Source organism: Phaseolus vulgaris, chromosome 2 (genome assembly GCF_000499845.2).
Source record: "Phaseolus vulgaris cultivar G19833 chromosome 2, P. vulgaris v2.0, whole genome shotgun sequence".
Classification (NCBI taxonomy): domain Eukaryota; kingdom Viridiplantae; phylum Streptophyta; class Magnoliopsida; order Fabales; family Fabaceae; genus Phaseolus; species Phaseolus vulgaris.
This window is the reverse complement of record NC_023758.2, coordinates 29,443,535-29,514,715: the sequence shown is the minus strand read 5'-3', so window position 1 is coordinate 29,514,715 and position 71,181 is coordinate 29,443,535. Positions and strand designations below refer to the sequence as shown.

The window sequence follows — 71,181 nt, the reverse complement described above, 5'->3', positions numbered from 1 at the left end:
AATAATTTGCCTAATATAATTAGCTTTTGTCCTCCCCCTCAACCCTCTTATACTAAGATTGACAATAATCATAAAGACTCGTGTTGGTTGCCCTCCTCTAGCTTCTTCCTAATCTCCTCATCTCTATCTTCCATCCTTCTTAATTCCTCGATTATCTCATCCTCGTTCATGCAACATGACATCCCTAATTATTTATCCACCTCTCATATGTTAGATGGTTCATATGAACTACCATCCTTCCATAATCTACTATTGCACAAAATAATATCACCTTCTGAAGCATCATTTGAGTTAATACTTAACTTGAAAGAAGAACTATTTCCGTAGTGAAGGGATCATGCTCCTCCTTTAGATCTCCACAACGGTCTTACACTGGTTTCCCCCTTCTCCCACATATCTCGTAACCTACACATCTGAGTATCGCTCTACTTGTGCCCCATGACAAACCTGCACTCGCCCTGCCGTTGCCGCACACATCTTCTTTGCAGGTCCGATTAATGACACTTGTTTGCGAACCCTCACTTGAAGCTAGGGGTTCTACCTCAACCACGCCAGCACCGGTGGAAGATAACGCTGGCCACCGTGCCTCTGTCTCCCTTGGCCTAAGTCTCGCTTCCCTTACTGCCCATTTCTCTTCCTCACTACTGTTACGACCCTCCTTACCACGCCCAACATCATCGTTGCCCCCCGCAATCTATGATTCTGGGCCTCCCAACACACTTCATGTGTCGCCCTCAGCGTGTTGGACTTCACTACACTATAAATGGGCCACACCCGAGTTGGGCCTACTTAAGTTATGAGTAACCTTAATGAACTCCATAAGGTTAAAAAGAGCAAATTGAATAGTCTGACATGCACGGTTGACCTTCTCATGCACAGATAAAGTTTCCTCTCCATTTGAACCCACCTACACACGCCTAACCTCTTTTGTGAATGAAGAGTTACCTTTCTTCTGCACTCCCTTCCCACTACTTGAAAAACATTCCTCAACGAAACCCCTTTTTGTCTCTTTCGTAGAGAAATCTTGATCGTCCCTCTTGCATGTGATCTCCTGCCACGACCCTTCTCCTCCGTTACCTTCCCCTTCATCGCTCTTCTTCCCCAAGAAGATGGTTTCTTCGACTACAAAATCCCTTGAAGACACACTATCTGAAGAGGCATATCGAATACACTTACACTTACATAAATCTCCACCTTGACTACTGATTTCCTCTACTATATGTACACTATATACTTTTGCGTTAATCCTCATATTCTTGGACAAAGATGCGCTACATGACTTTCGAAGCCTTACTTGTTTTCTAGCGTCTTCAAGATTATCCCATAATACTGTAACTTCATCAATGGACACCAAAGTAGCCACTTCTCCAACCACATTTGCAAGACAATCCTTATTCCATAGAAAAAAGGGCATCGTAGCATCTAACTCACACTAATTTATGACTAACATCTCGTCCATACATTCACCTTCTCTTGGTGTTAATAATACTAGGTTATCCCCCATATACCTCACTCTAACCATACTCATCCCCCCTTTGAAGAATTTCTCTTGGAGCTGATTGAAGTCAAGATCTGGCACCATTTTGCCAACCACACTACTAACAATCCTAGGTAGAACTTGCGACTTGGTCTCAAAAACCGTTCCTTTCTATTTCACTTGTGGAGATCTTCTCACTGCATCAGCATAGGACTGCTTGTTCATACTTAACTTTCATTCCTCCTTTCATAACTTTTCCTTCCAAACCTCCTCCCTTGTGTTCTTCGTAGGTACGTGACTATTTTGTCTTCTTCCCCTGATCACCTACTTCATAACCAACTCTTCTATATCTCAAAACATTGACATAAAGCTTCATATTACCTATGTATATTCAGTCCAACTCCTTCTCAAGTCTTCTAACATTTACCATTTCCTCACTTAATTTATTAGTATAATAAAACTGCTCAATCCATATATTATTTGTTTAGGGGGATTAAAGTTTAGGTGGGTATAAAATTTTAATTTGTCTAGCAAATTAAGTCTTGTTTTTTTAATTAATGTTTCTAATTCAATAAATTAAAATAATTATTACATTTATATGTTAAATTACTTTGTTTGAAAGTTACTTCATTTATAAATGTTAACCATTTTAAGTTATGATATTATTTTATATTTGCATCATTCAAATCATGGAAGAGAAAAATATAATCTTTTAAATTATTTTTATTTTATTTTTGAATTAAAAAAATAGGTCGACGAGATAGTCATTCCTAACTTATCTTTCATTCGTTGGATTTGTTAGTTAAGCAGAACAAATAAGACTGGGCTGATGGACTTGCTTTATGTAAATATAGTATAAATAGATTATAATACCTTAAATACTTTACTAAAAAATATAATTTATTTGCTTGTCTTGATTTTTAAACTCAATTAATGATGAAATAAGATATAAGAAGTTGGATTTGTTATTGGTTGAAGGTTGTGAGTTAGATTCTGGTGTGTTGAAGGTAAGTTTTGATATTTTTTTTATCTCTTGTGGTGGGTTTTGAACAGGTTTTAAGGCAACCAGGCATTGTGGTGGGTTTTGAATAGGTTTTAAGGCAACCAGGCAAGTCAGCAAGCAGGTAAAGTCCTGCAGGTTTTGAAGAGAGTGGGTTTTTTTGGCATGGTTTTATGGGTTTGGCTGTGAGTGAGAGATTTTGATTTGTATTTGTATTTTGATATGTATCTGTGTTTGTAGTCTTTTGGTTGTGTAGAGTTTTTTTTGTGTGTGTATTGTTTAGACTAAAGACAAATTGTATGAACTCAGATAGGATAGTAGGGGTTTTCTTTTGGTGTGGTCAATCATTTCTTTCTTTAGAGGTTTGGTTTGGAGGTCTGTAGAGCCTGAATAATGTATCATGGTCAAGTGCCTGAATAATGTATGATGGTCAGGTGCTCAACAGGTTGACTTTGGCCATTTTGTGAATAAGGGTTGAGACAGTCGTGCAGTGTCTGTATAAAGATTGAAACACTCTTAAAATGTCTCATTTTATTTTTTTTTTATTGTTGATAAATAAAATATATAAGAAGTTATTTATAAATAAGGATATGATGGTAAAGTTCAATTATTCAATATCAATGTGAGAATTGTCCAAATTATTCTCAAAGATAATTTTATAATTTGTATCCTTAAAAGAGTTATTAAGTTTAAAAAAATAATCCTAAGATAAAATCATTGAAATAAAGAAGGAGGATGATAAAACCTAACAATGTAAGTTATAACTCCTGAATATATTTATTAAGTTTTGATTTAGAAATAATGATTAATGAACCTTCAATAAAAAATAGTGTCACGAGAGAAAATAATGATAAAAAATATATTTATATATAAAAACTTAATATATATTTTAACGAGATAATAAAATAGACACACTAATATAATGTTTGTAATGCAGATCATGGAAACGACTTTTGATTAGAGTTGACTTTCATTCAATACTCTTTAATACACTATTCATCTTTTTTATATTTTTTCTTTACTTTAAATTTCAAATTTAGCTTTTTGCGAAAATTTTAATTAAATTCTTTAAATGAAATTTTATTTAATTTAAACTGTCAGGAAAAATTTTAGTATTTAATTGTTTCTATGACATTATTTTTTATAAATTTGTTAATACAAAATTAGAAAATCTTATAAATTACCTTTTTACGTTTTTAATCTTGAAAAACAAGTAATTCTAAAATTTTAAATCAAATTTTCATTGAAAAAAAATTATCGTATCGTAGCAAACCACTAGAAACTGCTAAACAGGGGATAAAGCTCGTAGTGTATGAAGTTTGACGCAGCATGCACCTCACAACTTCGAATAGAATTAAATTTGATGGAACGTGACTTTTCTCAAATTATTATTAAAGTATGCTCTAATCTAACCCATGAATTTCTACACTTTTTTGGTATGAAAAATGTTAATTTGATAAGTAGATATTTAAAAACAATAGTCTACAATTTTTTAAAAGACTTTTTCAATCTTTTGACATAGATCACGTTTCAGTAATTTTTTTTTTAGATGTTAGTAGTCTAAAATAATTTATTATTGGTATAAATTACCTTCTTTATTATTGCTTAACAATGCAATGCGACTTCATAAGTCATGGGACTAGAAACAATAATAATTATAGTATAACAACAAAGAATAATAATTATAAATTTTATGTTTAGTCATTATATTTAGAGTTTGATTACTTCCAACACTACAAAAATAATTTTCTTCGAATTTCTTTGTATGTAAATTCATATTTTTTTATGTTAGGTTATGTTAATCATGAACTATTCATGTGGCATAGTAATGAACAGATTTTATTATTATTATTAATTTTAATGATAAAAGATAACAATATTAAAAATAATAATAATAAGAATAATCATAACAAAAATACTAATAATTATAGTATAACAACGAATAATAATTATAAATTTTATGTTTACTCAATATATTTAGAGTATAAATAGATTATAATGCCTTAAATAGTTTACTACAGAAATATAATTTCTTTGCTGATAAAAAATAATTTTATTACATTTTTAATCGTCTTTATTTTTAAATTAAGTAATACTGATAAAATAAGATATAAGAAGTTATTTATAAATAAGGATATGATGGTAAAGTTCAATGTGAGAATTCTAAATTTTATGATTAACGTTTCAAAGATAATTTATTAATTTGTATCCTTAAAAGAGATATCAAGTTAAAAAAAATAATCCTAAGATAAAATCATTGAAATAAGAAGGATGAAGTTTTGAAGAAAGGAAGGAGATAAAACCTAGCATTGGTCCCGGTAAGAGGAGCACATGGTTTACACCTGTTTCCTCTTCTTCTATTCTTCTGCCATACTATTATCTCTCTCGGACGATTCAATCTCTATTTATATTCCTCTTTCAAAATATACCTTCACATCTTTCAAGACAAATAAAACTCCTTTACACCTCATTTTGACAATATATTGATATTTCAACTTGCAATAATAGAATATTAATTACATATGTTCTTTTTATTAATAAGTGTACTAAAATATTACTTCGTATCTTCTTTGTGATCACAAAAATTAAAAAATAGTTTAAGTACATCTCATTACCAATAATGTTTATTAACTATCATAAATTAGTATTGGTAAAAAAAAAAGACACTACTAGCATTGGTCTAGCAAACCCTTTTCCATCACTCACAAAAATGATCTGAAAGTTTAAAGTCTGCTAAACGAACATTAAACTCATGCTAGGAATGGTATAAAAAAAATAACAATTAAGTAGTGGCTAGGCAAAAGAAAATACTAGAATAAAATTATAAACTAAAAAAATCATATTTTAACATCCATTCCCATTACATCACACAAATTTCTTTTTTTTATTATTATTATGATTAATATTATTAATATTATTAGTAATATAAGTATTGTTAATATCATTCATATTATTAATATTATCAATACCATAAACATTATTAATATTATTAATACTATTAATATTATTATTATCATTAATATTATTATTATTATTATTAATTTTATCATGTAATAATATGCATATTTATCAACTCTAATTCATAGATAATATCCATCAATTTTAATTCATAGGTAATATTTATTTATTCTAGTCCGTAGATAATAACTCCAACTTGAGGGTGTAGGTATTACCCATCAATTTGAATTTGTAGGTAATACCAACCAACTTGAGATCATAGGTAATACTTATCAACTTCAGGTAAATCCGGAACTAATTTTGCATATTATTTAGTTTTTTCATTATTATTTTATTTACAATTATTATTTATAATTATCATTTGTTCTCGGACGAGTTGGGGACCTAGAGAACGATTGCTCCTGATGTGTCAGATCGGTTTCACACTCTTGATGCTCCTCGATGCGTTCGCCTTCCTGGTCGTCCAACTCCTCAGGCGGGAGGGTACCTGCAGAAGGCACTCCAACGCTCAAGTCAGTGGGATACCGGCACTCGGTTGTCAGAGTACTGTAGATAATGACGTACCTTTCTCCTTGAAATGCGTGCTATTTATATTACCTTAATGGGCCTTTGATGTTGGGTCAGGTTAAGGGAGTTGGTTTGCGTTTAGGATTGTGTTAAGCCACCCTTAACCGTGGATTAGCCTTGCTAATCTGGTCAACCTTCGACTTGAGCGATATGGACCGGTCGGCCACATGTGTGGAGCGGTCGCCCCTTTATTGTTCGTGTGGCAGCATGGGCTGAGTGCTGGCCAACTTGACAAGTCATCCGGTCGTACCAGTACATCATTTATTATTATTATTATTATTATTATTTATGAATATTAATTATAATTATTATTTATAATTATTCATATTATAATAATATTATTAATATTAGGCATATAATTATGATGATTAATATTATTTTTATTATTAAAACTACTAAGATAATTTATTTTCTTAATATTATTATATTTTCAATACTATTAATATTGTTAATATTATTAATAATACTAATAAAAATATTTATATTAATAATAATATTGAATTTACTTACTGATATAGATTTGTGAGTAAAATTTGTGAATAATGTAAAATTTACCTACTTATAGAGATGAATGAGTAATAATATGTAGATATGAGCCCAGTTTTTGTATCTGAGCTTGAATGTGGGAAGCAGAAGACCCTGTAATTACGATGTCATCTACATAGATTAAAATGAAAATAGTATAAGATTTGTGAAACTTAACAAATAAGGAATTATCACTCTTAGTATAGTGGAAACCAAAAAATTCTAAAGTGTAACGTAGCTTTTCAAACCACGATCGCGGTGCTTGCTTCAAGTCATAGCTGACTTTCTGAAGTTTGCAACAAGGTGGGGAGATGAAGACTCGAATCCTAGAAGATGTTTCATATAAACATCTTCTTGAAGCTCACCGTTCATAAATGCATTGTTAACCTCAATTTGATGTATTGGTCATGCAACACAAACAACATGCGAGGGAACAACTCGAATCTCGAATGGTTGATGGCTTGATAACAAAACTATAGGTTTTGTTGTAGTCACAACTTGCAGTTTGACTGAAGCCTTTTGCGACAAGACGTTCTTTGTGCCTTTGAAAAGAGCCATCAACATTGTATTGTTTTTGAAAATCCATTTGTAACCTACAACTTTGGATCCGTAGGGAAGAGATGTGAGGAACCAAGTCTTGTTGGGCGGAAAGAAGGACGTGTTGTGGTTCTTGATCCAAAAAACGAAGTTGAACTGCTCGGATGGGGAGGACGAGTCTGCGTGTGACCACCACAATACCCTTTGCTGTGAAAATTGGATTTCTTGTTTGGACGAGTGGAGAACCACAATGTAGTAACATGATTTGCTTGAATAATGGAACTTTGCAACACTTTATGTTTTTCAAACCTTTCTTCTTGAGCAAGGATTAGAGACTCAAGCTCGTCAGTAGTATATGGATCAGAACGTGAGAGAATAGTGATGATGAAACCATCGTATTCTTCCGATAGACCATCCAAGATCGCATTTATGTGTTCAGTAGTGGAAATGGAAGCACCTATGGCAGATACTGAATGAACTGTCTTCTTGATGTCAAGAACATAGTTGGCACGGATCTTTCATTCTTTGGTGTGCGAAGGAGAAGACGAAGTTTTTTTATAGTTGCCTAGGTGTGGGATGCATAGTACGTGGATAACCGATTTCAAATGGCATAAGAGGATTCAAGACCTACCATTTTGGTCAAGATGGAGGATGACATTGATGCAAACAACCATGCTACTAATAATTTGTCTTGTTTATGATGGTGTAGATATGCAGGGTTGGTGGTGGGTTCTCGATTTGCAGTTTGGAGAAACTGCGACGACACACTGTTACCGTCCAAGAGGTGCATAAGGTCGAGCCCGCAAAGAGTGGCAAATATTTGTTGTTTCCAAATAAATAAATAAATCATCTGTTAGCTTGAGTGTGATTGGGGTTAAAAAATGATGTAAAGGTGGTGCAACCATTGGAAAATTGGGTTGAGAAAAATCAGAGGAAGAGGAAGAGGAAGAGGAAGAGGAAGAAGGAGAAGAAGAAGAATAAGCAGGAAAAGATGCTATGAGAGAAAAATAGCTCTGATACCATATTAGAAGTTATTATGAAGAAGAAAGAATGTATTATTATTATTCACATATAAAAAAAAATGAAGGTCATATATAAGTTAACAATATTATATATATAAGTGCCTAATATTAGTTAATAGGGTGTCACCCATCAAATAAAAAACATACACATGACATCTAAATAATAATATTTTAATAATATTTGTTATTTTTAATTTAAAATTTTAATATATATTATTATATTATTAAAGTGGTTTGTCAAGGTATGTTATATTTTTTAAGTTAAACAAGGACTTTTTTTTCCTTTTGTTTCTCTCACCATTATGTGTTTTGCACGAGGTATCTATGAGGTATCTATGCAGGACGTAACTGTCATATGACATGTGAAAAGGGAAATATATTTTAAAAAATTCTTTTAAAATACAATCACCATTTAATAATATTTCTTAATATATTAATAATAAAATCTTTTCCTTTTTATATTTATTATATTATTATTATATTAATTAGGAGGGTTATTACTGTTGTTTTAAAAGGAGTTTTTAATATGGAAAATGATACTTTTACAACTATGGAATTGTATACAATTCTTGTGATAAGTTTAAAAATAAATATATATAATAAAATATAAGTTTGAAATTAAATGATATAAAAAATATTAAAATAATAATATTGAAAGTTGTAATGTGATTGTATAAAAAATATGCATTGTCAATGTATCATTACTCTTTTAATATATTGCTATTAACATAAATAGAAAAAAAACAACATAAGCCCGTCTGTGCAAAGGTGATATCCTAAGCATAACAAAGAGTCATACACGCAAAACGAAATAAAGAACCAATCAAATCAAAATGTGACAGAACCCCAAAACAAAACCTGAATTTAGGAATGGGATTTCTTAGTCAAAGTTGTAGGCAACATCAATTAAATTCATTCATTCGTGCACTTTTGTTTTTGAGAACTTCAGATTAAATAAAATTGGACATTGGATTGACAACTTCAGTATATTTTATCTCCATTAAAGTTGTTAATTTTGTTGACAAGTCCAGCTGATTTTTTAAATAATTAATATTTTTTAAATTTAAAAATATGTACATAATAATAATTTAAAATTTGTTTAAAATTACATGAAGTGAATAAGAATAAGAATATTGCGAAAATTTGTATTTTATAGATAAATAATATTAAAAAAATTAAAACTAAATTTTGTTTTCACAAAAACAAAGTTACCTAAAATTAAGTTGGATTAAAAATAGGTTGTGTAATAAATGTAAAATATTTAGTACTTTTTAAATATTGTTAAAATTAAAAATATTTTTGTTGTTTCTAAAAAATTGAAATTATGTTCGTGAAGTAGCGTTTATAGTTAATACAATTATAAATATGTTCCCGCCAGCTGACCCAAAACGTCTTCGTGCGTCTACGACAATCTCGCGTCCAAGAACCCCTGCTTTCCCACATGTTTATCCTTCGATTGAACACCTGAAAACACAAAGACAAAAGGCGCCATCGTGGTCGTTTGCACTCTGACGCTCAAGTCAAAGATAGGGCTACGAAACATCAAAAAGCTCTTAACTTTGAGAGGTCTGTGTGTGTATTCTCTCTGTATGTTACTTCGCGTTAGAATTGCGTACCTTGTTATGTTTGTTGTTACCCTTTATATACTATAGGGTTTCCCCCATTCTTGCTAACTGTAATTAGGTTTACTGTAAGTGTGCCTTAGCGTCACTATCACCCGCTCTTAGGGCTATCTAGCGCGTAAGACTCCCTTATCGGAATGCAACCTCTGACGGGATGTCCACTTGGGTGCCAACTCATGCACCCAATCTTTGGGACCATCTGCCCTGGGAGTGCTCTAGCTGATCCACGTGCCATGCACGCGGATCACCCCTGGAACGTGACCCTCACGAGTCGTCTCTTTTCCAGGGGCTCTTTTACTTATGTTACGTCCAAACGCATCCTCCACACCACATGCACGGAGCCCTCGTGATCTAGCTTTCTCCCTCATTGAAAAATAGAGCGTGGCTTGGCAACCACCTTCCACGTCCCATCTTTACTGCTCGAGTCACCGAGGTTCGAGAACTCCTCGCCCTTCAGTCCCGTTGCTGACCACTCCTCAGCAATCTTGACTCTCGTGCCTCACGAGTCACTGGCCCATGCTTCTGGTGGGACCAAACCTATGTGGCCCACCATAACTGTAGTCACCACCGAAGTCCGAGGATTGGTCAGTACACAAGCCCCCAGTCTCGAGCTATTATCTTGTTCAGCGAGGAGACTAAGTCCTCGCCCTGACGACCTACGTGGCTTCATGTGACAGGACATGTACAGTGCATCGAAGTGACGCTTTCTTGTACCTGTCTTAGTCTGCGCACACGTGTCTTGATCGAATGGCTGGGACTTAACATCGCTTGCGCTTTTAGGTTTACGTTAAACGTTCAAAAACACGCACTTCCAACATTGTTTCATCACTTTCAAAAACTTCACTCACACTCTTCATCTTCTTCTTCAAACGCTCTCGCTTCCTCATCGCGAAAAATCAAAACTTTCACTCTTCATCAATCAAAGGTATGGATCTGATTTCGCGCATTGATAACTGCCTGGGTCTGTTTAAACTTCCGCATTTTAGGTTTTCCTCTGCATTTGTTCTTCGTTCCTTTGTTTTCTGGGTTTTTCTGCGATCATAGGGTTTCTAGGTTTCTCTTTAAGTTATGCCATAGCCTCTCTTCTGAACCTTTGTTTTCTTCTTTTCCTTGCTTTTTCCCAGCTTCCTTCGACATGGCTCGAACGAAAACCACTTTCAACCCTCCACCCAACGCCAACTACAAAGACATGTACCCTTGGGCATCCGTTGAGTTTCTTGCCGAAACCTCCACCCTCACCTACATCGCGGATTGGAGGGCACATCTAGACAGTGTGAGCCTGAGTTTAAGGGTAGGGCCTTTAGGAGAGAGAGCGATGCGTACGTCTCGGTTTGTCCATGTGCAGAGGGCGAACCCGTGTGTGTAGACGATCACGCCAACGAAGGAGAATCCTTCTTCTTCTTCTTCTACCAAACTGCCTTTAAACGTATAAGGCAACGTCTCCCCTTTAGCAACTTCGAGAGCGAGCTACTAACGGAGGTGAACGTTGCTCCCGCCCAGCTGCACCCCAACAGTTGGGCCTTTTTGAGGGCCTTCTCCATCCTCTGCAACCACTTCGGCTATCCACCCTCCGTAGACGTCTTCCTTCACTTCTTCGAAGCCAAGAACCCTGGGAAGAACCTATGTGTGAGCTTCAGCGTGGTGACAGGAAGAGTCATCCTCACCCTGTTTCAACAATCATACAAGGGCTTCAAGGGGAAGTTCTTTAGGGTGTGCTGCTCTGAACGCGACTGCACCCTACTGAACGGGTTCCCCTTGTATTGGGTGGGGAAGTTGACCCTCAAGAAAGCCAAGACTCTTGATGAGCTATCCTCTGCTGATCGCGAGGTGTGCCAAGTGTTGGCTAGCCTTAGGGCGGTCTTCAACACCGTCGAGTTCATCAAGAATGAGTACAGTCCAACTAGACTCACTGGCTACATTGGTATAGAAACTTGTTTCTAACCTTCCCCTTATCTTTACTCTACTTTGCTTTTATTTGTTACCTCATACTTATTCATGTGTTGATTTCTGACTCAACCTCATTTTGCTAAGTTATCATCTCTTCTTGTTCTGATGTAGGCATGGTGCTGAACGAAGACAAACGGGCAAGGCTGGCTGAGGTATTGGCTCTTCGTCAAGAGGTGGCCACTGGTCGGGTGCCTCAGCTCCTTCCGCTCCAAACACCATCCAAGCCGCTCCTTCTCCCGTTCCCTCAGTCCCCATTGCCGCAGTCCCTCTGGCCACCGTCAAGGCTTCTCCTACTCCAGGCACCCTTGAGAAAGGCAAGGGGGTGGTGGAGATCATATCTCACGATGACGAAAACACCATGGAGGGCCCCGTCTTCAAAAGACGCTGGGCGGCGGTAGCGGTCACTTCCCATTCTTCCTTCGCTAGGCGCCCTGCCTTGTTCAGGGATCATCCACTAAGCGCCTCATCCCACCAAGGCTTCTTTGCGCTCGAGGGTGGCGATGAGAGCCTCCCTGAACCTGCTCCTGCTTCTAAGCTCCACCTGGTCCTTCAACAAATCCTCAAGGGCTTCCAGAAAGGAGCCATGGAAGGATTGAGTGAAACTGTTGTGCGGGATAGCCTGGCTCTTAGCCTCAGTAAGTTCTTTGCTCAATCTGATGCCCTTTCCCACGAGGCGGAGTCAAGGGTAAAGGAACAACTAGCCTTGGTTGAGGCGAAGGCGAAGGAAGAACTGGCCCTGGCAAAGGAGCAACTGGCCCAACAGGCCCGAGTCTTCTCCAACCGCGAGACCGCGCCTCAATAGGAAGTAAGCGCCCTTCGCCAGGCTGAGCTGGAAACCAACAAAAAACTCTTCTATAAGGGTCAAGAGTACATTACCCTGCTGGCTAAGGTTGTGCCACTGCGCACCCAGGTGGCGGAACTCGAGGCCGAAGCTATGGCCAATAAAGCTAGGATGGCTAAACTCGAAGAGTGAGCCACTGATCGGGAGGTGCAGCTAGGCAAAGTGGAGGTTGAGCTCACCACACAAGCTGAAGCCTTTGAGAGGGCCAAGGCGGAGCTCATCGATGATGTTGTTGACGCCTACGCAGCGGGGTTCGAGGACGCTCTTGCTCACGTTGCTTGCAAGCATCCTGAGATGGACACCTCCCCCTTTGCGACGTCTAACCACGTCGTGGATGGGCAGATTGTGCCTAGGCGCCCTCACTAGGAGCTTGTTATGTTTTAACTTTGAATCAATGCCCTTCTGTAATCTTGTAATTAATATAACTTGCACCTTTCTTTACTTATTTTGTTGTCTTTGCTTGCCAATAATCATGTCTTTAACCGCCAACTTGCTAGCGGCACTTCAAAGCTAATATCTTTAACATACGATGTCCTTGACAAACTTTAAAACTTTGAACTTTAGGTAGCACGTTTTCTCATCCTTCTGCTCATCTTGCCTTCACTTCTTGGTAACTTGAGATGACGGTGAGGCACACGTGAACCCTTAACTGGCTTTGTCTTTGTCCAAAGGTAATAGAGGATTTTAACTAAGAAACCTTTTTGTCGAGCCTTGCCGTTCCCACTTGAGAGGAGGCACCCTATGCGAAAGCTGCCACTCCCTCTCAAGGCTTCTAACCTCAAGGTGTGTAACTGGTCTCGTTTTTGCTCAAAGGCAATAGAGGACTTAACTGGTTGAACCTTGCTGTTTGAACTTGGCGTTCACACTCGAGGGGAAGGCGTCCTAAGTGGAAGCTGCCACTGCCACTCCCTCTCGAGGTATCTAGCACCAAAACGACAGGTTCATCACTGCACTTGCACAAAAAACTCGAGAATATATACTCTAATCGAAATTTTATTGGGTGATCTCGTTAAAAAAATCCTTAAAAAGGGAAAAAGAGTGTTCCCTTGAATCTGTGTACAATGCTAGAGTTCAACTAAAATAAAACTTGAAATTGACCGCATTCCAGGTACGAGGAATTGCGCCTCCCTCTAACGTCTCAAGTTTGTACGCCCCGTTTCCAAGGACCTCCGTCACCCTGAAAGGGACAGTCCACTTGAGGGACAACTTGTTATCTAGCTGATATGGGTGAGCCTTCCACATCACCAGGTCGGCGACTTGGAACCGGTGGGACCATAGCTTCGAGCTGTGTTTGTACTCCACCCTTCTCTTTAACACTTCAGCTTTGATTCTCACCTTCTTCCTGACCTCATCCAGTAGATCTAGGTTCACCTTTCTCTCTTCGTTGGACTCCTCAGCCACGAAACTCTGAAATCGTGGCGAACTCTCCTGAATCTCTACCAGAATCATTGCGTCTGGCCCATACACTAAGCTGAAGGGTGTCTCTCTGGTGGTGGACTAAGGTGTGGTGTGGTAAGCCCACACTATTCTAGGAACCTCTTTTGCCTAGGTTCCTTTAGCCTTCTCGAGTCTTCTCTTTTGACCTCTGAGTAGGACTCTATTGGCAAACTCAACCTGCCCATTTTTCTGGGGGTGCTCAACTGACGCAAACATTTGTTTATTCCAACCTCTGTGCATAGCTTGCCCAGTTGTTGGCTCGCAAACTGTGTGTCATTGTCGGAAACTAGACGCCTCAGCACGCCAAAACGACACACTATATTCTTCCACACGAAGTGTTGGATCTTGTGAGCTGTGATTTATGCTACTGGCTCAGCCTCTATCCACTTCGTGAAGTACTCTATGGCCACTACAAGGTACTTCATCTGCCTTATCGCCAAAGGAAAGGGCCCTAGAATATTGATTCCCCACGTGTGAAATGACCACAAGTTGTAAATCGACCTTAGCTCTTCTAGCGGCACCTTGTTGACCTGATGAATGCCCACCATATTATCAACAACAAAGGTTCATGGGGCCTTGAGGGTTTCCTGTATGACTGTCCTCTGCCTGCCCCCCTTGCCCGAACTGGCGAGCTTGACTAGCAAGTCAGCTCGGGCATTCTGCTCTCTTGGGACGTGCACCAGCTCAAACACCACGAACAATCCTTTCAAAATTTGGACGTACACAAAGTACACAACCATCTGTGGACCTTTGGCTTAATATTCCCCAATCACCTGACCCATGAGCAAAAGGGAATCGCTCTTCACCAACAAGCTCCGCGCTCCCATCTCCTTAGCCAAAAGCATGCCGACGATGAGGGCTTCATACTCTGCCTGATTATTGTTGGCCTTGAAAGCGAACCTCAGGGCCTGCTCAATCAAAAACCCGTTTGGTCCTTCCAAGATCATGCCAGCTCCACTGCCTTGCTGGTTGGAGGACCCATCCACGGAGAGCACTCATCTGCAGCTGGCCTCCTCCTCTTATTGTGCATCTACCGAGGAGAGCTCTACCACAAAGTCCGCATATACTTGGTCTTTGATGGGGCCTCAAGGCTCATACTCAACATCGAACTTCGAAAGTTCTACTGCCCATCGCACCATCCTTCCTGCCACATTTGGCTTCAACAGCACCTTGCGTATGGGCAAGTCCGTCATTACCACCACCGTGAAACTCTAAAAATAATGACGAAACCTCCTAGCCGAGAACACCACGGTCAGGGTTGCCTTCTCCCGGGCTTGGTATCTTACCTCCGGTCCTTGCAATACTTTGCTCACAAAGTATATTGGTTTCTGCACCTGATCCTGCTCTTGTACGAGGATCGAACTGATCGCCCGCTCCGTCACAGCGAAGTACAAATGGAGCGATGTGCCCAACTGTGGCTTACACAACACCGGGGGCTAGCGAAATACTCCTTCAACTTGAGAAATGCCTCATCGCACTCTCTGGTCCAGACGAACCGGCTATTCCTCCTCAGACACTGGAAGTAGGGGTGGCCCTTGTCTCCTCCAGTTGATACAAATCTGGACATAACGGTCATCCGCCCCGTTAACTGCAGCACCTCCTTCACTGAGATTGGGCTTCTCATTGCAAGGATTGTAGCGCATTTCTTGGGATTTGCCTCTATCCCACGCTCGGTGAGTAGGAAACTCAAGAATTTACCTGCCTCCACCCCAAACACGCACTTCTCGGGGTTCAGCTTCAGCCTGTATTTTGCTATCGTGGCAAATAGCTCTTCCAGATCAGCCACGTGTTGATCCCTCTCTTGCGAGGTCACCACCATATCGTCCACGTAGGCATGCACATTTCGACCTAACATGGGTGTAAGGACCCTATCCATCCGCCTCTGGTAGGTGGCGCTTGCATTCTTCAGCCCAATGGGCATCACCGTGTAACAATAACAAGACATCTCAGTCATGGATGTTGTCTTGCACTCGTCTCTAGGGTGCATCTTAATCTGGTTGTACCCAGAGAAAGCGTCTAAGAAACTGAGCATCCTGCAACCCGAGGCACTGTCCACCAAGGCGTCGATGCTTGGCAAGGGGTACGAGTCCTTCGAGCATGGCTTGTTGAAGTTGGTGAAGTCCACGCACATTCTCCACTTCCCGTTGGCATTCTTCACCAAGACCACGTTGGCCAACCACTCAGGGTATTGGATTTCCCTTATGTGGCCGGTGCTCAACAACTTCCTCGTTTCTTCCTTTATGACCTACCGCCTCTCTTCATTAAACTTCCTTGGCGGATCGGCCTGACCTTAGGGTCCATGGTGAGGCGGTGACACAGGAAATCTGGGTCTATGCCTGGCATGTCCGAGATGGACCATGCGAAAGCGTCCAGATGTCGTGCTATCACCCCAACAACTTGGTCTTGCTCCGCTTGGTCCAGTGATTTACCAAGCTTAAACGTTTTGCCCCCAATCTGCCTCTCCACGATATCCCTTACTGGCTCGGGTCACCTCTCCTGGGCGCTCTCTGCATAGGAGATCTCCGTACGAGCGTCCTCATCTCTGCTGGGTGGGCACTCTGTAACCATGAAGACCCCCCTCTTGGTCTTGAGGCTATTTTCATAACACCTCTTAGCCTCTTGCTGGTCCGACTTGATAGTTATCACCTTCCCGCTCAAGTTCGGCAAATTCATCTTCATGTGGCGTGTTGATCCTACCACCCTCAGCCTATTCAAAGCTTTTTAAAGGTGGACCAAAACATCACATCCATTGAGCTGCCTTGGTCCACTAGCACTCGGTGCACCTTCCTCCTTGCAGTTACTACAGAAATCATTACATGGTCATTGTCATGGGGGACGACATCTCGAAGGTCGGCCTTCATGAAAGTAAGGTCGACGTTGAGGACATCGTCTGCCACTTGCGCCTCTATTGACATTACTGATCGTACATACTTCTTGCGCTGAGAAACAGTGCACCCTCCACCTCCATGGAACACTTGTATATTATTTTTGTTTAAATTATCATCCTTATACTTATACATTATTGTTTATACATGCATTATATTATGATTTATTGAATTTCTATTTTGACTTGTATTAATGTTATTATTTCAAGAATACCTGAAGATGAAGAAAATGTCCATCAAGAAGACTAGAGCAACAGAACATGATACTCTCAATAACACTTTTGACCAACTTGCAGCCCTTAATAACTCAAGTAAGTTCATACACAACTTCCATTTAGTGAGATGTTTGTACTTATATTTTAATTTGGAATTCTCTTTAAAAATATATTATTTTTCACATGTATTCATTTAATTATTATGTAGCACCTCATGTGAATTCTCATCCTATAGAGAATAATAAGAAGAAGACTCCTCCCCCACATGCACCTCATAGGTTGATTTCTACTACTAAGAACAATTCTGCACCTGAATTTCAATTTGATAATACAAATGAATCTGTCCATGAATCTACATTTGAACCTACACCAAGGTTACAATCTGATGAAGAAAGGGAAGAAAATGTGGGTATTGAGATGCAAACTGAACAATCAAAGCATGTATTACGTAAAAGATCATGGCTTGTTGATGTCATTGGTAAGCTTGAATCAATACATTGCAAACTCACATTGTATTTGTTTTTTATGTTCGTCCTCTTAAACTAACAATAATTTTGACAGATAATGAAGGCAAAAAGGTTAGGAAACAATTAACAGCAAATGATGTCTGGTTTTTATCTGTTGGTGAGAGGATTCTTGTTAACTGGAATAACGAGAACCAACCAGTTGATGACAGTGGAGCATTGTTGAATAGGTTTTTAGGTCATGTTGCAAGAAATATTAATGCATTTCCTATTAGCTATCAAAGTTGGAGGAAGATTCTCAAAGATTACAAAGAAGATATACTTAAGAAAACCATTCAAGTAATTATTTTTGGATTTTTCGGTGTTTTAATTGATATTATATTGAAATTATCTTAAATTTACTTGTGTAATAATTTTGAAGGCTAAGTTTGAAGTTGAATCTGATGCTAATGTAAGATATATCTTCAAATCACTTAACACAAAGTGGACTGAGTATAGGCAACAACTATGGCAACAAAGAAATGATGGAACACACAATAGAGATGAAATTATTGCAATGTGTCCAGAAGTAATGAATAAAGACCATTGGGCTTCTTTTGTTGACTACAGTTTAAATTCAAGGACAAAGGTAATAAAAACTACTTTATTCTTTAAAGTTTTGATTTATTTATATTTAGTTATTTTACTACATGTATGCTTAGGAAATTGCCAAAAAGAACAAGGATAATAGAAAAAAGCAAACAGTTCCTCATACTGGTGGATCCAAGAGCATTGCACGGAAGAAAGATGAGATGGTAACTTGATTCTCCTATAATTTTTATTATATCATATATCATGATTCATATACTTTTATTACATTTTATAGGAGAAAGAGCTTGGTCGCAAAGTTAGTAGGGGAGAAGTATGGCTAGCAACACATAAACATTCTAACAGAGAATTTGTGAATGATGGGGCAAGAGAGATTGGGGTAAGTATCATTTTTGTAAAGATGAAAACTCAACCAAATTGGATGTGAGCTTCATTTATAACTTTTTTTCACTATTTGTAGGAAAAGATTCAAGCATATGAGTCAAATACATCTTCCCTCTCACATGATATATCAATTGATGATTCACTAGCTCATGCCTTTGGAAGTGAAGAACATTGTGGTCGTGTTCGAGGGATGGGATTGGGACCTTGCCCTTCTCATGTGTTTGGATATACTAGAAATTCTCGCACTGGGATATCTTCAACTACTTATAGAGAATTGGAGAATCAGGTTTTTTAACATGCATTTTCTTATGTAGCAATTTTTTAATGTGTATGGTTTTCTCACTCTTTTTCATGATAAATTGTTTTTTAATATAGGTTATTGCATTAAAGTCACAATTGGATGAACAAAATAAAAGATATGAAGAACGTGAAAAAAGATATGAAGAACATGAAAAAAGATTTGAGATAATGATGAATTTTTTCTTTCAAAGTTATCAAGGTCAATTGCCTCCTGAGTTGACTATGTTCAATCGTTCATCGGTAATGTTTAAAAAATTTAAATAACTTGTTTTATTTTTCAGATTTACATTTCTAATTGTGATATATGTTTATATTGTAGGTGTCTGATCAAGGAAGTGTGCCAAAAAATTAGGAAGGCAAAACCAAAACCATAATAATAATGTACCAAACACACTCATTCAACAAATAAAGAATTCATGTGGGATTAGAACGTGATCAAAACCGATCCTGCAGTCATATATTGGTTTTATCTTGTTCATTAATGAGTTTAAACTGGTATTAATGAGTTTAAATTTTGTGGAAAAAATGAAAATTTTGCTGGATTACTTCTTATTTTGCTTTAACTTGTTTTTTTTTAATTGGTGTCTTGATCCGTTGATGTGTTTGATGTTGATTTATAGTTTTTTTTAGTTTTTTTTTTGTTGGATTTGAAAGCTTGGTAGTGTTATGTTTAGGTGTTTTCCTTGTTTTTGTGTTGGCTAGTTTTGACAAGGTTGTTGGATCTTTCTTTTGAGTAGTGTATGAAAATGATTAAGAATGGATAAAAACTAATTAATGTTTGTGTGGTGTGATGAAAAACTACTTTTGAAACTAATTGATTGTTGTTCAAGCCTCCATTTGAACATCTTGAAATAGCATTTTTTACACATGTGCTATTTGTTTTTGATCTGTAATGGCATTTCGATTTGTCTACTCATTTTCTTTGTCACCTACAATTACTTTATTTAAAGTAAAAAGTGATTTGCCTCGGTCTCCATCAATTGAATTGTGGTTTCTTGGTCATGGTTTTCTTGAGCACTTGTAAGATGGTAGTAAAATACCATTAGAAAGAGTTGAACGATGGAAAAAGATTGATTCTTAGCTTTGTGCCTTGTTGTGCCATTATGTGGAACACAATATATTAGGCACTCTTAGAGCTTGTGTCACTCGTTTCAGAAGAAGGCTAAGAGTATTTTGTAAATAATATTCAACGACTTTATGACTCTGCTCATAAATTGACATCTCTTAAACAAACAAATCATGACATGACTTGTTTTATTATTGAAGTCCAATCAACTAGTAAGGAATTAAAAATGGTTTTAGATGTTGATTCTTCAGAAGAGATTAAGACGAAGTTGGATGAGTTCTATATGGTTAAGATTCTTCATGCCGTGCACTTTGATTTTGATTAAGTTTGAGTCCAAATCCTAACCGGTCAAGAAATTTCATCAATTTCAAATGGTTATAGATTTATGACCACATTTTCCATAGGTACTATCAGATGTGTTGGTTATTACATGATATGTCATGGTTATAAGTCATTAAATTGATACAAAGTTGAGATTTATTTACTGTGGATGTGCATAAAAGGCTAAAATCTATTGTGCTGAGCCAGCTAGCTAACTTGGGTAGTCCCACTATATGTGTAACCTCTTTTTTTTTTCTTTTTTTTTTTCAGTAAAGCTAGTTTAAATTGTTAAAGATTCTTTGTCCAGGTAAATGAATAAAAAAAACAAATTTCATAATTTTGAAACCTATGGTATTTTTTAAGGAGGTTCTAAAACATTTTATGCACGTTTTGAAACCTATGGTATTTTACGGAGTTTTGAAACCTATGGTATTTTACGGAGGTTTTAAAACCCATGGTATTTTACGGAAGTTTTCAAACCCATGGTATTTTACGGAGGTTTTGAAACCCATGGTATTTTACGGAGGTTTTGAAACCCATGGTATTTTGAAAGGCTTTTCCTAAGGTTTAAAAATACCCTGTGGAACACATTCCCCAGAGATGGTTTAGCGGGGGAAACTACAACCCTGGATAAATGACTTAATGGAGGTTTTAACCCTAGATAATGTAAAAATAAATCCTCGTTAAAACTATTTTTTCTTGTAATATCACCTCCACCTGAAAAACCTCTGAGATAGTGTTTAAATTAAAACATTAATCATCTGTCTAAATATATTATTTTAAAAATATATATTTATTTAATGAAATATTTAATAATATGATTAAAATTCAAATTTTATTAAAAATCAGACTATTACTATTTTTTTTACTTATATTACACATATATTGTAATGATAATAATGTAAAATCATTTACTTAATACATTTAAATAAATAAAAAATTAATTTAATAAATTAAAAGGTAAATTTATTCAAAAAAAAATTATTTAAAATTATTTATTTATTAATTTAAATACAATATATTATGGGAGTTAGATCCATCGAGTAAACTTATGTACATTTTTTATATGAAAAACACACCGACATTTTAGGGTCAGTGATCGGATGACCACATCAAAATTTGTGAAACACGCTCAAGCTACACGGAAATATCATAATATATTTATAATTTAATTTTTTATACAATCACACCCCAATTCTTAATATTATTATTTTAATATTTTTTCTTATCATAAATTTATCATATATATATATATATATTTATATATATATATATATATAAATTTATCACAAGAATATTGTATACAATTCTAAGAATATAAAACTATAATTTTTCATAAAATATTACAGAAAATTTGACACTTTTTCTTTCTCTCACCCTTCTGTCTTCTGCATGAGGTATCCATACAGGACGTCGCTGTCACTATGAAAAGGAAAAATATATTATAACAAATTCTTTAAAAAGACAATCATTTAATAATGTCTATTAATATAGTAATGATAAAGTCTTTAACATTTCATATTTATTATTATTATTAGCTTGTGATAGATTTACAACACAACAGTAAAAACCATGATACTTTTACATTATTGTTAATTTTCTATATTCACTCTACAACTGTATATATTAATATTCTATTATTATATAATATTTTATTAAAAAAATTGTTAAATGAATATATTTAATGAACAGTGATGTCAAAAGATAAATTTCCTTTTCAATATACTGCCATTAAGATGCACCGTTTCTGCAAAGTTGATATCCAAAGCATCAGAAAGAGTTATACACGCAAAATGAAATAAAGAACCAACCAAATCAAAATGTGACACAACCCCCAAAATAAAAACTGAATTTAGTTGGTGGAAAATGGTAAACGGAATTGATTCTAAAGGATCCCAATTTGGATTTTGTTTTCAAGAAGAAAACTTGATGAATTGTGGCAGTGTTAATTATTTTCCCTGCTGGTTGATTTAATGTACTGAATCAAATCCAGGAGACTGGAGTAAGAGGAACCACCTGGACTCACACTCTTGTGAGCCAACTTAGCCATTGCTTTAGCTGAATTGAGAAACTCCTCCCTCCTATGAACCATGAGATCATTTACCATCTTCTCCACAACATCTCTATCACACACATCTTTCATGTCCAACCCTACTTTCCAAACCTCACTCACAAACCTGCTGTTAATCTGCTGATCTGCAAAGTATGGCCAGCAAATCATGGGCACACCAGCCACCACACTCTCCAAGGTTGAGTTCCACCCACTGTGTGTCAAGAACCCACCAATGGCCTTGTGTTCCAGCACCTCCTCTTGTGGTGCCCACCCTACTATGAACCCCCTCTCTTTAGTCCCTTCCTCCAGCTCAGCCGGTACCCGGTCATTATTGTCTTCTCCCGCCACCATATCAGGCCGAATCACCCACAGGAACCTCTTCTTGCTGTTCACCAATCCGTACCAAAACTCCATGAGCCTCTCCCTTGTGATGGTAGTGATGCTACCGAAGCTGACATATAACACCGATTTCAACGGCTGAGAGTCAAGCCAAGTCAAGCAACTTCTATCCACTTCCCAGAAAGAACTCATGGACGGCGTCGGTTTGGCATCGAATACTCTTTCGGAGTTCAAGTGCGCATGGAGAGGACCAACGGCGAAGACTCGAGGAAACTTGAGACGCATCTGGGACAATAGAGGACCATCTAGATCCTCGAAAGTGTTCAGTATCACTCCTCGGGCTCGAAGCGTTTGATGGCAGTCAAAGACTGTGGATTTTAATGGCTCTACTAGGTTGGATTCTGTTCCTCGGTAGAAACTCGGGAGATCTCGACATCGGAGAATGTTTTCCATGCCCGGGAGAGTGGTTATCACGCGATCCATGTCTTCCTCTCCTTCAATAAGTTTCAATTCAGTTATCATCGTATCAAGCATGATAATTGATAACAAACACACAACTTCTACTCAATAGGTCTAATTTAATCTAAGCTCACATACTATTTTTAGGTTTGATCACTTTCACAAACAAGTACTACTATATCTATCTATCTATTTATCTATATTATAATTTATAGTTTTATACCTCTGATCGGAAGTTGATTGGATTCAAAGAGATTTGGAGCACAGAACAAAGCCCAGAAGCATGAAGCGCTGATGGCGCGAAAATGAATGAGCGGTATCCCAACCTCATCCGCCACGTCAGCGGTGAGGCCTCCAAGGAATCCATCACCAATGAGGCACGTGACCTTGGGCTTTGCAGCAGTTTGGGAGACAAGAATGTCTCTGATGAGAGGTTTTGCGTGCGAGTTCAAGAAAGAATAGAGGTCAGCTAATGCGTTATCGGAACGAGGATGATCATCGGGGAGGCCATCGGAGATAGTCTTGAGTTCGAGGTTCGGGTAGGTTTGTGAAAGAGCCTGGATGTCGGCGAAACGGTGGAGGCGGCGGTGGATGAAATCGGTGGTGAGGAAGGTGACGTGGAAGTGATGCAGAGCTAGAAGCTGCGCCAGCTTCATCATGGAGTTTACGTTGCCTTGCAATGGTCCCGGTAAGAGGACCACGTGGTTTACACCTGCTTCTTCTTCTTCTTCTGCCATACTCTTATCTCTCTCTGCCGATTAAACCGCTAAATCATCTCTATTTATATTCCTCTTTCAAAATTTACCTTCACATCTTTCAAGACAAATAAAACTCCTTTAGACCTCATTTTAACAATATATTAATATTTCAACTTGCAAGACTATAATATTAATTACATATGTTATTTTTATTAATAAGTGTACTAAAATATCACTTCGTATCTTCTTTGTGATCACAAAAATTAAAAAATAGTTTAAGTACATCTCATTACCAATAATGTTGACTAACTATCATAAATTAGTATTGGTAAAAAAAAAAAGACACTACTAGCATTGTTCTAGCAAACCCTATTCCATCACTCACAAAAAATGATCTGAAAGTTTAAAGTATGCTAAACGAACATTAAACTCATGCTTGGAAGTGCATAAAAAAAATTTATATCAATTAAGTAGTGGCTAGACAAAAGAAAATACTAGAATAAGACTATGAATTCAAAAATCATATTTTAACATTATCCCCACTACACCACACAAGTTTAATTATAAATTTTATTGTTTTGTTATTATTATTATACATATAATTATTATTCTGATTATTGTCAAACAAAAAATATTCATATTGTCAAACATCAATACACACAAAAATGAATGTGTCCCAACATTACTGAATCGTCCACCCCTCGTCAATTAATTATGTTTCATTTCGCACAAACTATTTAATGTATCATTGAGCAAAATATTAAATGACTCTCATTTATTTTCATTTATTTTCCTTTTTATGTTCAACATATACTTATTTATTATCGTCTTATATCTCTTATTTTTATCTTGTTTTGATTTGTTTTTAATTTTTTTTATATCTTTTATCTTTATCTTATTTTGTCTTTATTTTATATTTTTTATGTTTTTAGTTATTATTATTTTTTGTCATTCTTTATTTATTTCTGTTTTTTGTTTTTATTTTTATTGTTGCTGTTTTTATTTTCTATATTATTTATTTTTGCATTTTTTTTCTTCTCATTTTTTAAACATTAAGTGTACCATTTGCATTAGTTTTTTTTTAAAATTTTGCATTTAGGGTAAACACTTCAATATTATTTGTGTCCACTACTAATTAATATTATTTGACTTTGTTTTTTTTATAATTATGTCATGTATTTTTTACTTGAAATTAACATGATTATATCATCAATAATGATAAAAATAAATACTAACTTTTGTTTATAGATTCAACTTTTATGTTGTTGTAGAGTTTAATTTTTGATTTTCTTCATTCTTAAAAAAATTAAACTAAACATTTTTATTTTTATTTTTGTAAAAACTTATTTTTTTATTCATTAATTATATTTCTAACTATTTTAAACATTAAAAATATTTATTTTTTTAATGCATTCAAAATTAAAATTATCATTTTTTAATTTTATTTATTTATTTACTTTTGAAATAGTGTTAGATAAGAAAATAAAAACAAAAGAATGTTAAATATGAAAAAAAAAGTACTAGATAGAGAAATAAAAGTATAAATAGTGCTATAAGAGAGAATGTTTTTAGTCTAATCAACTATTTTATATTTAATAGAGTCTCTTGTTTTACGTTTGAGAAACTACTTCTCATTTAAAATTTAAATTTAATAACTATTTTTAAGAAAGGAAAACAGTAAATTATTTAAAAAATAATAATTTTTAATTAATTATAAGAATAATTAGTTATTTAGTAAATATTTTAAGAAATAGAAAATGATTGAAATATTCAAAATTCCATATATCTTTCAATTCTAATCCCTCCCTCCCTAACAAATATTTTAGAAAAAATAGAAAATCACAGAGATAATGTTTATGATAATGATAATGAAATAAAATAAAAAATTGATATAAGATAAAGTAGAAAAAAAATTGAAAGCAGTTGTTAAAGAGGAAAATCTCCTAACTAAATAATATCACATTGTTAATAAATAATAATAATAATAATTTCTAAAGGAACTGTTTAGGAGATGAAATAAATGCATAAAATAACAATGATAATTTATGTTATCTTTTCCTTCACAAAGTGAAACGGGCCAGTCCAGTGTGAGGAAGAGGAGAGTGAGTCCAGAAGAGAAAAGCGTTTGTTTGACCAAAACGAAGGTGTTCCAAACTGAGTTGAGCGGTGGCACCGCCAATGGCTCTGCTGGGGGAGGACGGCCGCGGTTACGAACTGGCACGGAAGCTCGACATTTGCGGTGTGTGGCGAACCTGGCTCGGCGACTCCACCTACGCCGGCTTCGCACCCTTCCTCACTTCCCCTTCCGCCTGGGACTCCTTCATCACCTCCTCCTCTCACGCCCCTCTCCAACTCAGGGTCCGCGCGCTTCTCTTCGACAAAGCCACCGCTTCTCTCTCCCCGAACCCTAACTCCTCTCTCCAACGCCTCAACCCTACCTACCTCCAATTGCACGCCGACGACATCTACTTCACCCTTGGCACTCCCTCGCACGACTCCAAGGTACGTAAAACCCTATCTCTTCTCTTTCGCGCCCTTCTCTTTTAATTCCTTCTCCATATTCACATTTCTTCAATTTCACGCAGAATCAATCTAATAAAACGGCCTCCGCTTCCGGATCCAGGTACATTGAATCTGAATTGCCGGAAACGTGGTACAGTCAGGTGATTGATAAGTACAAGGCTAGTAAGAATTTAGTTTCCGGCGAATCGCGTTCGCCGGCGGAGATGGCTTCGTATCTTACGTACGTTACTAATCATAAGAAACGGCGCCTGGCGTTTAAGGAGGATGTGAATTCGGTTGCGGATCACGCGCTGCAGCCGAACGGTGGTGGTTTAGCTGTTGTTGATGATGGTGATTCCGTTGTTTTTCCCGAGATTGCGTTCGCGTTGAACTGCGTGCCTGATAGCGCGCTTCCGTTGAGTGATAGAGTGGGAAATAGTGGTAACCAGAAGGGGAAGGTGTTTAGTGTTCTTGATACTTTGCCTCCTATTGCAGCGACTAGAAGTTCCGTTATGATGGAGAGGCTCGGGATTAGGCCTGAGCCTGGTAGTGTGGAGCATGGAGGAGGCGTGAGCCGTGGAAAATTTGTAGCTGAGGGAAGTGGGAAGGTTGTTGGCCCCCAGCAGGCAGCAAAATTGTCTCAGAAGGCGGTGGCGCGGATCTTGTTGGGTGTGGGGTTTGAAGGTGCCATGGAAGGTTCGGTCGAGGACTTCTCTGAAATACTGAGCGAACGGATTTGTAAAATAGGAACGAATTTGAAAGTGCTTGCTGATAGTTATAAGAAACAGTGCTCGCTCATTGAGCTTCTGAAGATGTTGCTTAAAACAGTGGGTTTTAGGTGAGTTTTAGACACTTTTCCTGTGTTTAGTTTTACTACTGAATATTTGCTGCATGAATAAATGTGTTAATCTTACTCTGCATTGATATGTTCCCAAGGGGATTGCTCTAAGACTATAGTATTACTTTGTTCATAAACATTCACAAAAATAGAAATCTGCGAGGGAGAGGAAGAGATAAGTGGTTGTGGCACTGTGAACATTTTGGTGGATAGATGCATTGTGGTTGTTTGAGGGTTTTTTAGGCAATAGTTTACCTGATGGCTGAGTCCCCAGCCATACACAACCACATAATAAGGAGAATGAAGACCTAGAGTCTGTTTATAGACTTATTTGCAATGCCTATCATACCCTGATTTTTATTTACCTGGACGCATTTTAACATCTTCTGCTCTTGCTCACAGTAATTTTGCACCATTAGTGGATGTGGTTAAAGATGGCTCCAAGAATAATGTACAACACAGTCAGCAACAAGTTCATGGAATGCAGCCCCAGCTGCAGCAACAACAGCAGAGTTCCCTTCGGCTACCTCAACAAGTATTTACATATACTTCTTTGTCCATTATTTAATGCTGTAAGCCACTTGTATGATGCATGTACATGATCAGGGGGACTTGCAGTGAGACGTAGAGCGAATTTCCTTACTTTGGATCTTAGAGAACCCTGCACTTTTGTAGATGTATTTGGTGCTTCCTCAAAACAGAATTACACCATGCATCATGCTGAACTGTGATTTTATTTTGCTTTCGCCAGTGACCATTATTTATATCATTCGTCAAAAATTATTTTTCTTCACTTTGAATGCTATTTGAATATGAACATTACAAGGTTGCAGTTCACATGCTAATTTAAATCTGTGGCTGCTGCATATTTTGCTCATATCCAATTTATAGTACTGGGTGCTATATTTAATGTATTTTGTTCATATTCTCTTGTTTTGTTTACATTGTTATTACTTTTTTCTTCCTGAGCAGATGGAGATGATGATGATTTGACATTTAGTACTTTTGAGATTTGGAACATGTTAGAAAAATGTATTTGCCCTGCCCTTCCTCAATTATGGTATAATGTGAAGGAAGAGAATTTGTGCTGATTGATTTTTTTTTTTGCCTGTGTCATTTATATGAACTTGTGACTGGTTTGCATCCTATTTGCCTAATTGATTTTGTTCCTCATTCAGAATTTTTCAATATGTTATCTGCTAGATTGATTAATGATTCATGTAATGCAGTATTACCCAATGCATTGTTAATGTGCAGGTTCAAATGCAGAGGCAAATGCATCCACAGATGCAGCAGATGATTCATTCCCAAAATATGGCTTTTCATCAGCAACAGCAAATTGAGAGAATGAGAAGGCGTGCTGCAGCTACTCGCCCTGCTATGGATATGGATAAGGAAAGACCGCTGGTTCAAGTCAAGATTGAAAACCAAGATTTACCAATTGATGGTAATGTCTTCACTTCTAGACATCCCCAAATGCAGTTTAGGCAGCAACAGTCGCAGCAGCAGCAGATTGCTGCAATGTCAAATTTCCATCCTCAATCTGGCACTCAGTTTAGACAGATGAGTTCCTTGCAGATTCCTTCAATGCAGTCGCCGTAAGTTATTTAAAATAAATGAATGCTGCTGTTAGGGTGGCTTTTATGTTATATCTATCTTTACTAAGACTTCATTGTTTGTGTATATAGGAACATTAGCATGGTTAGAGCCCCTCCTGTGAAGGTGGAGGGCTTCTCGGAATTGATGGGTGGGGATTCTACATCGAAGCATGATGTAGACGAAAATAGACTCACTTCTCCCAATGGTAAATAGCCTTTCAGTCAACGGGTGTGTGCATCCCTGGAGATCCTATGAATTTGGTACTGCCTTCATTGTAATACAACTTTTTCTTTGGTTTACTTTGTATAGTCCTATTCTCACTTAGTTTATCCCAGCAGTGCTATCTATCACCATGGATCAAATATATATTACCAAACTGTTGCTCTCGAGTGTGCTGATTTTTGCTAGGGATGTTTTCTATACCTCTGCTTTAATGTTTGTGATTATTTATTTGATCGCGACATAAATTTCAAGCAAATTTTTTCTGCGTTTCATGGAGGGAAAAATATTTCTCGAAAAAGATGGTTAAATAATAATACGATGCTCATGGATCTGTGTTCCTTGAACCAGTTGCAGTTTGATTATTTATTCTGCATATGCAAAATGTTATTTGTATAATAAAATGCGACGCCGCATTGAACAATTAGATGCAGAATTATAATAAACAACACAGATATCAAGCAAGCAACTTAAAACAGGCAAAATGACGTCTGTTCTCAAATATTTTTTTCCCATTTGGTTATCTACTATACTACTAAAATCAATTAAAATTAAAAAAAAAAAATCAAATAATAATAAAATTTTAAAAAATATATTCTCAATTGGTTAGAGAATCTAATTGTCCTATTTTAGTCTAATGATCAAATTATCTTATCAAGCTAAAAGAACCTAGTCATATATATTAAGCCAATAAAAATGTACCTCTTTATAAATTAGAAAAATACAGTTTTTTAAACTCAGTTAATAATGGTAATTTGTTTAACATTTAAAAACAATAATATTATTAGAGGGCATAATTGTATAAATTTTTAAATTGCACCACATAAAAGAAATTCAAGAACGATATGCATAATCAAAATAAGAAGTACAAGTCTTTTAAATAGGAAACAGATCATGTTCAATAAAAATAAGTTCAAATTAGATATATGATAGCAATTGTAAAATATGAATATAAATTAATCATAATTATAAAACTTACATTAAAATGTTTATACAGTGAGAAGTCAATGCCTATGTTCCCAAGGGGATTGCTCTAAGACTACAGTATTACTTTGTTCATAAACATTCACAAAAATAGAAATATGCGAGGAAGAGATAAGTGGTGACAAATTGTGGTACTCTGAACATTTTGGTGGATAGATGTGTTGTGGTTGTTCGAGTGTTTTTTAGGCAATAGTTTCCCTAATGACAGAGTCCCCAGTCACACACAACCACATAATAAGGAGCCACACACAATTACATAATAAGGAGGATGAAAACCTAGAGTCTGTTTATGAACTTATCTGCGATGCCTATCATTACCCTGTTTTATATTTACCCAGACGCATTTTAACATTTTAACATTATAGCTTAAGTTTTAACAAAAGCAACTAATTTCCCAATTCCAGCAGCTATTTATCGAGCAAAATCTTGAAATTTGTAATGCTAGTGATGGAACATATTTGGTGTGGACTGAGCTGCACAATGCAAGAACACTTATAATTCTTGACAATGTTGATCAAGGTGAACAACTTAAGCTGTTCACAGGGAAACTCAGATATACGTAGATGTGTAGGTGAAGGTAGCATAATCATCATAATTTCAAGGGATGAACATATATTAAAGACACATGGAGTGGATGATGTGTATCAAGTTCAGTTGTTGAGTTGGGAAATCGTTGTACACTTGTTTTGTAGAAATGCTTTCTAAGTTAATTATATATTGGACAATTATGAAGAGTTGGCACATGAGGTACTTTCACATGTTCAAGGTCATCCCTTGGAAATTGAAGTAATTGGATCATCTTTGTTTGGTCGAAATGTCTCATAATGGAGAAGTGCATTGGGTAGGCTAAGATATAATAAAGATAGAAATGTTATGAATGTTTTACATATAAGTTTTGATCAGTTGGAAGAAGAAGAAAAAAAAATATTTCTTGATATTGCATGTTTCCTTCATAATCACTTATATTATAATGAAATTTTAAGCATCCATGGATTTGATTATGAAAATGGCATACCATCTCTGATTGAGAAATCTCTCATAACATGTGAACATGTGGATATTTATATACACAGGTTGTTGATAGGTTTAGGACAGAGTATTATTAGAGAAAAATCACCTAAAGAGCCTCTAAAGTGGAGTAGGTCGTGGGATTGCAAAGATTTCGAGAAAGTTATGTTAGACAATGAGGTAAAAATTTGAGTATAAATCTTATATTGTCATTTTTTCTAGAATATGAAAACCCTTTGAAAAGTATAACAATGTTATTCTTTCTCCATAATGTTGTAGGCATCTGAAAATCTTGAAGTCATATATATTGAATGTGATTTGCTTGTGGGGATAGTGAGGGCAGACAGTCTATCGAAAATTAGACACCTTAAGTTGAAGATGTGGAATTTTCAGGCAATCTTAATCATCTTTCGAATGAACTAGCATATCTTAATTGGAGAGAATATCCTTTTAAATGTTTGTCTCAAAGTTTTCAGCCAGAAAAACTAGTTCAGTTATACCTTGTTGGGAGCAGTATTAAACGACTATGGGAAGACACAAAGGTAATGTATATTAATTTTCTATTTTTTTAAAATAAACCAATTAAATGACAAACACTGTCTTTTAGTCTCTTTTTTTATTTAACTAAATAAAGAAAGCCCAAAATTCATTATTAATTTTGTCTTTTATTTGTTAATCACTGTAACCATTGTATAATTTGAAGCTTTTGGATCTCTCTTACTCCAAAGATTTAGTTGAGATGTCAGATGTTAGAGAGGTCCTAAATCTTGAAAAGATAGAACTTAAAGGATGTATAAAGCTCCCAAAAATCAATCCATTGATTGGTCTTTTGAAAAAGCTTGATGTTTTGAATTTGAGAAATTGCAAAAACCTAGTAAGCTTACCCAATACCATATTGGGCTTGAATTATCTTGATTATCTGGATGTCTTTGGATGTTCAAAACTTTGTTTAGTTGAAGCTCCTATTCTTTCCCAATCAACATCCTCTTTTATAAAAAAAAATGTTGTATTCCAGAGCACAAAGAGACTCAGTCAGCTATTTGTTGTTATCCTCTCCTACTTTCCCTTCTTCTCTCACTTGTTTGCGTGAACTCGATCTAAGCTTTTGTAACTTAGTTCGAATCCCTGATGCCATTGGAAAGTTAAGTTGCCTAGAACACCTAAATTTGGAGGGAAACAATTTTACCACACTTCCCAACCTCAATAACCTTTTCAGACTGTATCATTTAAACTTACAACATTGCAAGCGATTCAAACGCTTTCTTGTTCTCCTTTCGCAAACAAACTTTCCCTTAGAAACTTGCTAGCTTCCACTACCATATTTGACCCATGAAGATCTGGTAGGACTAATCCTTTACAACTACCACAAATTAGTTGAGAGGGAACACTGTAGTATCATGATCTTTTCGTGGATGATACATTTTTTTTAGGTGTGCATCCTCCTTCCTTCGTCTTCCTTTCTTTTATTTCTTCAGAAAATAACTACTAACGCATAACTGTGTAATCTTATGAGGCGAGGTGCTCAAGAAACACGTGTAGTCTCAAATTACATCCAAATATTGCATGTGTTACCTTAGGAAGTGAAATGCCTAGGTGGTTCAACAATCAATTTGTGAGCATGGACAATTCAATAAGGATTGATACCTCTTCTGTTATGCATGACGATAATTGGATTGGTGTAATGTGTTGTGCAATATTTCACATGGACATTGAAAGGGACATGACTGGTTATAGATCCATAGATCATAGTGTTAGAATTCCTCTAGTCGATTTGAGAAGCGATCTAGTCATTGATCATTCAGAACATATGTGGCTATTTTATTTGTCTCATCAAGAGTTTGGTGAACGACATTATGATTGCAGTTGGTACACACCTTATAACGGTGTTATTAGTGTGGAATTTACAAAACTGATGATGGACATGGGCAAATTCGAGAAGGGAGAACACCAATATGTTAAGGTGTATGTGAAGAAATATGGGTATTGGTAGGTATATGAGCAAGATCAACAACCATCAAGCTCAGGTACTTAATATTCGTTATATTTTTGTTTTCTTCTTTCGTGTCTTACAAATGCATTTGAGATTTTGATCCATAAAGTTAATGTCCTATGGTACAACATGCAAGGGAGTTACTAACTTCACTATTTAATAAGGTCTCTAATTCCATCAAAGTGCATTTCAATAATAAGATTCTAAATAAAACCAACTAGAAATACTCTTTAAGATCATCATACTGTCACCAGGCTAGGAGTGGAGACTTTCCATGTATGCTCTTCCTCACTTCCTAGATTAATCAACATGTTGAAGAAATCGTTGTACAAAGAGGAAGGTATGTGAGGTATTATCATTATGTCATGAGAGACAAAATCTTACATTTTCAATTACTCGGGTACAGAGGACATATAACATTGCACAAGAATGACTCGTCATCACTTGGTTCATAAAACTCTCATTCTTTTAGTTAGTGTAATAAGATAATATGAAATGAAAAAAGATATAGGAAAGAAGATTTATGTTGTGATTTTTATACTAGTTTTCTCATACACTAGTGCAAAATTAGCAAACGACGAATATTAATAACGACGGATTTTTGGCTATTTGTCGTAAGAAAGATGTGGTGGCAGAGTGGTGAATAAACCAAATTTTATACAACGGTTTTAATTCGAACTATTGCTAAAAATGGTGAAATAAATTAAACAAAGACGATTTTTGAATGGACGGTTGATAAAAAAAATAAAAAGACAATGACTTTTAGATGATCAATTTCTAAAAATTTAGTTTAACTACAAATAGAATGAATTCATTTGATAATTTGAGTAGAAATCACAATTTTTTAGTTTGGTTTAAATGATCAATTTACCAGTTATTTATAACTTACTTCCTAGATTGAGCACCTTGGTTGTGTGCATGTTGCAGGATCAAGGGTAGACATCCCACAGTTCTTTCGAACATCTTTACATAAGTACTCCTTTAAGGCATCTAGCAAAGAAGCTATTTTGCAATTGATGCATTAGAGCACGCAAGGGGGGTAACAGAGGAGGTTAGTCAAAAGGTGAGGAAAAAGTTTAAGGAACACCTAGAGACCTTATGTGTTTCATAACATAACTCTTGTGCAAAAGACCTTTGTGCCTCCCACAAATAGAGTTAGCACAAAAAGAAGTTGTGCCACTGATAATCCATGAGGGGATGACATTGGCTCCATAAGTCAATGCGAATCATATGTGGATGACAATTCTATTTATCGATTGATGGCCTTATGAAATGTCTTTGAACAAGTCACTATGTTACATAATGTGGCTCCTCCCCCCTTATATGGTCAAGTTCATGGTCGAGAAAGATCGCATTAGTGATGTTGCAATTCCTATGTCGACGGCTGAGGTAATTAATGTGACACGAACCTTTTAAACATTTGTAGCTTGGTCTAGACACCTTCTGAAACCTACTGCAGAACCTTCGGTAAGAAAATAATTCTAATTATTAATTTTTATTTATCTATAAATGTACTTGTAGATGTAAGTTAATAAAATTGTTGTTTATTGTGTAGTCAAAGTGTCAAATATCATTGACAACTACTTGTGATATCCCTAACTGATCACATTATTGCATGATTCTGCTCGTTGTACAAGAAGTCACCTGCATATATCAAACAAATTTGTAATTATCAAAAACTTATGTAACAAAAAAAAACATTTTTTTTCACAATAAATGGACCATAACTTTTTGGGAACAAGTTAATTAATTATGTGTTGGTCATTCAACATTACCTTCTAAAGTATACTTCCTCATGCAGTAATAAAGGAGTCAATATTGTCACAATCCCCATCAAAAGAGGATTGAACATTACACAGAAGTGAGGACCTTTGAGTAAGATGAACCATGCTTGGATAAAGAATAATACTGCAAATCCCATAACTCCCAGCATACATTAATTATGTCATTTGCAATATGAAATTTTAATACTTAATTAGTCGATCATTGATATGCATTTAATTCTATAACTTTTCTTTCTAATGTAAAATTAATCATCAACACACTTTCTGCATATAAAGAACAACCAATTTGAAGTAGATAAATTAATCTTCCATGCATGTGGATCTAGTTCCATGAATAGTGTCAATAATGTTGATTGCAATGTTGCCACGAAACACATCCAAGCTGAAAAAGACAAGGGATCAGGATGGCGTGCAGAGGCAGGAACCTAAAGATGAGACCATACAAAGTTATATTTTATGAAAAAAATTACAATATACCACTCAACTTTTCTCAACTTTACAGACATTGATTCAAAATATAAAGGTGTAAGATCATGTAAAATTTTATATTTTACATTGATTTAGAGGGGGAAAATAACTATTTGTACGACAGGTTGTGGAGGTGCAAAGTTCTACCCCCTGTTCAAGTCACTGTTTGGTGGGTGTTGTCAAATAAGATAGCTACTACTAGGGTCAATTTGGAAATGTGTGGGGTTGTGATCAAAAATATGTTGTGTAGTTTGTGTGGGATGGAAGAGGAGAGGAGACGAGTCGTCATTTGTTTTTTGAATGTAAATAGCTTGTCTCGTCTGGAGTCAGTGTTATGCTTGGCTAGGAGTGGTGTTTGTGGATCACAATGACTCATGTTATCATTTCTTACAATTTAAGTTGGGTAGAGCTGCTAAATCGGTTAATGATGTTTGAGAAGGACTTTGGATTGCTATAGTAAGTGAAATTCGGAAGCATAGGAACAAAGTATATTCAAAGGTGGCGTGGTTGATGTTTCAGAAATTGGTCTTGCTCAGTTAAAGGTTAGGTCGTGGGTCATAGTTAAGACAAGACATCTTTATCTTTTTTCTCTTATTCTGATTTGTGTCTTGATCCTTTGGTTTGTATGAGGTTAGTTAATTGATGTTTAGTTTGTATAAATTGTTGATTTACATACAGATTACTACATACGGATTTGAATCCGTATGTAAAATAAGTGTTACATATGGATTTAATTTTTGTATGTGAATAAGCATTACATACGGATTTTTCCATATGTAAACCAAATATGGTTACATACGGATTAATCCGTATATAAAGTCCTTCGAAAATCTATTCCCCAATTCCAGAACCTATTTTTCATCCGCCTCTCCAATATCATTATTTTCTTATACGCTCTCCATTGTCGTGTCGTCATAGAAAGAAGAAAATGAAGTTCAAACCTAGGTTTCCTCTAGTCGGCGCAAGAGCGACAAGCACATTTCACAGCACCGTGAAACACCCTGGCACCCGCGACGAGCGGTGGTGGTGGCGATCGAGCGGAGTAGGTCGCACAGTGGTTGTCGGTTGCGGTTGTGTGTTCGTGCGGTGGTCGTGGATTGTGGTTCGTGAGTCTCCGTGATGGTTGTAGGTTGTGGTTTGTGCGGCAGTTGCGGTTCGTGCGGTGGTCGCAGGTTGCGGTTCGTGCATTCGTGCAGTGATCATGGGTTGTATTAGAATGAGATCAAGGCATAGTAATGCTTCCTGAAGAAAGATGATGAACATTGATCGTGGTGAAAGGTACAACAAGAAAAAGAGGGATTATGAAAACCCTATTGCAGCGATGTATCGCACAGCAAGTGAAGAAGCAAAGAAAAATGTTTCTTATTTCTCATTTATTAAAAGGAGGGTACAAGGATATATATATTACTTAAAGCGGTGTCAAAAGGGAATGGGCTGCCGCTTGGTTATAGTAAGAAGAGCCTAGAATAAAAACTATAACTAAGAAACAGTTACAGTAACTAAAACAGAATAGAAAACAGAACATGTTAGCAGCCCCCCTCAAGCTGGAAGTATATATTTTTCATTCTTAGCTTGGAATGAATGAACTTGAATGTGGTTGGAGGTAAGGGCTTGGTGAAGATGTCTGCTACTTTCATGGTGGATGATATGGGTAGCAGTTTGAGGAGACCAGCAATGACTTTTTCGCGAACAATATGGCAGTCAATTTCTATGTGATTGGTTCGCTCATGGAAAACAAGATTAGATGCAATTTGTATTGCTGAACGGTTGTCACAATATAGAGTAGCAGGCTTGACGTAAGAGACATGAAGGTCCTGAAGGAGATATGTTAGCCATTGTATCTCACTGGTGGTGGTAGCAAGAGCTCTATATTCAGCTTCTGATGAACTCCGAGAGATGGTTTGTTGTTTCTTAGATTTCCAAGAAATAAGTGAATTGCCCAGATAAACCGAGAATCCAGTTATGGATTTTCTTGTGGTGGGACAGGTTGCCCAGTCAGAGTCACTAAAGGACTTTAATTGGACAGTATTAGAGGTGTAGAAGAAAATACTAGATCCAGGAGCAGATTTGAGGTATCTCAGAATTCGAAAAGCTGCTTATTGGTGAGCCTTTGTAGGTGCAGTAATGAATTGACTTAGATTATTAACGTTGAAGGTGATGTTCGGTCTGGTGTTGGTGAGGTATAGAAGACAACCAATGAGTCGCCGGTAGGCAGAGGACTCCGTTTCAGATAGTGGTGTGCCTTCATTCATGGATAGCCGAGAGGTATGAATCATGGGAGTGGGCATAGGTGCGCAGTCAAGCATTCCGGTTTCATGCAAGAGATCCAATGTGTATTTTCTTTGGCTTAGGTGGATCCCTGTACTGTTGCGGGCCACTTCAAGTCCTAAAAAGTATTGTAGGTCCCCAAGATTCTTTATTCGAAAGTGTTCATCCAGTAGTTTGGTAATGTGACAGATTTCCTCAGCATCATTGCCAGTAAGTACGATGTCATCCACATACACAAGAAGAGCAGTAGTGTTAGTGCCATTGTGTTTTAGGAAAAGTGAATGATCGGCATAAGAGATGACATAATTTTGTGAGATTAAAAAGGTGGACAGTTTAGCGTACCATTGTCTCCCTGCTTGCTTGAGGCCATATAGAGATCGGTTCAGTTTGCATACACTAGTTGTGGTGGGCAAGGAAATTCCCGGTGGAGGTTTCATGTATACATCTTCATCAAGGTCTCCATGCAAGAATGCATTATTGACATCAAGCTGTTTGAGATTCCATTGGTGGGCAGCAGCTAGTGCAAGCAATAGCCGAAGAGTGGTTAGCTTTACAACTGGAGCAAAAGTGTTTAAGAAATCCAATCCTTCAAGTTGGGTGTAGCCTTTTGCAACCAAGCGGGCTTTGTATCTTTCGATAGTGCCATCAGAATGTTGTTTGATTTTGTATATCCATCGACATCCAATGGCCTTCTTTCCAGGGGGAAGAGAGGCGATGGTCCAAGTATGGTTTTCCTCTAAGGCATTCAGTTCTTCTTGCATAACATGCTTCCAACATAAGTGTTTAGAGGCTTCCTCATAGGTTTTTGGCTCCATGTTAGATGAAATAGAAAGAACAAAAAATTTAAACTTTGGAGATAGAGATTGATAAGAAATGAACTTAGAGATGGGATATTTTGTACTTACGTTTTTTGTTGCTACAGAAGCTGTGTGAAAGTCTTCCAGATAAGCTGGAATTTTTCTTTGTCGCATAGATCTTCTAGGTGGTGTGGCCGTTATTTCTTTAATATCATCAATGTTCTCAGTGAGATGCTCTTCAGATACACCAGCGGTGATTTCATTGGTGGTATGGTCAGTGCCATGGTTCTCATCAGCAATATCAATTTTGTTGTTGGTATGGTCAGCCACATGGTTCTCATCAACAGTATCAATGTTTACAGTTCCAACAGTATAATTTTCAATAGTAAGATCATTTACATTGTCATAGTTAGAAGGAATAGGGAGAGATAAAATGTTTGGACCATTATGAACATCATTTATTTTGTAGGGAAAGATATTTTCATGAAATACTACATGTCTAGAGATTTCAAATTTAGAAAAAGGAAACCTTTAATGTTAGGTTGAAAACCTAAAAAAATGCCAGCAATAGAGCGATCATCAAATTTTTTTCGGTTAGCAATTATAGTGCTAGAGTAGCACAAACAGCCAAAGACACGTAAGACAAAGATATCACACAATTTTGTATGTAGTTTTTCATAAGGTGTTTTATTATTTAAAAGAGGAGTAGGAGTACAATTTATCAAAAACACGACATGAAGGATAGCAAAATTCCAAAACAAAGGTGGTAAGTTTGCTTGAAAGAGTAAAGCACGAGTCACATTAAGAATGTGTTGATGTTTTCTTTCAGCTATACCATTTTGCTCTAGGGTTTCAACACAAGTAGTGTGATGCATAATGCCTTTTGAAGAGAAATAGTTTTTCATGACAAATTCAACATCATTATCGGTTCTTATTATTTTGATATTGTTTTGAAATTGATTTTCAGCATAAGCAATAAATTTGACAATATGAGTTCTGGTTTCAGATTTATTATTCATGGGGATAATCCATGTAAAGCGAGAAAAATCATCTACAACGGTTAAAAAGTATTTATGACCATGCATAGAGGAAATAGAGCAGGGACCCCAAATGTCCATATGTAACAATTCAAAATTTTGAGTAGCCCGAGTATCACTTAAAGCAAAAGGAAGTTTCTTTTGTTTTGCACGGTGGCAAGTATCACATACAACAGTTTTATGAAATGAAACATAAGGGTATTGAGAACTCAAAACACCTAATCTTTCATCAGAAAAATGCCCCATTCTATAATGCCATGCATAGAGGAAATAGAGCAGGGACCCCAAATGTCCATATGTAACAATTCAAAATTTTGAGTAGCCCGAGTATCACTTAAAGCAAAAGGAAGTTTCTTTTGTTTTGCACGGTGGCAAGTATCACATACAACAGTTTTATGAAATGAAACATAAGGGTATTGAGAACTCAAAACACCTAATCTTTCATCAGAAAAATGCCCCATTCTATAATGCCAAAGATTAAAGTTTTTATCAGGACAGCTGATGGAAGAGACAATAGTTTTGGCAGCAGTATCATAGAAAGTAGCAGAGTCAAAAACATATAATCCAGCGATGACATTAGCTATACCAATCCTCTCGCTGGTTACAATGTCCTATATAACACATTCATTGGAGGAAAAAATTAATCTACAATTGAGATTAGAAGAAATTTTTGAAACAGAAATAAGATTGAAGGAAAATTGAGGAACATATAGGACATTACTGAGGTGAAGTTTGCAGTTCAAAACAACAGTTCCAGAGTAATTTGCAAACACTTTGTTACCATTGGGTAGATTGATCAAAACAGGTTTAATGCATTTATAAGAGACAAAATTAGCAAGGGAGATGCAAATGTGATCAGTGGCTCCTGAGTCTAAGATCCAACAACTTTTTAGGTATTGTAAATTATTACAAGAAAGAAGTTTACTAGTTGAAGACGGGTCAACCACCTTGTGACTATAATCAGCCGAGAAAGATTCTATTTGGTTCACCTGTGCTTGACCCACATTACTAGTTTCAACATTGTTTTGACTCTGTTTGAAGAGATCAACAAGAATCTGATACTGCACTGGGGTGAGTTGAACGTTCCCATTATCCTGTTCTTGTTGGCATTTCTCAGAAGAAAAAAAACAGTGTTAGTAGCAACAATACTATGGACTTGAGTGGGTTTACCATTAAAAGATTTGTATCCAGGGGGATAACCATGCTTTTTGTAACAATTTTCAATCGTATAACCACTCATTCTACAATGAGTACAAATCTTTCTATTATTGTTGCTTTTATAAGTCCTTTTTTCTTTGTTGGGAAAACCATTCTTCTTATAACAAACATTCTCGGTGTGCCCCACTTTACCGCAGAAATTACAAGTAACAGAAGTGATGCTAGAATTACGATTAGAACTAACACTATTGACATTGGCGATCAACGAATTATTGATCAATTGGCGTTCTTGTTGCACCACAAGAGAGAAAATTTTGGTGATAGGCGGTATGGGTTCCAAAGAAGAACATGAGACTTTATATTATGATATTGATCATTTAGCCCTTGTAAAAATTGCATAACCCTATCTTCAAGTTTTCTTTGATTGATAATAGTCATAACAGAACAAGAACAAGTTATCTTGCAAGTGCAAACAGGATTAGGCCTAAAATTCTCGATTTCATCCCAGATAACTCTAAGCTTGGTAAAATACTCAGTTACAGATTGATCCCCTTAACACAGGGTGGCAACATTGATCCCCTTGACACAGGGTGGCAACATCCATTTGTAAATCAGAAATTCTAAAAAGATCCCCTTGTGAATACCTAGTTTTTAAATCGTTCCAGATATCTATGGCTAAGTCCATCCAAATAATGTTTTGCCTAATAGGGACCGAGACAAAATGTACTAACCAAGAAACAACCATGTTGTTACAACGTTTCCATGCCGACCAGTTTGGGTGATTTGCAGCAGGGCATGGATGCGTCCCAAGGATAAAATCGATTTTGTTTTTCGCGCTCGGTGTTGTCATCATCGATCGACTCCAAGAGTGATAGTTGGTAGAATTTAGGATTGGCGATACCAAGGAAATCGCTGGGTTTTTGTTTGGATGTAGAGAGAGGTAGGTCTGGTCGGATCGTTCCTCTCCCATAACTGAAAAGAAGAACAAGAAGAATGAAAAAGATGAACAAGAAGAAACTGTAGAAGAAAAGAACAAATATCATAGAACGCAACAAAGCTCTTCAATTGAAGAGCTCTAATACCATATTAGAATGAGATCAAGGCATAGTAAGGCTTCCTAAAGAAAGATGATGAACAACAGTGATCGTGGTGAAAGGTAAGCAAGAAAAAGAGAGATTATGAAAACCCTATTGTACCGATGTATCGCACAGCAAGTGAAGAAGCAAAGAAAAATGTTTCTTATTATTAAAAGGAGGGTACAAGGATATATATATATATATATATATATATATATATATATATATATATATATTACTTAAAGCAGTGCCAAAAGGGAATGGGCTGCCGCTTGGTTACAATAAGAAGAGCCTAGAATAAAAACTATAACTAAGAAACAGTTACAGTAACTAAAACAGAATAGAAAAAAACATAAAAAACTGAACATGTTAACAGGTTGCAGGTCGACGGTGGTCCCGGTGGTGTGGAATTAGGGTTGCATTGTGATTTAGGTTATTAGGGTTCTGTCTGGTTTATTGGCATTTTTAATTTGTTTGATATTTTTGTGAGACCTAGTTTTTGCGTTGAGATTTTTATGGAATTTTCCCCTCTGCAGATTGAAGAAAAGTTCGTTTTCAAATTCCAATGATCTTACCTCCTATGCACTTACTTGGTTCGTATTTTCTTTCCTTAAACTGATATGTGTATAAGCTACTTTAGTGTTTCACTGAACCTGCTGAGATTTAGCTGTATGGGATAATATTGGGTTTTACATAAGATATATTTGATAGAGTTTATGCTAACCCGAAAACATCTTCTGTAACTTACATTTGATATGAAGTCGTTGCTGTTAATATTTAATGATGTAATTTGTATAGATCTTAAGCATTAAGTTTTGTTTTTTAGCCTGCCTCTACAAATTGGAGTGGCTCTGTTTCTTTTGTATACTCAAGTCAAATTTGCATTTGTATCTGGATTAGCAATAACTATTTTATTGATACCAGATAGAAATATCACTTAGAATTTTGTGTGTGACAATAAGCCGCACTTGTTATATTACAACCCATGTTTAATCCTTTTTCACCTGCTTGAGTTCATCATGGCGAATATCAGTTGGAATGGATTTGCATAGAAGTTTGTATCTATAAATAAATTTGTTTCTTAAATTCAAACAAGATTTTTTTCTTAAATGTTATCAATAACTGAAATTAGAGAGAAGTTTTTATTTTATACTGTATCAATAACATTTGATTTAAGTTGTACTTTCAGGGATGTTTGTCTGCTATCTGTTTTGATTTAACATGTATCTTAGGGCATATCCAGTTTTAAGGTATAAAAATATTGTTTTTATTTTGAATAAACTGTTTCTTTTATACGAAACAAGTCTTAAGGTGAAGAAATTGGTTGTGCTACGTATATTGTCTCTAATGGTTGAAGTTCATTAATCAATTTAAAAAATTAATGTTTGTTTTATTACTCAATTTTAATCTTCAGTGAATAAATGGATAACGCAATTGATTGCAAGTGCTACTGAGCAGATGATGATGAAGGAGAAAGATGAAAGGTAACCATAAATAAATTGATTAATTTGGTAGAAAGTTTGCAAAGATAAGTCATACTTTGACTTTCATATTTTCATTAATTCATTTGGTCACTTCCCTTCTCATTTTACTGAAACGATGAATATGAATTCGTGCACATTTGCAATACTAAAATTTATGATTTTCTTATAGGATTCGTAAGACAAGAGAACTTTTGACTTATATTCGCACTTTGAAGATGTATGGATGGGAACTTCTTTTTTCTAGTTGGTTGATGGATACAAGATCTTTGGAAGTCAAACACTTAGCTGTAAGAATTTATATTCTGATCTTATTTATTTATGGATAAAACTGTAAGCATTATTTATGGATAATTAGTGTGGATTTTCCATGTAGATGAGAACTTGCCTCCTTTAGATAAGATAGCTCTTGGGACAGCACATGGTCTTCACTACTTACACAAAGACTGCAAGAGGAGGATAATTCATAGGGACATCAAGTCCCCAAACATTTTGTGTTAACAGATCTTGAACAAAGGTTCTTCAATTTGTACTCTACTTGTGTTCATTAGTTCAATTTGTACTCTACTTCTGTTTAAGGTCTATTTATTCAATAATTTATTGCAGTGCCATATTGTACTTCGTTATATAAATATTTAAGAGTTATTTAACTAATTTTAAGCAGTATTAAAAATATTTTATTTAGTTAATAACGTTAAATTTATGATTTTAAAAGAAATATATTTTACTTCCTTATATAAATATTTAAGAGTCATTTAACTAATTTAAACGTATTAAAAATATTTTATTTAGTTAATAATGTTAAATTTATAGTTTTTATAAAAATATATTTAAAATTATTAAGACCCGTAACTTTACCGTTTTTACTTCATTGTTTCTTAATTCTCATAAAAGAAAAAGTGAATTTTATTTTACTTTTATATAGTATTTAAGTAATTAAGGATAATGTGATATAATATAAAAAAAGAAATAGACATAAATAAATATAAACAAATATGTTCAGGCATGGAAAAAAAGTTTTTAATACTAAAAAAAATTTACATACAAAAATTTTCATATAAATCTAACAGGCAATTACATAAGGATTTTTTTCAATCGATGTAATCAAATTTTACATACGGATTTTACTTCTTACATACGAATTTGTGTTGTAGGTAATACTAAAATTTCTTGTAGTAGAGTTAGTTTCATACTTTGCTGTTTACAAAAATATTGATTTTGTTGATTGAGAATTTGTTGAGTATGATAGTGAGAGGTTTATTATTATGTTTTAAATTTGTAACACTCGTTCATATTAATTTATTCTTATCGATAGAAAAATGCATTATAATATTATCAAATACATGAACTTCAACTCTTATATTTAAAAAGTACCATCAAAAGGAGCCAGATGGACCAAGCACACAGCAGCATTTAGAAGCTTTGGACCCTTCAACAAAGCTATGGACACTGCTCCACTCACACATAACTGTTTCTAATATCTTCCCTATAGATCTCCAGCTTCAAATATTCACTTTCTCCATTCTAGTTTCATGTTAATTTCGAAGTCAAAGAAAGGAAAAAACTAACACATTTCCATTTCAAAGTCAAATGTGACTGCTGGAGCAAGATGGACCATTGCAGTTGCCACTGAAGAATTTGCTAGATATATATAAACCCTCGAAATATAGATTTTGATTCAACACACAATGCTGCAACATATACCATTAGGACCAAATACAAGTTCCAATCAAACCTTTAAATTTTATACTATTATATATATATATAGAGAGATTTGCACCAAACAAAAAGAATCAATAACTTAATTGTTAAGGGATGGCGTTCAATAGGTAAAATACCTCATGTTCTAACTTTTCATAATCATCCAATAATTTGTTTTATCAACAATATTGAATAAAATAAATGGTATCAAATCCTTGTACAAAATAAAAAACAAAAAACGTATTCAAATCAACTGTGTAATATTTTCTCAACTCAGCGGTTGGACTTGATAAACATCATCCACTCCAAGTGTCTTCAATGTATATGTTCATCCCTAAAAATTATGATGATCATGCTCCCTTCACCTGCGCATATATGTATATCTATCTATCCTTTCACCTAAAAATTAATTTTTAATTAATGATTTTCTTATTGTGATTCTCCCCAACCAAATATGTCACCAAATATAGCATTACAAATTTTAAAATTTTTCTCATTTGAAGACTTGGAAATTAGCTCATTTAGTACACCTAATGATTTAGAATCTCTATAAATTTTGTTTACATCATTAATAAAATAAGGAAAATTATATTTATGATTGATTCTTTCATATAAAATTCCAGCAAGAGTTGTTTTTCCTATGTCACCTACCCCACTAATTTCAACAACTCGAACATCATTATCTGACCCTAAACTTGAAAGATTTGTTAATTCTTCAACCCTAGACTCTGTCCCAACCAGTTCATCTTGCAGAAGTCTTGGCATTTTGGATAAAATATTTATTATCGTTTGAACAATTTCTTCAATCTGTCCACATTGTAACCTGAAAATTTAAAGGAAATTAAGTCAAAATTTCAGGAAAAAAAATAAAAAAAGAGGAGTATACACATTTACAGGAAAAAATAAAAACGTAAAAATTTTAACTTGAAAATATTATTTTGATTAAACAAGTATACATTTGGATTCAATTTGCATGTGTTTTCTACTGTTTCCAAAATTCCTAACATATGTGAATTGTAGTTTAGAAAGGACTAAATAAATTCAATGTGATGAATGTCTAAACTCTTAGCATCATCATTAATTTCATTTTGAAATTTGAATAGTTAATAATTATTAATTTTAATTCTAGTTTTGAATATAATTTATAAAATAGCTTTTATGAGAGAGAATGTAGAATTTGAGAAGTCTATTCTGAGACTATTTAGAGAGGTTGTATTATCATTTGAAAAGTAGCAGTGAAACTATTTATCAATGATATAAACTAATTTAGAAACCAATAGTTTTTTTAGTCTCTAAAATAGTATCTAATTAGTCAATATAACAACTAATTAGTTTTAGTCTCTAAAATTGGTTTCTAATTAATGATTTTCTAGTAGTTGAAATAAAAGTTATATTCTCTTTTCACAAAAATAGTATTAGAGCATATGACCAGTATAACCAATAATATGTTCCTCCTCGACTAACAAAGATAGTCAATTATGACAATTCTCATAATGGTCAATGAAGGCATCATTTTGGACAGTGACATGGTATGCTATCTAAACACTGGTGCTAGTAATCATATGTGTGGTCACAAACACCTATTTCTTAATATCCAAGAGATAGAAGATGGACATGTGTCTTTTGAAGATTCAACAAAAGTTTCAATCAAAGATCGGGGAAAAATATGTTTTTCTCAAAAGGACGGAAAAGAAGGAACAATGGAGGACGTTTATTATGTACCTGACTTAAAGAGTAATATTCTTAGTATGGGACAATTATTTGGAGAAAAGTTATTCGATTTTCATGAAAGATCGGAATTTGCACTTGAAGGACAAAAATGGACAAGTTCTCGCAAATGTGGAGATTGCGAAGAATCGAATGTTCAAACATAATTTAAAGAGTAGCTTTCTGGAGAAGTCTCTTTGTGATGAAAAAATTAAGTTTGAGAGTTTAAGGGTAAAATCAAGTAGCTTGAAAGAATTTTGTAATTTACTAAAAAGTGAAAAACACAATCTTCTAATTGAAATGAATGTCTTGGTATTCCAATTAGAGAGTGTTGAAGCAAAATTTGGTAACCTGGAAAGAAGGTTTACAAAATTGGAAAAAAAATATATTGATATGGAGAAAGAGGTTCAAATTAGAAGCCCCTTATAAGTTTTCAAATGCTCTTGAAGTTATGAAGAAGTTGGGAAAGAACTAGAGGTCAATGACAAGTATCTTCCATCTTTTGTTATTGTTGATAAGAGTGTAGGAAAAAATACTTTAGATAGTCTTATTGGGGGTATAGTAAAAGTTCTTTTATCACAATGAGAAACTTGATTCATGTGTTCTACATGAAAATAGTGGTTGTGATTTAGGAGGAGAGGGTAAATGGAGGCTCGAAAGGTATTGATAGGATAACTCACTTATTTCGGATATCCCAACCAGCGATATTGGCCACTTGTGTGAGAGCTTGTCTCCATCCCTGAACCTCCTCCATCTTCACTTCATCTTTTCCAAATCTCTTTTCGTGTTTTGCAAATGCTTTCTCATAAGATCCACTCTGCTTGCGCACCACCGAAGGATCAACATCATAAAAGATAGGTATAATAACACGTCTTTCAACGCAGTTACATATCTCCGCCAGTTCACGCAAGCACCAGGTGGAGGAAGCATAGTTCTGTGAGAAGACAACAATGAAAAGTCGAGAAGCTTGAATGGCTTGCAGCAGCTCGAGTGCGATGGATTCACCTTTTTTGAGATCTTCATCTTCTTTGAAGACATGGATGGCTTTTGTACGGAGAGCCTGAAAGAGAAAACCAGTGAAGTTGTTGCGCGTGTCCTCACCGCGGAAGCTGACAAAGACGTCGTAGATGTGAGTTGCAAGAGACGAAGAAGAGGCGTCAGAAGCCATTAGAGAAAACAAAAGTTGTTAAAACTTTTTCGTATCAGAATATGAAAGTGGAAAACACTCTATAAATAGAGATAATGTGAGTAGTTTTTCCTCGAAGCTTCTCAACTTACCCTTTCTAATAATTGCCGCGTGGATATAACGCGTACAAGTAATATCAATTTTGACACTGAATTATAAATTTTGTTTTCTCAGTCACTTTATTGAGATGTAAATAGTCTCCAAAATCAAAGTTATTGAACAAAAAAGGTTGGGGTGGCGTTGGATGAGTGGTGGCAAAAGAGTTAAATAAAAGACAGGATCCGTTTGGAGGGGGTTCCTGATAAAACCCCAGAGAGGGATATAAATTCTCTGCCCGGAATTTGAAGGAGAGAAAAAGAATCTGAAAAGTGAAAAGTAAGGATAAGTTTAAGATAAAACTTTTTTACTACCTTTCTTCTTGTTGTTATTATGATAGGAAAGAAGAGAGTTATGTTGGTGTTGGTGTGGTGGTTGTGAACATATAACTCTCTTCAGGTTTAAAGGCGATGAGGGATTCAAATATTCTCTTCATATACATGCAGAGAAAAGTCAGCTGAAAGCCACACATCTTCCGTTTTACCTCCAAAATAATATGCACATGACAGCGTGATGTCATATCAAAAAATAAAAAAGCTAAATATATTATAAAATTAAAATACATAATCAATTATCTATTTTATATAATTATAAATTTCTATATTATATATTATGGATTTTAATTTTATAATATAATTTATTATAACGATATAAATATATTTATAATAACAAAAAATATTATTAATATTAATGTAGCGGTCAGGTCGAATGAGTCACGTTATTTGATTTCGGTAACCGATCGATCAGGTGATCAACCACATTAAAAGCACCGTTGCGATAAATAACAAATAAAGAAATATCTTATAAATCATAGCCACATTCCATTAAATCTGAATGACACCCCGAGAAATCAGCTAACACTGATTTATTGAAAATATGCTCCAAACATACCTCCCTATAAATCAGCTTACACTTATTTAGTGCAGATATATGCCAGATACAACCCATCAATCATATGGTCAATTACTAAATGTTATAAATAAGCCTTCTAAAATGGAGTAAGGTACGTTTTTATCAGTTTTACAATATACATTCTCAATACAAAGTATTTACTTATCGTCGGAGAACCTTCTGCATGTTTACTCTCAACCGAGCATTGGGGAACTAAGGAGAAAAAGTGTTCAAGTCTAAAGGAGTAAAGCACTGAACTACAGGAACACAAGAGAGCATGAACGAGCTATCGACATCTACAACAATAACTATAGTCAATCTCAAGTACTATCTAGACTTACTTTATCTATACAAGTACAATTGGCGCCCACCATGGGGCCGAGATAGAATCACAGTAGGCAACGATGGTTTCGATAAGACAAATGGCAAACAACTAAATTCTCGAAGATCAGATTGCTATGTTTCAAGATTTACAGAAAGAGAGGGAAGAAATGCGTCAAAAGAGAAAGGAGGAGGCAACCACCTGCTAGAAGAACGAAGAGGAGATGTGAATACATGAGACAACAACTAGCTTATCCTACGCACGAAACTGGGTGTAGACAACGAAGGCAGTCGTCTCCTTAAAGAAGCGAGCGCACGCAAAATCAGGAGAGGACGACTACAACCCGAACTAAGATTCATCAGTCATCTAGATTGCATACTGAGCGTACTCACATCATAGAAGATCACCCGAAGGGGCATCCCAAACCACTTAGGTACACATATCACATTTCAAGGTACCTTTAAAATAATGAATTATTCAACATATTCAATTACCTCACTGGACTCCCTTTTGAAGCCTCACAAAAGCAAAAAAAGGCATGCAAACATTGACTTGTAACACAACATCACAGTGCAAAAAAGTGCTTCACAGGTCACAAAATAAAAACAAATGGGTCACCACTTGCATTCACACACCCCATTTGAAGCTACCCTTACAATTATGATTTCTCTAACCTAAAATGAGCTCACTGGACTCTCTTTTCAGCACTCACATCACCCAAAAAGGACATGCAAACACTTATTTCAAAGACAACATCACATGGCATAAAGTTCTTCATACCCTAAACCACATAAAAATCAAAGGGTAACCACTTAGGTACACATATCACATTTCAATGTACCTTTAAAATAATGAATTATTCAATATATTCAATTACCTCACTGGACTCCCTTTTGAAGCCTCACAAAAGCAATAAAAGACATGCAAACATTCACTTCTAACACAACATCACAGTGCAAAAAGTGCTTCATAGGTCACCAAATAAAAACCAATGGGTCACCAATTGCGCATGTCATTGTCACTAATTCAGTACATTAACATTCACATTAAATTGTATCACCAGTAACTCACAAGACACAAAGAGTTCAAAAACAATCCCAAAAAGCCAGACCACAAAACACTAATCAATGAAATCCAAATCAATTCAAACTTCTAAACCTAAAAACCACAACATGAATCCCTCATGACAAAAGTTTAATACTATTTCACAATAATACAAACTTTCAAGTGGAAACAAATATACAATCATCAAGTTTCAGTCCAACAATAATATCAATCATCAAATAAGAGAACAACACACCAAACATAAAAACTCACGTACAAAAATCCTAAATAAACATTATACCATACAAGACACCACCACAAACAATCCTAAAATGCCACAAAACCGAAAATAAACACACTTACCTTCTAGTTCTTCCTCGCACTCTGGCCGCAACCTCTCGCACACCACCGCAACCTAAACCCTAAAACACTGCAACTTCGCATTACGTCGTTGTCTCCCTTCGCACTACGTCGTCGTCATCCTTCGCACTACGCCACTGAAACCCTTCGCAATGGTCGCTACAATGTTCGCTCGCTCCAAACACTCTTTCCCGCTGCTCCTCTCTTCCACGAATGTTGTATTCAAATGGCGGTTCTGCAATTTTTTAATTTACCCTGGGCCTTTCTCATTTTACCTAATTGCCACGGCAACGTAATCACAAACTTTGCCTTTCTCATTTTATAATATTGTCATTGCCACGTATTCAAAGTTCCCATGTCAACCAATGTAATCTGGCGCAAGGGACTTTGAGTGTTGAAAAAACATTTTCCTTAATTATATATTGGATGATTATGAAAAGTTAGGAAGTGAGGTACTTTTTCATGTTGAAGGCCATCCCTTGACAATTGAAGTAATTGAGTCATCTTTGTTTGGTCGAAATGTCTCACAATGGAGAAGTGCATTGGGTAGGCTAAGGTATATTAAAGATAGAAATAGTATGGATGTTTTAAGTATAAGTTTTGATCAGTTGGAAGAAGAAAAAAAAGAAATATTTCTTGATATTGCATGTTTCCTCAGTGATAATAAGATTATGGGTTATTCAAAGGATGAAGCGAAGCTATTTCTAAGCTTCCGTGGATTTGATTACAAAAATGGCATACCAACTTTGATGGAGAAATCTCTAATAACATGTATAAGTGAGAATATTTATATGCACAGGTTGTTGGTGGATTTGGGACAGAGTATTGTTAAAGAAAAATCACCCAAGGAGCCTCTAAAGTGGAGTAGGTTGTGGGATTGCAAAGATTTCGAGAAAGCTATGTTAGACAATGAGGTAAAAATAATTGATTGAGTAGAAATCTTACATTGTCTTTTTTTCTATGATATGAAAACCCTCGAAAAGTATAGCAATGTTATTCTTTCTCCATAATGTTGTAGGCATATGAAAATCTTGAAGTCATATATATTGGATGTGATTTGTTTTCGGGAACTGAGAGGGCAGATGGTCTATCGAAAATTAGACATCTTAACTTGCTTAAACTTGAGGGTGTGAACTTTTCAGGAAGTCTCAATCATCTTTTGAATTAATTAGCATATCTTAATTAGAGAAACTATCCTTTTAAATGTTTGTCTCAAAGTTTTCAGCCAGAAAAACTAGTCGAGTTACGCCTTGTATGAAGCAGTATTAAACAACTATGGAAAGGCACAAAGGTAGTGTCTATTAATTTTTTATTTTTTTAAAAATAAACCAAATAAATGACAAATAGTTTAATCTCCTTTTTTTTAAATAATTATAAAATATCCAAATTTCATTACTAACTTTGTCTTTTATTTGCTAATCACTGTAGGAATTGCACAATTTGAGGCTTTTGAATCTCTCTTACTCTGAAGATTTAGTTGAGATGTTGGATGTTAGAGAGGACCTAAATCTTGAAAAGATAGATCTTGAAGGATAAAGCTAAAAAAAATAAATCCATCAATTGATCTTTTGAGAAAGCTTGCTATTTTGAATTTGAGAAACTGCAAAAACCTAGTAAGTTTACCCAATACCGTATTGGGCCTGAATTCTCTTAAATATCTGAATCTCTAGCTGTTCAAAATTGTATAATAATGAGTTATTAGATGAACGAAGGAACACAAAGTATTTGAAGAAGCTTTGTTTAGCAGAAGCTCATATTCTTTCCCAGTCAACATCCTCTTTCATAAGAAAAAAAATGTTGTTGCACCCTTCAGATTTGTTGTTGCCTTCCATTCCTACTTTCCCTTGTTTGTGTGAAATTGATCTAAACCTCTGTAACGTAGTTTGATTCCCTGATGTCATTAGAAATTTAAGGTGCCTTGAAAGGCTAAATTTGAAAGGAAACAATTTTACTACACTTCCCAACCTCCATAATTTTCAAACTTTATCATTTAAACTTACAACATTGCAAGAAACTCACACACTTCTCTATTCTCCCTTTGCAAACCAACTTCTCCTCAGAATTTTTCAAGCTCCCACTTTCATATTACAAAGATGAAGATCTAGTAGAGTTAATGATTTACAACTACCCAAAATTAGTTGAGAGGGAACACTGTAGTAGCTTTATTTTTTTGTAAATGATTCAAAAAATTTAGGTGTGGATTCCTTCCTTCCTCTTCCCTTCTTTTAATCTTTTTTTTCGAATCTTTTTTTTTTGTCGAAAAAAAGATACTAACGCTTAACTTTGTAGTCTTACGAGACGAGGTGCAAAGAAAACATGCAATATGTTATCCCGAAAAGTGAAATACCGAGGTGGTTCAACAATGAGTTTGTGGTGAGCATGGACAATTCAATAAGGATTTATGCCTCTCCCCTTATGCATGACAATAAATGTATTGGTGTTATGTATTGTTCAAAATGCCATGAAGGCATATATCATAAACCTATAATTTCGTCGATATGAGAATAAATCTAACCATTGACCAATCAAATCATATGTGACTATTTTATCTGTCTCATCGAGATTTTCGTGCACAAAGTTATTGTAGATGGTACACATCTTATAATGGTGTTATTAGTGTGGAATTTATAGAATTGATCAAGGACGGAAGCCAAATCTTCTCGATAGAAAACCAATATGTTAAGGCCTATCTAAATAACTATGGATATCGATAGAAAACCAATATGTTAAGGCCTATCTAAATAAATATGGGTATCTGTAGGAGTATATGAGCAAGATCGACAACTACCAAAATTAAAAAAAAAATTCAAATAATAATAAAATTTAAAAATATATATATTCTCAATTGATTAGAGAGTCTAATTGCCCTATTTTAGTCTAATGATCAAAATTATGTTATCATGCTAAAAGAACCTAGTCATATATATTAAGGCAATAAAAATGTACCTAACTTTATAAATGAGAAAAATACAGTTTTTTTATTAATAATGGTAATTTGTTAAACATTTAAAAAAAATAACATTTAGAGAGCATAATTGTATAAATTTTTAAATTGAACCAAATATAAGAAATATAAGAACAATACAAAAATAAAGGATATGCATAATCAAAATATGTACAAGTTTTTTAAATAGGAACAGATCATGTTCAATAAAAATAAGTTCAAATTAGATATATGATAGCAATTGTAAAATATGCATCTAAATTAACCATAATTATAAATCTTACATTAAAATGTTCATACAGTGAGAAGTCAATGTCTATGATAATATATGAGCCATTAATTTATTCTTTTAAGTAGTTCAATGTTCCGGCTAATTACATTATTGATTTTAAGATAAAATGGAACGGAACAGTTTGTAATTCAAGTTTTGCTTTGTTGACGAATTATCCATTAAATTGTAGAACATCATATTAATTGAAATTTATAAACAGAAATTGTAGTATAAACACTTTCCTCATATACTAGAACACTATAGTACATTAAATTTTAATCGAGAAATGTACAATATAGTTATTTCCATTTATTAACAAATAACAATTGATATTTAATGACTTCATAATTTATTATACATATTTATCATCCAAAATTTACTTCTTTCACTTTAAAAGAGTCAAAATCTCTTACACATAAAGTAAAACCCTACATCATCCTACACATAAAACAAATGTTCAATTCATCAAGTTACCTCCACAACTTAAAAAAAAACTAATTTATAATGGTTTTTCTAAAGTACAAAAAGAACCTAAGACTCCAAGAATAGACGAACCCTAAACCCTAAATACTACATTTGATGTCATGAAAGTATACAACTTGTACCAGAAGAGAACCTAGCTCTCTCAGTATTTATCCTCACATCACAATATCGTGAATTCAAGATACACAGCCTAAGACTATTTTTTCCCTCTCAAATGGTCCTATTTTCCTACATTCTCCATAGGAGGAAAGCCTTTCATCATTCAAAATGACAATGTTCCATAAAACAGAATATAATATCGTAATGCTGATGTGTAACAAATGATAGCCAATGTACTGAAATAAATTTTAAATATATTGTCAAAAATATCATTAGGGGCTCCGTTGCAATTCGGAAATTACTAGTGAATGAAAGAATACACTATGCAAATAGATTGCAACAATGTAAAACACAGAGGAAGAACTATAGAGAATATAAATTCACATGCTAAATTCTCTCCTACTTGCAAATTGGTAATTATTCTAGGACAATAATAATAGAATCTTGGGGAATTTCTATATACAAATTTCTTTTTTACAGCCCTCGCAAACTTTTATGTAAACTCCTCAATCACGTAGACAAAGTTGCGCAAAAATTACACAGGCTTGTTAGAACAGTTATGACAATGACTCTACCTTGCATTAATTCAAAAGGCATTAAGTGATTACTCCAGCAAACAAATGAAGGGTGCTAAACTCCCAATAATACAGCAACTATTTACTTTTGAAATGGATTTGTTGAAAAAATACTTGTAAAAAAGGAATAAATCTTCATTGTATTTTTGACTTGTGGTCAAAGAGATTACATATGACCCTTTCTTCATATCACCTAATAAAGTATAGAAGACAATGAAAGTTATATAAATCCAACGAAATCGGTCCAATTATATGAATGAATTAAATTTTCCTAGTTACACTTCAACACTTCCCCTCAAACTAATGAATAGATATCCATCATTCTCACAGCTTGCAAGCAAGATTATATTTTGAAAAAAAAGTCCCTTGGTTATAGATTAAGCTCTCACTGGAAAAAAATTTCCTGAATCTTCTCGCAATGTTTTCTTTTGATCAGAGGTGAAACAGCACTGAAGACTGCTGCTAACTGCCTATAATGAAGACAGCCTATGAAGGTGATAAACGCTGCAATAAAGACAGTGAAAAGAGACACCATGCTGCAATAAAGACAGTGAAAAGGGACACCATGCTGCAATGAAGCCAGTAAAAATGGGGTACAATAAAGGAGCCAAAAGTAGTAATATCAAACAGAAACTGAGTAGTAGCCAAACAAGTGGAATTTTGCGAGAGATCCAAAGACCAAACAAGGTTAAAACAAAACAGCGAGAGCCAAACAGTAGCAAATATCCATCAATTAACAAAACTAAACAGCTGCATACAAGAGATGACAATGGCATGAGCAGGGAGCTCAACAGTTAAGTGGCGATGCAACAGGTCAGAGAAGATGGTACCCTCCAATATCATGCACAAAGAAAGACTTGATAGGAAAGGAATAAATCTGAATTGTATTTCTGACTTGTGTTAGAGAGATTACATATGGTACTTACTTACAAACATCTTCATCTCACCTAATTGAGAAAAAAGGGAATAAAAATTAAAAAAATAAAAAATAAAATCAAGTCTACCTAATTCTAAGAAACGTATCAGCCTAATTCGTAGGAATAAATTAAATTTTCCTGATTACATTTCCACATCTATTATTACCAACGGATTTTTTTACTGGATCTTGAGCCTGAAATTAAAGTTTCAGGAAGTACAGTAGAAAACTTGTGAAGAAATAGAAGGGGCAACAATCAGTACCTTTTAGAAAAGGGTACAGGTGCTGTTGCTTATGGGGTAGACTGGTCTCATCTTTGTCAGGTATGTCCCAAAGGACTGCAACATACAGCATAGCTCACATCAATAAGTGAATAACTTGGCTACATCTCTATTTGAAAAGTAACGAGTGAAACATAACTCACATGGATAAGCCGGTTACCAACATCCAATAGTTTATCCACTTGCAGCACCAGAGCAGACAAGCAAAGATCCACTCGCATGAATAGTTTATCAACACAAAAAGAATGTACCAAAATGTCTTGGTGTTAAACTAAATTATGTATCAATATCAGAGGCATTAGGTGATATGAATAAACAAATGCAAAAGTTCCATTCCAGGGCAAATTAACAATCATTTTCTTCAACTCTATGCAGTTCCTGCATTAACATGGAGCATGTCTCAGAATGTAAGCGGCAGCCATTCTTCTTCATAAGGCTCAGCAATTCTGTGCATTGATCAACATATCCACTCCTAGCTAAGCCATCAATTAGAATTTTCCAAGCCACTTCATCATAATTATACCCACAACGTAGTAAACCATGAAAAACTGCTTCAGCCTTCTCTTTGTCCATTTGTTCAAACAGCCCACAAATAAGAAGTTTATATGATTCCAGATGTGCTAAATGACCACATTCCATCATAGAATCTAATAGTGTCACTGCTTCCACAAACATTCCCAACTTGCAACAACTGCTAAGAAGAGAATTATGAATACTTTCAGAAGGAGAGATTCCACTTCCCCTCATATGATGATACAAACTGAAGGCTATGTCCAAACGTCCTACTTTGCAACATCCTTTAATAAGCCTGCTGTAAGTGTTAAGATTGGGCACACAGCCACATGCTGCCATTTTCTCAAAGAGCATTGTAGTGATTTCAAAATCAATGTTATTCCATATGTCTGCATTGTTAACAGATACATTACTTAAATCAAGCCCCACATGTCTGCCGCCTTCCTTATGTTTTTCAATCATTAGATGCTTCATTAGAATGGAGTATGTTTGATAAGAAGGCTCTAAGCAAGTATCAAACATGCGTTTGAGAACACCAAATGCGCTATCAAGTAGTCCCATACATCCATATGCATTAATTAATAAATTATAGATAAAGGAGTCAAGCAATATGCCTTCATTTTTAATCTTGACTACCATCTCTTCAGCCTCCTCTAATCTTCCTTGGCTACAACATGCCTTGATAAATGCTGTATATGTGACCACATTGGGCTGATATCCAGAAGAAAAGATTTGGTTGAGAATTTCATTAGCTCGGTCAAAGTCAAACTCCTTCAATACTTCCTCCACAAGAATGGTATAAGTATGAAGAGTGGGTTTCACACCAAACTTTCCCATGTCTTCCACCAACAACATTGCATCTTGCATTTTACCCTCTTTGCGTAAGCCATCTATCAATACATTGAGCGTGACTGAGTTAGGCAAACATTCCTCTGCAAGCATCCTTTTGAACAATAATAGGGCATCTTCAATTTTCCCACTTTTGCAGTATCCCTCGAGCAAAGCTGTATATACATGTCCATTTGCTTTGACATTTTTTTCCTTGAGGGACTCCAATATCTGATGAGCTTCTCCAACCCTTCCCATTCTACAGAAGCAGCCTATGAAAGCGCTAAAAGTCCGCTCATCCGGACTGAAGCCATCTTTAATCATCAAATGAAACAAGCGAGATGCACTATCTACAACGCCTGTTTTACACAGCCCATGGATTAATGTGTTATATGTAATAACATTTGGTGACAATTTATTCTCAACCATTTTATTAAGTAGAGCCATTGCCCTATCCATACTTTTACCCTCACAAAAGCCACAAATCAACTCATTATACGTCCTTACATTTGGACAAACTTTCTTCGACTCCATCAGACCCAAAACCCCCATAGCATCCTCCATCATCCCCTGTTTACAATAACCACCAATCAAGGCATTGTATGGGACAATACTAGGAGCCATGCCTTTCTCCATCATTTTGTTCAACATCTCCACCGCCTTCTCCATCCTACTCTGCTTGCAAAAGCAATCAATCAAAACTGTGTAAGTATAAACATTAGGCTCACAACCTCTTTCCACCATCTCCCCAAAAAGACTCAAAGCCTCCACCTCCTTCCCCGACTCACACAACGCACCGATGAGAACAGTATAAGTCCGAACCGTGGGAAAACAACCATCCTCCCTCATCTGCGAGCACAAGTTCAGAGCATCATCAAGCCGCCCAGCTTCACAAAGCCCATGTATAAGATTAGTATATGGAACTGCATTCCTCCCCTGCGGCATGGCCCGAAACACACAATAAGCTCTATCTACAGCTTTGTTTCTACAATAACCCAATATAAAGGAAGCATACGTAAACGAATCCGGACAAAACCCACATCTTAACAACCTAGTAAAAAACAGTCTTGCCACAGACATGCTCCCCAGTTTGCAATAAGAATTCAACATGGTATTCAACGTGATCAAGTTAGGGAAAACATCACCATTTCCATTACCAGTACCATCACCATTATCATCCAACATCTCCTTATACAAACTTATCATTTCATCGATCATTGAAAAACGAGACAAGCACATGAGGAGTCTATTATAGGAAGTGAGAGAGAGCTTAAACGAGAGTTGGTGATCCTCGGGGACGGTGTTCATTCGGCGAAGGAGATTGAGCACAAACCTGGCGTCAAGTGGGGAGGCGCAGCACTTGATCATTGAGTTGCGAACATTCTCGGCGGCACGAAGGGTCCCGTGTCGAACGAGGATAAGGAGGAGGGACTCGTAGGTGCGGAGCGTGTGGACAAAGGAGTGTTTGCGGCGGATCCATCGGAAGAAATTTAGGGCGGTGAGAGGGTCCGGGTTGAGATTGAAGAGAGAGGATAGAAGGGAAGGGGTTAGGGCAGGGATTAGGGCGTCAAGGGAAGGGTCTTTTCGCCATTGGGGGCGAGATAGAATGAGGAAGATTTGAGAGGGGAGAGAAGTTTGATGAGGGGGGAGAGCACTGGAAGAGATGAATTTGCGATTGTGATGGTGCAGAAGAAGGAACAGGGTTTGGGATTTTCTCATTTAAAAACCATACAGCAGCCACGGCGTGTGGTGGCTATGGTGGCTGATGCAGGGAGAGAAAACGTTGAAGAAGAAGAAGAACGAATGAACGCTGTGGGTTTAAAAATTGGGCCGGCCCGAGTAATTTGGGCCATGAAGGTTTTGGTATCGTGGTTCATCCTCCACCAAGTGTGCTGAACATGCAGATGCTTAGGAAATTTCTTCTTACACCATATCAATTTTAACCTACATCCTATCAGTTTTTTCAAATTTATAAAATTATCCTTATTCTGGATTGAAAATCGAGTAGTACTTCAAATTCAAAAATAAAAAATACATTCATAACAAAAAATTCCAAATCTATAAATAATTTTTATTTACACCTTGTAAGATTATTCTCGTCATTTAGAAAGAATATTTTTATCATTTTTAATAGTAAATTATATATTGCAGGAGAAATTATTAGATGCTTATCAGTGTTAAATGTGAAAGCAGATACCCAAATACCATAATTTTGATGCCCTGGTCCTCTTTGACATTCTCTCAAAAATAATTTATAATTTTTTACAATAAATTTCAAATTCAACTCATTTACAGAGTTTAAAAAATGTTTATAGAAAATTTGTTTATGAAATTAATGTTTGGTAATAAAAATGTTTTAATTCATATGGCTGGAAATATATTTTTATCTATTTTTCGGGGAAAAAATTTTTTTGAAAAGAAAATATACTCCAACGTAAAATTTCATAAATCTAAACCTTGTTCTCAGAAAAAGTTCGCTAAATAGAACTGTCACATTGTATGTTATAGATAAACCTTTGTTTTTTTTTTATATCTTGTAATGCTTTCAAAAGAAAAGTTGTTGAATTTTGAGTGTTAAGTATTTGTAACATATGTTAAGTATCCCTTACTTTTAGTTACATGTTGGTGAAGTATATAGGATAATTGTCTTGAGATGTTATTTAATGTACCATTATAGAGGTCCAAAAGCTTGACTTACATACTATTTTTCACTCACTTTTCATTTAATTATTCTAAATTTTTATTGAGTTAAACAGGTAGATTACTATTCGACTTTCAACCATTAAACTCGGTAATTTTTTTAATAGAAAAATCGATTCGTTTGCACATATATTAAATATACAAACGATATGTCAATTTTATTTTATTTTTATCAAAACTCCACTTATCTCAAAATTGCTGTAATTTTAATAATTATTGTATTCTCAATTTTCAAGAATATTATTTTAGTTGTCTCAAAATTTATAATAAATAAAAAATATATATTCATACAATAAATAAAAAATATATATATAGAATAAATATATATATATATTCATAGATAAAATTACACTATTTCAATAAAGAAAATATTTATTATTATGTTTCATATGAATGAAAAAACTTAAATTGCAATTATCTTAAACAATAGAAGGAATAATTCTAGTAAATAAATATTTTTGAACATCCCACCAATATTTATGTTTTTTCTTATCTGTTTTCTCAATTCACATCATCCATGTGTTTGGGAAAAAATTGAGAGAAAATCTTCTCAAATTGATAAATAAAAACACACTCTCATCCAAGAGGAATGAATACAATCTTTCTCTAACCTCTCAGAATTTCAAATCTCACACTAGGTGAATTATTATCTTTATGTTTTTTCTTTATTTAACATCTCTTCCTCACACATTCCCTTTATATAGAAGTAGGGAGGAAGACTTCCTCACAGAGATAATGAATAATTAATAAGATATCTTGAAAATACTATCTTCAACTTTCTAGGTTAAACTTCAAAATCTTTAAAAAAAGATACAGTTTCAAAACTTTGGAATGTGCGTCATTAAATGTATTCACAGGATCAATTACCAATATTCATTCCCAACATGTTTAATATTAATATTTTTTTTTCATTTTGCATTCTTCTCATTTCATAATTTACTTGTTCAAAAATGATTATCCTTTTCCATGGTGTCACTTATTTTAGTGTCTAAATGACGAAAATACCTATTTGCATTGGACGAAACCCAGACTAAAGGAAACAACGTATCGAAGTGCAGATTCCTCAAGATTAAGATTCAGATTCGAATCAGTAAATGGAAGCACTTTCCTTGGGTTTATTGCATTGCGACTTCAACGGTCACGCAGACACTATTTACGGCATTAACATAAAACAAAGACGAGATAAAAAAAAATAGTCAAAAGAGGTCCATGATCTTTCAACTTCTTCCGCGTTGCTTCCATTGCATAAAATCAGTGGCAAAAAGACAGCAACAAAAATCCTTAACTTAAGCCAAACCTTGTACCACCACACTCTTCTTGTTCCTTCCTTCCCATCCAAGTGACTCACTCTGCTCCCACCTGCCAACTCATGGAAAAGGGTCCCACGTTGGAACCACTACGCCACGCAATGCAAGACCCTACCACTTCCGACGCCGATCACCGCCACCACCACCAAACCACGCCGTCGTCTAAGCGCACGGCCGTCGCCAACCCCCACCGATCCAAGCGTCCCGTCTTCAAGGTGCTCCCTGGGCAGATCGCGTTCCGCCTCGTGTGCCACGCCTCCATCGTGGGCGGCCTCATCGGGAGCTCCGGCTCTATCGTCTCCCAGCTCCGCCGCGAGACCGGCTGCAAAATTCACTGCGAGGACTCCCTCGCCAGCGCCGAGGACCGCGTCATCCTCGTCATCGGCTCCCTCTCGCCCCGCAAGGGCCTCCAGCTCGGCGACGGCGAGGTCGACGTTTCCAACGCACAGGAGGCCGTCGTTAGGGTTTTCGAGAGGGTTTGGGAGCTGGAGTCCGAAAAAGGTGTTAATTCTAACAGAGCTGTTAACGGCGAGGTCTTTTCCAAGTTGCTTGCACACACTTCGCAGATTGGTGCTGTTGTTGGCAAAGGAGGGAAGAGCATCACCGCCATTAGAAACAGTAGTGGTGCCAAAATTAGGATTTGCCCTCCTCCGCATTGCGCCGCCAAAGACGAGGAGTTAGTTCAAGTAAGTTTTTTTCTCGTTACAATTTGTGTTTTTTTATGGTCAACGCCTTCGTTATTGTTATTTTCGAAAGAAAAACATGTTACAATGTGTGTGTGTGAGTGGATTGAGTTCTCTGTTTGAGATCATGGGGAAGTGACGCGCTTTCTGCAAAATAGAGTTTATTGAATCTGATCTGTGACGCTGCTTCTCTGCCAAATTTCAACACTGAATTTATTTTCCTAATTGAGTAAATTGTGATTCAATTTCCCTTTAACGTGGGCAACCTTCTTTGTTAAGCACCTGGATTTCATCTGTACCGTGAGAGAACACGTGTTTTGCTGTATAGACGAATGCGGTATGCCCGTAATTTCTGCATATGACTTAGGTCCTACATGATGTTGAATGCTTTCAATTACTACATGTTTATATTCCTGATATAATTAGTATACTTCTTTTATTTTTCAATAAAACTTTCTACTTTTGTTTTTTTCCTTATCCAGTGCTCAACATTTGTCTGTATTTTAATTGGGTCAGGAAATTGTCAACCAAGAGATGTTTTGTGTCTTTGCTAAACTGATTTTGGTGGTTAAAATTACTTTTAAGGTGATAGGATTTATGTGAAAGAGATGTTTTTATTTTTAAAATAAGTGAGAATTGATTTTTGTTAAAAGCTAATTAGAATTGTTTCTATTTAGAAGTAATATTGGATCTACAATCGATTTTTGAATGTGGAATCAAATATGAACTTCTATTTAAAATTAGATTAGCTTGTATTTCATCATCTGGCACAAATATAAACATGCCAATAGTAGATCCTAGTTGTTTGGGATTTCTTTTAATGAACTTCGGAAATAAGACAGTAGACTTCTCGTTGAGAAATGACTATTTGGAATTATTTTTCTTTATCTGGGAACCTGTTTGATTCACAGATAACTGGTGGCCTTTTGGCTGTAAAGAAAGCTCTGATTGCTGTATCTCACTGTCTTCAAGATTGTCCCCCATTATCCAAAGTTTCTGTTTCTTCTAGTACACCCACTGTTATCTCTTCTGATAGATCGTCCTCTGATCCCAATGCTGAACTTTTTCCTCACCTTAATTCATTGTTAACCTCCATGGAAGGTTTATCTGTATACGAACGGACCACAAACTCTAATGAAACCTCTGGCAGTGACTCAAAAGGAGCAGAGCACGAAGTTGTGTTCAGACTCCTTTGCTCTAATAATGTAGCTGGGAGCGTGATTGGCAAAAGGGGGGCTATAGTCAGAGCTCTGGAAAGCAAAACAGGTGCTTCTATTATCTTTACAGCTCCTTTAAGCGAGTCTGCCGAGCGCATTGTCACCATTTCTGCTGTAGAGGTCAGTCACATGAGAATGTTGCACCATGCCACTACTGATTCATGTTTATAATATATAGTATGTATATATATATTTTCAGTTTTGTGTGCCCTCTTTCATGTGCATATCTATGTTTGAAAACACATTTTTGGATTTTCATAATTTGTATTGATTTAGCACTGGCTTTTGTTCATCCAGAACCTTGAATCTTGTAATTCTCGTGCACAAGAAGCTGTTATTCTTGTCTTTGCTAGAATTATTGAAGATCACATTGGAAAGGGTTTTCTCTCAGTATCTAGTATGGAATCACCTGTAACTGCAAGGCTGCTAGTTGCAGCAAGCACAGTAAACTGCTTGAGCGGCAATGAAGGTCAGGTGATTTCAGAATTGAGAGAAGTAACTGGTGCTGATTTACAAATTTTGCATGGAGAGCCAGTTCCTATTGGTGCTTCAGATGATGATGTGGTGGTACAGGTACAGCTGTTAATTTTATACAGTTTTCACATTGACTTTTCTTAAAGGATCCCTTAAGGGTTTAAATTTATTTACCTGATGCCATTAGCTTCTGATAATTTTTAGATCCTGATTTTGTTTCCATACGCTGATGTCCTTTCATTTAAAAGTAAAAACTTTTGTCTGATGCAAAAATTTCAATTTAAAATTCTCCAATATAGAAGACAGTTAACAAAAGCATACTTGGCTAGAAGCTGTGATCCACTTATGTAAATGCATTTCAGTAAAAATATGTGGAAAATATCTATTACTTTCAACAAAAAGCGCATTCCTTTGTATCATTGTCTTGTGTTTATAGTTAATTAGCAATATCTTTCCAATCCTTGTTCTATATGCTTAGTGATAGGTATAGTTTGATGCTTTTTGTGTACCAACATAGGTTGGGACTTGGGACTTAACTGATAACAAATATCTTATCTTGTTGCACTGGGTTGAGGCGTTTGAGCACTCAGAATAGACTGTGTTTCTTGTTATGGCTTCAACAGTCTTTTGTTACTCCTAGTCAAGTTTTTTATACTTAGAGATTTCATGCAGATCACTGGAGAGTACAGATGTGTACAAAATGCCTTGTACAAAACCACTTGTAGAATCAGGGATAATCTTTCGGCCAGTGAAGTGGTTGCTGAAGCAAGACCGAAATCCAATTGGAAAGTGAACAAGGATCCTGTAAAGGGTAAACCTTTTGCCCGGGGAAAATCTGCTTATCCTTCTGGGAGGTTTCAGGGACGGGTATTCTTCACCTCATTTGTGTTTCATCGGTTTCCAATTTCTGTTAATTATAGCTTTTAATTCTTCCAAACTCATAAATGAGGTTGATTAAGAGTTTCAATATTTGCAGAATGCAGGGTTGCATGCAAAAACAAGGCCACAAAATGGAGAGTTGCATACAGATTTAAGTGAGAATTTGGAACATGGAAGGTTAGTATACTGCCCAAGTATATTTGGTGTCATTCTTCACCTTTTTCTTCTTCTTGTCTAAAAGTTGGAGGCATTTGATACATAGTAGAAGTATGTTTCTTGCCCAATAAATTTTCTTTAGAGAGCTTGTGTTATTTGTGACAGTGATAGTATCATAGTAGTGTTTTGGAGATTAATTTTATGTGTGACTGGGCATAGAGATGAAGCAGATAGATAGGCATATCAATAGTACACATACAAGTAGAGTAAGGGGGTCGTACAATTAATGATTTTCTTTTTCAATTTTCATTGAATAAACTAATATTTAAATAGGTTATGTTATCATATAAAAACTGATTAATATACTTTGGGTTAAATTTCTTTTATGCCCCTCTTTTTGTTTACGTTATTTAATTTGATCTTTCTATTTTTAAAGTGTTCAATTTGCTTCTCTAATTAAAAAAATTCATATTGTCCTTGTATTTGACTTCATTTACATGTTAAGGTCAATTCAGATGAAAGGACAACATCGAACATTTTTTAAAGTTGAGAGATTAATTTGAATAATAATAGTAATAATATAAATAAAAAAGGATCAAAAGAGTTTAACGTCTTGTTTGTTATATTTTTATTTAACCAATTTATTATTTTTACTATCTAGGTAAATTTGATTTTTCTTACCTACTTAATATTTTCTTGTATAAGAAAATTCCTATATTTAAGTTTGTTTCCGTTATTCTTTTTCAATTTCAATCACTATGTTTTAAATTGGATTGGACCAATCAATTCAACCCATCGGACCAAGAATCATTCCAGGCTGATTCTCCCACACAACACATTTGAACTTACACCCAATCATGTTTTGCGAAAATAACAAAATACCCTTAATGAAATTAAAAAAAAACACTTAGTTTCTGGCCTTAATGAAATTGAAAAAAACACTTAGTTTCTGGATTTAGAAATCCATAAGTCAAAAAAATATACTTCTGAATGCTCAAATCCGGAACATACTTAACTATTCCAGATATATATCTCCAGAATTCAAAAGCCAATTCTGGATATGTACATCTGGAATACAAAATCCACTTTTGGATAACCATATCCCTAATGCATTTTTCTATTACGCATTTAATAGTGGCTTCCGGACGCTTACATCCGTAAGATTAAAATCAGGCTTCTGGATATCAATATCCGTGACCATCCCAGCTCAAACAAAATGCGAAAAAATAGCTTAAATATCTTCTTACCTCACAACAATGTCAACCGAAGGACCTTACAGTGCAAATGACCCGTCCACCACCACACTAAAACCACTTCCTTTGTGGCTCAAACCACCACCAAAAAGGAAAACCAAGTTTCTTCCACACCCTATTCCATTTTTTCAAAATAAAGAAGACAAGGGCATGATGGAATTTTAAAAAGTTCACCGTTCGTTGGGTGGCGGTCACAATTGCCATCACTCCATCCATCGATCCAAAACTAGTAAGAATCACATAAATCAATCCAAAACTGATTAAAACTAGGTTAATAATTAAAAAAAAGTTATTTTCTTTTTATTGTTTTAATTTTTCTAAAACAACTCTAAGATAAATAAAAACATTTATTTAAATATTACATAAATATAACTCATTTGGTTTATTATTATTATTATTATTGTTCATTTTGATCCATTATTTTGAAAGTGTTGAATTTAATATTTTAAATATTTGTAAAGTGTTTAAGGTTGTTCTTACACCTGATTCCAAACTCTTTCAGTGTCGGGGAAAAAGATAAAATTGAGTATTTTAGGAAAGTTGATGATGAAATTAAATATTCTATATAGATAGATTAAATTGAATAATGTAAATAAAAGGAATGGAAAAGAATAATTTAACGTAAAATCCTTTACTCATAATTATTTGACTTTGAACCCAATGCCATATAATATACTAACTACTCTATGTTTCCAAAATATTTAAATTTATTAAAATATTTTTCGGCATGTAATCTTTCTCACATTCTGTGCTTGATAAAATCCTTTGGCAGAGGAAACATGTTTGCTACGGTGACAAATACTACTGTGGAGATAGTAGTTTCTGAACATGTCTTTGGTTCTGTTTATGGTGAAGACGGTGGCAATTTGGATCGAATCAGACAGGTGCTTAATTATTTCCTTAATAAAGATTATAATTTGAGGTGAATTGTGGTTGAATTGTCACGTTTTCTTATTAAATAATGTGATTTTTGAATAATTTGATTAAAGATGTCTTCTGATCAATAATTTTCCTTGGAAAAATACAATACTTTTTATCCATAATATCTGGCTAAGTAACTTTCACTCCATTTACTGGCCATTATCAAAGTTTAACTTTGAAATCTCATATGTTTATTAATTGACATGTTTGTTTGACCTGTTGTATTGTAGTGCTTAAAAAACAATATTAGTGTTGTCTGTTATTACAAGGTTCCGAGTTTCAAGATTGCTGAAATGGTTTTACAATGATGTTGGCATTGATGTGTTTAGTTCTGGAAGCAGATTTCAGGTGCAACTGTAACGGTTTTTGATCCATCCGGTGGTACAAGTGGAGGGAAAGTTGTGATATCTGGAACACCTGATCAAACCTTTGCAGCTCAGAGCTTGCTTCAAGCCTTTATTCAAACGGCACAAGTAAGCTGACCAAAACCAGCATTTCATCATCAGTTGGTGCCATGAATGGTGTACATAGATAGACATGTCATACGACAGACAACAACCTTCTTCACCTTGTTAATATGGATTCACTGTTTTCCTTAAAGATCATGCTCACCTCCTATTTATTGACTATAACACAGATTTTTCTCACTTTCGCACTCACTCTCACTTTTAATTCAAGCTTCATCACAGTAAAAAATTTCTCCAAGGCCCCATTTATATTCTATTCATCCTCATCCCTTTTCCTCTCTACTTATTTTATAAATTCTTATATGACCCATGGAGTTTGAAGAAAAAAGAAAAAAATAGATGAAAAGGATGACATTTATTTTTGTTTTACAAAATGAATTGGTTAACATATTCTGAAAAAAAAAACATAAAGTAGAAGGTAGTATTCAATGATTATCCATTATAATTCCTATTGTATAATGGTGGTCACGTTTGCAAGACAGTTTTGACAATGGAATGAAACTGGTCTGACTAGGATGTTTTAAAGAAACAGTAAGAACCAGTTAAATTAATACAGTGGAGCTGGTTAAAAAGGATAATTTAGTTTTTTTACAGTTACACATTAGTGTCATTTGTTCTTCAATTTTATGCAAAATTTTGGTTTACCAATTCTTTTGATGTTTATGGGGTTGCTTTACGCAATTTCATCATTATTGTATCAACATGTTGAGATTATATCATTTACAATGATTGATAAAGAAACTAATGTGCGTCTAAAGTGTGTTCTGGAAATGTTTGATAGTGTAAATAATCTGTATTTCAAGCTCTTTTCTGAGTGAACCTTTGATTATTTTTTTTACAAATAAACTATTCCGTTTTTACTAAGTCAAAGTGCTAACATGCTTGAGGGTTAGATATGAAGCTAGTTTCAATCCTCTTACATGAAAATCTTATGTTAACATATATGGGCTGAAGTTTTAATCTTAACTATTATATTCAAATTAATAGATTTAGTTACGCCTTTAATCTAACTATTATTTTAAAATTGATATATTTAATCATGCTTTAGTTATAGAGCCCATGAGGTTTTTCTTTCCTAATTAAAGATAACATTTGATTTCTAATTAAATATTAATTTGAATCATTAATTTTAATCTAGTAATTAGAATTAAATATTTTTGTTTCTTATAATAACAAAAAACTTCCATTAAATATACTATTAAGAGTTCGATTTTATTACGAATAGTTAATATTAAAATACACAAGTCACAAATAAAATATTGAACCTTCTTGCATAGTTATGTAATCCATGTTTACTAATCCTATGTTTTTTTACTGATCTTCTTGCTTATTAAATGAGAAAAGAATTAAATGCATTTTGTGTTTTAAAGATATAGAAGTAAGATCATATTTTTTAAGATTTTTTTTTAGTTGATTGTCATTTTCAAAGTTTAAAAGAACATTACTCTTTTGTCATGTATATTTTGTATTTAATTTTTAATTCATTTATTTATGTATATTTATTATAATGTAGAAATAAAATAGAAAATTGTATAAACACTTTATTAAAAATATTTTTTATTTTCCACAAAATAATGTTAAACCAACTCTTAAAAAATAAAGGGATTGTTCTAGTTTGATTACACTGAAAAGTGTCGAAGATAGTGTTGTGAACGGTAAACCTGAATCTAACTAGTTTCTCTTTTCTTCATTTCATTTTTAAATAATACATTGAAGAACATAATAAAAAATGTTCAGCATGAAAATATGAATTTATATTCTTCTCTGATTGCCCAATGCGCTCACACAAAATCGTTAAGTGCCCTTAGAGCAGTTCACAACAACGTCATCAAATCCGGTTTCTCGTACTCGTTTTTGGGCCACAAGCTCATTGATGGCTACATCAAATGCGGCTGCCTCGCTGAGGCACGCAAGTTGTTCGATGAATTGCCCAACAGACACATAGTTACTTGGAATTCGATGATCTCTTCTCATATCAGTCATGGGAAGAGCAAAGAAGCCGTTGAGTTCTATGGCAACATGCTTGTGGAGGGTGTTTTACCCGATGCCTACACCTTCTCTGCCATCTCTAAGGCTTTTTCACAGTTGGGTCTCCTACGCCATGGTCAGAGGGCTCATGGGTTGGCTGTGGTTTTGGGTTTGGAGGTTCTGGATGGGTTTGTTGCTAGTGCCCTTGTTGATATGTATGCTAAGTTTGATAAAATGAGGGATTCCCATTTGGTTTTTCACCGTGTTTTAGAGAAAGATGTTGTCTTGTTCACTGCATTGATTGTGGGTTATGCTCAACATGGTCTTGATGGGGAAGCTTTGGAGGTTTATGAGGACATGGTCAAAAGAGGTGTTAAGCCTAACGAGTATACTCTTGCTTGCATCCTGATAAGTTGTGGTAATCTAGGGGATTTAGTTAATGGTCAGTTGATCCATGGTCTTGTAATTAAGTCAGGCCTGGAATCTGTTGTTGCTTCACAGACTTCTCTCCTTACCATGTATTCAAGGTGCAACATGGTTGAGGATTCTATAAAGGTGTTTAATCTGCTTGATAATGCAAATCAGGTGACCTGGACATCTTTTGTAGTGGGTCTTGTGCAAAATGGGAGAGAGGAGACTGCTGTGTCAATATTCAGGGAAATGATTCGTTGTTTGATAAGTCCAAATCCTTTTACATTGTCGAGTATTCTTCAAGCATGTTCAAGCCTTGCAATGCTTGAAGTAGGGGAACAGATCCATGCCATAATCATGAAACTAGGATTAGATGGAAATAAGTATACTGGTGCAGCGCTGATTAATTTATATGGAAAATGTGGAAATATAGAGAACGCAAGGTATGTTTTTGATGTTTTAACTGAGTTAGATGTAGTTGCCATCAATTCAATGATCTATGCTTATGCTCAAAATGGTTTCGGGCATGAGGCACTTGAGCTGTTTGAAAGAATGAAAAAATTGGAATTTGTGCCAAATGGTGTGACATTAATCAGTATTCTCTTGGCATGCAACAATGCAGGTTTAGTTGAAGAAGGATGCCAAGTATTTGCCTCCATTAGGAATAATCACAAAATTGAATTGACAAGAGACCATTTTACTTGTATGATTGATTTGCTAGGGCGATCAAGGAGACTTGAGGAGGCTGCATTGTTGATAGAGGAAGTGAGAAATCCAGACGTGGTACTATGGAGGACACTGCTGAACACATGTAAGATTCATGGAGAGGTAGAAATGGCAGAGAAAGTTATGAGAAAAATCCATGAACTTGCTCCTGAGGATGGAGGAACACATATCCTTTTGACAAATCTTTATGCTTCTGCTGGGAAATGGAACCAGGTGATTGAGATGAAAAGCACAATAAGAGATCTAAAATTGAAGAAAAGTCCTGCAATGAGTTGGGTTGATGTTGATAGAGAGGTGCATACTTTTATGGCTGGAGATTTGTCTCACCCAAGAGCTCATGAGATTTTTGAAATGTTGCATGGATTAATGGAGAAGGTTAAAACTCTGGGTTATAATCCTGATACCAGATTTGTGTTGCAGGATTTGGATGAAGAGAAGAAAATGAGTTCTTTATATTATCATAGTGAAAAACTGGCAATAGCTTTTGCTTTATGGAAGACTATTGGTAGGAGCACTACTATCAGGATTTTTAAGAATCTTAGAGTTTGTGGTGATTGCCACAGTTGGATAAAATTTGTTTCTTTACTTACTGGGAGATATATTATTGCTAGAGATGCAAAGAGATTCCATCATTTTAAAGGAGGTTTATGTTCCTGTAAAGATTACTGGTGAAACGCATTTGTTATATCCTTTCCCTAGCTTCTCTATATAATAATTTTCTTAACCGGTCATACCTCACATGTGAAGGTATAACCATGAGTGATTATTCATCTGGCCCATTTTCTCATAATAAATTTTAACACTAATTATTCGCACAGATCTGTGCTCAATACTTCCACACCTCCATGAAGATGTAAATATCAAAATTTTAGATCAAGGAAGATCTGG

General features: G+C 35.2%; 8 protein-coding genes, 1 long non-coding RNA gene and 1 pseudogene across 9 annotated transcripts; 6 read left to right on the top strand and 4 right to left on the bottom strand.

The window, feature by feature from the left end:
* Positions 1 to 21,853: 21,853 nt before the first annotated feature.
* On the bottom strand, positions 21,854 to 23,837 carry LOC137811307 (7-deoxyloganetic acid glucosyltransferase-like). Its single transcript, XM_068612996.1, has 2 exons — positions 23,231 to 23,837; positions 21,854 to 23,042 (listed from the first exon to the last, which is right to left on the bottom strand). The coding sequence occupies exons 1-2, from the start codon at positions 23,742 to 23,744 to the stop codon at positions 22,102 to 22,104; spliced, it is 1,455 nt and encodes a 484-aa protein (XP_068469097.1). The 5' UTR covers positions 23,745 to 23,837; the 3' UTR covers positions 21,854 to 22,101.
* Positions 23,838 to 25,707: 1,870 nt separating this feature from the next.
* On the top strand, positions 25,708 to 29,033 carry LOC137811306 (uncharacterized). The gene is made up of 5 exons (XM_068612994.1): positions 25,708 to 26,207; positions 26,291 to 27,045; positions 27,448 to 27,580; positions 28,303 to 28,643; positions 28,734 to 29,033. The coding sequence occupies exons 1-5, from the start codon at positions 25,884 to 25,886 to the stop codon at positions 28,855 to 28,857; spliced, it is 1,677 nt and encodes a 558-aa protein (XP_068469095.1). The 5' UTR covers positions 25,708 to 25,883; the 3' UTR covers positions 28,858 to 29,033.
* Positions 29,034 to 40,761: 11,728 nt separating this feature from the next.
* Positions 40,762 to 41,604, bottom strand: LOC137811305 (uncharacterized). The gene is made up of 2 exons (XR_011081048.1): positions 41,440 to 41,604; positions 40,762 to 41,329 (listed from the first exon to the last, which is right to left on the bottom strand). It is a non-coding gene; the product is annotated as an uncharacterized lncRNA (long non-coding RNA).
* Positions 41,605 to 41,843: 239 nt separating this feature from the next.
* Positions 41,844 to 43,491, top strand: LOC137811304 (ABC transporter C family member 13-like). The gene is made up of 4 exons (XM_068612993.1): positions 41,844 to 42,026; positions 42,848 to 42,917; positions 43,087 to 43,204; positions 43,291 to 43,491. The coding sequence occupies exons 1-4, from the start codon at positions 41,999 to 42,001 to the stop codon at positions 43,309 to 43,311; spliced, it is 237 nt and encodes a 78-aa protein (XP_068469094.1). The 5' UTR covers positions 41,844 to 41,998; the 3' UTR covers positions 43,312 to 43,491.
* Positions 43,492 to 44,743: 1,252 nt separating this feature from the next.
* Positions 44,744 to 47,567, bottom strand: LOC137811303 (disease resistance protein Roq1-like). The gene is made up of 2 exons (XM_068612992.1): positions 47,003 to 47,567; positions 44,744 to 45,438 (listed from the first exon to the last, which is right to left on the bottom strand). Exons 1-2 carry the CDS (start codon positions 47,488 to 47,490, stop codon positions 45,045 to 45,047), a joined length of 882 nt encoding a protein of 293 aa, XP_068469093.1. The 5' UTR covers positions 47,491 to 47,567; the 3' UTR covers positions 44,744 to 45,044.
* A 3,073-nt stretch (positions 47,568 to 50,640) lies between these two features.
* On the top strand, positions 50,641 to 51,389 carry LOC137809337 (disease resistance protein RUN1-like; the record flags this gene model as incomplete). Its single annotated transcript, XM_068610465.1, has 2 exons — positions 50,641 to 51,135; positions 51,240 to 51,389. Coding segments are annotated over 2 exons (645 nt in total), but the record flags the coding sequence as incomplete, so codon positions are not given.
* A 107-nt stretch (positions 51,390 to 51,496) lies between these two features.
* LOC137809336 (disease resistance-like protein DSC1) lies at positions 51,497 to 52,397 on the top strand (annotated as a pseudogene).
* A 3,053-nt stretch (positions 52,398 to 55,450) lies between these two features.
* Positions 55,451 to 58,926, bottom strand: LOC137811301 (pentatricopeptide repeat-containing protein At5g65560-like). The gene is made up of 2 exons (XM_068612991.1): positions 55,934 to 58,926; positions 55,451 to 55,847 (listed from the first exon to the last, which is right to left on the bottom strand). The coding sequence occupies exon 1, from the start codon at positions 58,848 to 58,850 to the stop codon at positions 56,136 to 56,138; it is 2,715 nt and encodes a 904-aa protein (XP_068469092.1). The 5' UTR covers positions 58,851 to 58,926; the 3' UTR covers positions 55,451 to 55,847; positions 55,934 to 56,135.
* Positions 58,927 to 60,787: 1,861 nt separating this feature from the next.
* Positions 60,788 to 67,426, top strand: LOC137811300 (KH domain-containing protein HEN4). Its single transcript, XM_068612990.1, has 7 exons — positions 60,788 to 61,824; positions 62,733 to 63,158; positions 63,336 to 63,611; positions 64,185 to 64,379; positions 64,489 to 64,568; positions 66,573 to 66,684; positions 67,063 to 67,426. The coding sequence occupies exons 1-7, from the start codon at positions 61,201 to 61,203 to the stop codon at positions 67,201 to 67,203; spliced, it is 1,854 nt and encodes a 617-aa protein (XP_068469091.1). The 5' UTR covers positions 60,788 to 61,200; the 3' UTR covers positions 67,204 to 67,426.
* Positions 67,427 to 68,827: 1,401 nt separating this feature from the next.
* Positions 68,828 to 71,061, top strand: LOC137811299 (pentatricopeptide repeat-containing protein At5g65570). Its single transcript, XM_068612989.1, has one exon. The coding sequence runs from the start codon at positions 68,935 to 68,937 to the stop codon at positions 70,963 to 70,965; it is 2,031 nt and encodes a 676-aa protein (XP_068469090.1). The 5' UTR covers positions 68,828 to 68,934; the 3' UTR covers positions 70,966 to 71,061.
* Positions 71,062 to 71,181: the final 120 nt, after the last annotated feature.

Excerpts from the sequence above, each read along its gene's own strand:
- LOC137811307 (XM_068612996.1), bottom strand. The coding sequence starts at position 23,744 with ATGGCAGAAGAAGAAGAAGAAGCAGGTGTAAACCACGTGGTCCTCTTA. Across the intron at positions 23,043-23,230 it reads CAATCAACTTCCGATCAGAG|GAGAGGAAGACATGGATCGC; the intron begins GTATAAAACTAT and ends AACTTATTGAAG.
- LOC137811306 (XM_068612994.1), top strand. The coding sequence starts at position 25,884 with ATGGCTCTGCTGGGGGAGGACGGCCGCGGTTACGAACTGGCACGGAAG. Across the intron at positions 26,208-26,290 it reads CTCCCTCGCACGACTCCAAG|AATCAATCTAATAAAACGGC; the intron begins GTACGTAAAACC and ends AATTTCACGCAG. Across the intron at positions 28,644-28,733 it reads ATTCCTTCAATGCAGTCGCC|GAACATTAGCATGGTTAGAG; the intron begins GTAAGTTATTTA and ends TTGTGTATATAG.
- LOC137811304 (XM_068612993.1), top strand. The coding sequence starts at position 41,999 with ATGATCTTACCTCCTATGCACTTACTTG. Across the intron at positions 42,027-42,847 it reads ACCTCCTATGCACTTACTTG|TGAATAAATGGATAACGCAA; the intron begins GTTCGTATTTTC and ends TTTAATCTTCAG. Across the intron at positions 42,918-43,086 it reads ATGAAGGAGAAAGATGAAAG|GATTCGTAAGACAAGAGAAC; the intron begins GTAACCATAAAT and ends ATTTTCTTATAG.
- LOC137811303 (XM_068612992.1), bottom strand. The coding sequence starts at position 47,490 with ATGGCTTCTGACGCCTCTTCTTCGTCTCTTGCAACTCACATCTACGAC. Across the intron at positions 45,439-47,002 it reads GGTTGGGATATCCGAAATAA|GTTACAATGTGGACAGATTG; the intron begins GTGAGTTATCCT and ends TTAAATTTTCAG.
- LOC137811301 (XM_068612991.1), bottom strand. The coding sequence starts at position 58,850 with ATGAGAAAATCCCAAACCCTGTTCCTTCTTCTGCACCATCACAATCGC.
- LOC137811300 (XM_068612990.1), top strand. The coding sequence starts at position 61,201 with ATGGAAAAGGGTCCCACGTTGGAACCACTACGCCACGCAATGCAAGAC. Across the intron at positions 61,825-62,732 it reads AAGACGAGGAGTTAGTTCAA|ATAACTGGTGGCCTTTTGGC; the intron begins GTAAGTTTTTTT and ends TTTGATTCACAG. Across the intron at positions 63,159-63,335 it reads TCACCATTTCTGCTGTAGAG|AACCTTGAATCTTGTAATTC; the intron begins GTCAGTCACATG and ends TTGTTCATCCAG.
- LOC137811299 (XM_068612989.1), top strand. The coding sequence starts at position 68,935 with ATGAATTTATATTCTTCTCTGATTGCCCAATGCGCTCACACAAAATCG.